Raw genomic sequence first — 72089 nt, 5'->3', positions numbered from 1 at the left:
GGCATAGATTGTGGTGACGGTTTCATGGGTGTATACTTGTCTCCAAATGCATCAAGTTGTTTACATTATATATATACAGCTTTTACATGTCAATCAGATATTCAGTTCAGATATTCATATATTCAGTTCATATATTCATATAATACAACCTCAATAAAGTGGATTTTTAAAAAAGAAATAAACAGTAAATGTAAAAGAAAAAGACAACGAAAATAAAATAAAATAGCTATTTTAAATATTACCGCTTAGTTTGCCAATCCTCCAAAAGTCATACAGTCTAACAAGGGAAAGCCGACTTGTCTAAAAAGTGTCCCTGAGTATGCCTCACCTCTGTGGCCTGAGGAACACAAATGGACACCTGAGCAATAGCCTTGTCCAAACCACTCTTTAAGTCGTCTTTTCAACTTTGTCACAACATAAATATCTTCACTATTGGCTTACCTCAAATACAAAAAGAAAGTCAATTTTGAATATACTGGGAACCTAATAAGAGCAAACATTTTAAAACATACTTGAAATCAAAATATTGTGATACTAACAAAAAATAAAACTCAATTGTATGATTTGAAATCATCTTTGGAGTAAATGCCAATTGGATGAAAAAGATACTGGGATGATTTGTGTATAGCAGTATCCTCCAACATTTATAGAATGTAGATTCAAAAGAGAAATCTGATAGACAGCGGATAGAAAATAGGCCAATTCAGACAAGGTGTGACCCCTAAAGAACAATTAATGACATCAGAACAACAACAACAAAAAAACACAGTGGAACTATATTGTAGCCCAGTCAATGCAAAGGCATGTTTTATGACCATTTATTGTAATGTCAAATTGGGAAATGCTCAGTGAGCAAAGGGCCAGATATCAAGAGGCTTTCAATCAACTGCTGAAAGTTGCTTAGGTATAATTAGAGCTAGTTCCAAATATTCGGGTTCTCCTCCTTCTGGGTGCACACCAGAGTCAAATTTCCTCAACAAGTTTGGAGAATTTAACTTGTATCTTCCCATTTGGGTTGACCAAGTCCTTGCTTTAGCCAATGAAATGAGAAAGGAAGTAAGGAGGGGCCAGTGCCATTGTGATTATAGAAGCTTGTGCAAAGATGGAGGCTCTAGGAGTGTGAGTGAGCATAACAAACAGAGTTTCTGTTAGCTGTTGGGCATGTAGCATGAGCAATAAATATGTTTTTCTGCTAAGCTACTGAGATTTGGGCGTTATTTGTAACTATATCAAAACCTAACCCATGCTGACCTATACAGTTATTAATCCAAAGCATCAGCTGTCCTGGATCAAATGTATGTAAACCTTTATTATCAGTAATGGAAAGTTTAGTTGCTGGCATCCAGTTGGTTACAAAAAGGACACTGTTCTAACTTTTACAAGATAGTGAGAAAGAATAGCTCATAAATAATAGCACAGGCATTTGAGTCTGAAAAATTAGAAAAGAAAAAAAAACTGTGTTCAAGTCTTGGCTACTACTAGCTCTGTGCCTTGGGCCAGTCATTAAACTCTCTGAGCACCAATTCTTTACCATCTGTAAATTGCATAGTAACAGCAACTATTTCTCAGGATTGTTGTAAGGAGAAAATAAGACAATGGATATAAAGCACTCGGCACAGTGGCCAGAAGATGGTGCGTGTTCAGTAAATGGCAATCAACATCATCATCATTATTATTACTTCTCAGTGTGTGTTTACAATCTTCCTGTTGAAATACCATAAGACCAATAACTTGTTAACCTTATGGCTCCCCACACATCAGAGATAAGGATTTTTTGCATGCAAAATGCCATATTAATTGATTACTCTGTCTCTCCTCAATGGAAGAAAGTACTATTGGTAGAAATAAAACATCAGTTTCAACTCGTACATATACCCAAGATCTTGTAAGGCATTACAATGTGTTTTTGAGAGTTGCCACTTCACTGCTCTATAAAAAGCTTCCTGGAAAAAGGATTAACAGATGGCCTCTTACTCTCTGAGACTGTTAGTAGCACACCAGATGGCAACCCAAATGAGAAGATTCAACTTAAATTCTCCAAACTGAAGGAAATGTGACACTAGCTTTTTAATAGGTATGCGGCATTAGAGGTAGCAAAGAAATGATCAGTTAAGATAAAAACTCATTTTCTCTCCTTATTTCAATGTGGAATACAGTCTTCATTGTCTCACCAGCTTGCCAGATAGTTCATATAAAATGCTGGAAATGGTTTGCCCAACACAAACAGAAATTTTATTTGAAATGACTGACAGATTTATGAGGTGTAAGGCTAGACTAAAGAATGAAAATACAAGGCAGTGCCCCGGGGATGAGTGCTCTGTGCCACGGACACTCCTTTCTCTCCAGGACCAGTCATTAGTTTGCAACATTTTGCTTTTATTGTTAGAAATATTAGGCCTCAGCTCAACTATCAAACTTTTGACAGGGAGGTAATAACTGTTCTAAGATACTTATCATCTTTCCAGATGTCCAACTCACCTACTGGTGAATAAAAGCCTGGGCTGGAGATTCCCTTCCCAGGCATCACTACTGTACAAATTCTCCCAGGTGCCTTTGCATTCCAAAACAACCCTGCCCCATTAGGGTTCAGAAAAGGCCAACAGTCTTCATATTGTCTTACGAAGGTGTCGTTCTACAATCTTAGTTTACATGAGTCAATGAGGATGTTTTTGGATATCAGAGAATCCCCAAATATCAATGTTTCAAGAGGCCATGGACTCCCTCGAAGTTGGCACTCAAGTATTCCATTCTGCAGGCCACTGTGGATATTCAAATACGGAAGTCAATGGGGCACATTGTACAGATGGATTTTTGGCAAAGTAGCTGGAAATATGGTCTTCAGCACGAACACACAACATTAAAATATGCATATATTCTCTCTGAATCACTCATTTGGGGGAAATGCTGAATCACAGCCTTCCTGACTACACAAGGAGGACCTAATGGGGGTTAAATCTGGGAATTTTTCAGCCTTGACCATTGCCATCCTCTCCTGTCTCAAGTGCAGCCCTAGTGCAGGGCTGGGGTAGACAAAAGGAAACATGACTGCCACAAACCACATCAACTTTCCAGGAGCTCCTTCCAGTTTCCTTGTGAACTCCTAGGACAGCTGGAGGCAGTGAAAATGAGGAACTAGATCCATCCCCTGCTCTCATGGACCCTCCATCCCTGTGGGCACCCTATAATTGGAGGAGACAGACATGGCTCCAGGGCTCCAGGGAAAAGATACTGTCTAAAGAAAGAATGTGTCAATCAAGGGGACTGCCCAGCATGGGAAACCAAGTTCAAAGAATTGCAAGTTGTTATGTATATCCAGCACTATCTAATGGAGAGAAATCCTGGATCTGGGGTCACTAAGGAGATGATCTTTGCTCTGGGACAGGGACAGATCATTGAGCGCCCTCAGTGCTGGAGTAAAAAAGCTCGCCCCAGGCCACCCACCTCTCCAAGCAATATTTGGCTGAATGATTTTTCTTCCTAAGTCTCTTGATACTGAAAAGGAGACAGAAAATCATTCTGGCTATCAGAAAGAGGGAAACTCTGTTATAAATTCTTTGACTTTTTGCTTTAGACGTCACTGTCTGATATTTCAGTTACCGTGAATCTATCCTCACTTCTGGCAACCTGACACAGTTAAACAATGAGAACCAGAGTGAAGGACTGGAGTTCTTAACTGGGGTTCCATGGTCTTTTAGGATAGGTCTTCAGGAGTTCAATGAACTCCCTGAAATTACATGTATAAATGTGCGTATATGTGCACATGAGCATGTGGGGGTGTGAAGGAAACCATAGGTTCTTTCAGATTCCCAAAGTGGTCCATGACTCAAAAAAGGTTAAAAACCTCTTCTCTAGCTTCCTGGTTGGTGAATACATGGAGGTGCTGGGAGAGTGGCATGCCCAGAGAGGGCATGGAAGTGCCAACCCTCCCCACAATACCTTGCCCTGTGCATCTTTTCCATTTGGCTGTTCCTGAGTTGTATCCTTTATAATAAACCAGTAATAGCAAGTTTTTAAAAACACACTTCTTTAGAATGTGGTAACCCAACCAAGAACCTGCTCTTGAGAAACCCTGCCCACCACTAACCATCACACCTAGACGGCACTCATGTACCTAGGTGACATCATTGCATCTCCCTAAATTGCAACAATGCAATGCCTAAACCATACCAGGCATGACCATTTCTAATATTCCTAAAGATTGCCAGAAAAGATTTTAATACTTCTCTCAGTTATAATCCAAAAAGACAGCTTTCCTCAAAGGAAAATAATTCTTCTATTGTCTGCTACCAATTCCTCACCCCACAGATAAGCTTGTCTTTTCTGTACTGCTAAGTCTTAGTATAATTGGCTCATCTTCTAAGAATTAGAAGAGAGGTGTGGTGGAAGGCTAGTTTTTCTCAATCCAAAAATGTCTGGGTTTTCTTTATCATGTGATATATTAGGGCTCAAAAAGAGGTTATATTAATCTTATGATAATTAAATGAAAACATAATTGTCAATTAACAGCGGAGGACAATGTATGAACTTGCAAACTACACAGATGTCCTCTCATACAAAGAAAGCATTTATATAAAGTCAAATATACCGATAATAAGATCACATATTTATCATGGTGGTGGATGCAGGCAAAATCCCACAGAGAAAGCCTTCCTCTTGGCTTCAGCATTGGCTGCCGTCCAAAATTCACAGACTATAAACAATGAAAACCTTTCCATGAAGAAAGTTAGGAGTGGACTCACTTGGGGTCCCCAACTTTCTGAGGAAGTGCTCAAGCCATAAGTCAAAGTAACATTTTCATCAGCCCAAGGTGGCAGGCAGGATAAACGACCTGGCCATGAATGTACACGTTGAGAGAGAACTGTGAGAGAGGCCCTCAGGAAATACCTGTGGAATGCTGACTCCCATCTCAGCGGGCCTGGGCTGGAGAGGAAGGCCCCATTGAAGGTGTTACACCACAGTGGGAAGCTGAGCTCCTCCAAGCCTGTCTCACTCCAGTGAAACACAATGGCTACATTGTTGACTTTCTGTTGTAACAAGTTTCTGGTTTTACTAGCAGCCTAATTCGGGAACGTGCTGGCTGGGCTTTTACGTTATATAAAACTAAGAAAGTTGAAGATGGACCTAAGTCAGGTCATAGGCACTAAAGCTTAATGATGGCCCAGTGGAGGAGATTACAATTTTCTCTGTGATTACTGCTGCTCCAGGTGAGCAGATGTTCACATATTTTACACTATATTTTCCTGAAGTGTTGACGTTTTCCAGCTTTTGAAGATGTAAATTTGTGATGTGTGAAATGAAAAGTACAGTACCAGCTCCTTTGAAAACCTAAAAGAAAAAAGCCATTTAAAAATATCCTTTCCTTTTGAATTTTTTGAGGTGGGTTGATTCCACCTCAGGTTGGTGGTTACAAAACCTCATGACTAAGACTTAATTTCTAAATATCGAAGTTTCAGGGCATTGAGAGAAGAGGGGAGAAAGTGGTGCTGAGAGGAGGCTGGGGGAAAAAAGGGATGATCAGAATTCTCAGCAGCTGGGCCAGTTGGGGTCTAGACCCCAAAGAAGGGGTCCGTTATTGCTGGGAGGCCCAGAACAATGGTCTCAAATCCACAAGGAGCTTGTGGTAATGAACTCTCCTTATTCTTTTTTTTTCAAACAGTGAAATATCTGCAGGGTGTTCTTGGAATAAAGAAGGGGAAGAGGTCATCTCCTCCTGCCTAGTGAATCACAGTTATACCCTGCACAAGAGCCTTTTTGGGGCCTTGGTCTCTCACCTGAGAAGAGTGGAAAGTTGGAGGTGATGATGGACCCTATGACTCCCAGAATACTTGTAACCATAGAATTAGGGTTCAAAGAAGATCCTAACACATAGATTCCCTCACAAAAAGAAGTATCACTGGGAAACTTAATGGGCACTTTTGGATCCTTAATTAGAGCTTTTCTGTGGGCAGTGATGGGTAAAGAAGAGCAAAACCATGTGTAGCTGCAGATGCTGGGTGCTGGGCTAGACTCCTTCCCACACACCAACCTCCCAGTGCCTCCATCAGGGTTACAAATGGCTACATGTTCTGGAACAATCACTGAAACCACATATAATAAATACACACACAAAGGCCAAAGGACTACTGAATATGTAAAGTGTCTGGCATAGCATAGAGAAGTCAACACATGGTAGATATTGTTATTTATCACATAGTTGTTTGAAATTGTGACCATGTTCTACCACTGGACTGAGTTCCCTGAGAGCAGATACTTCTCGGTGTCTCCCACTATACAGAGCACAGTTCCTTAAAGATAGCATCAATGTAGTCAGTGTTCAGTAAATGTTTCTCAATGAATGGATGAATACAAGAATGAGTAAGAAGAAAACCACTACATAGGCATTGCATGAAAAAAAAAATAACTTTCTCTCATCCTCCACATCAAATCAGTACTGCTGAATTTACCCCCTAACATCTTTAAAGCGATTCCTCCACTTATCTCTATCACCACTGCCACCACCCTGTCATAAACTCCAGGCTGGCCTCTTCAAAAGTCTTCTAACTTGTTTCTCTTCGAACTACCTCAACTCTCCTTCCAATTATGCTCCACTCTGCAGTCAAAGGGATCTATTTAAAATTCATATCTGATCATCATGTCACCCTCCTTCTTAAAACATCTCAATGGAGCCATTGCACTTGGGATAAAGACCAAACTCCTTACCATGGTGTGGCAGATTAAAGGTGTGTGCTGGGTCTGAGCTGTTGGAAAGTAGAAGACTAGCATGGCCACAGTAATGGGACTCTTAAGAGCAGGGCACAAGAGAGGCTAATTCAACTTCCAAGGAACAATACCCGTTCCAGGGGAAGGCAGCCCAGGCAGCAGCTGCTGAAGAAAGCCCAACTCTACCCAGACATAAAGGACACCTATGGCTGAGACTGAGCAGAATAAGAAATGAGAGAGAATAAATTTTGGACTTTAACTTCCTTGTAGTTAAGAATTCTAAGCTTTGGACTTCACTTACAAGAAGAGATTTCAATTTTGGACCATAACTTCTTTGGACCTTAACTTATAAAAACAAGAGGATTTAATTTGTTTTTGTTTTCCAACTGTATAATATTATATGCAATGGTAATCTAATGCAGCATCTAATGCTCTAATTGGAACCAAATTTTCAAATATGGATACATATATCTTTGTGCAACTCATCTTTTATTTTTCCCATCTTTGGTTCTATTTCCATAATAAAAGGAGTACAACTTTTTTTTCAATTTTAAAATAAATATTTTTCCCCGGGAAATCTTTTTATTTACTTATTTTTCCAATTTTTTATTGTGGTAAATACATATAACATTAAACTTACTCTCTTAAGCATTTTTAAGTGTACACTTCAGTGGTATTACGTTCCTTTACATTGTTGTGCAATCATCACCACCACATATCTGTAGAACGCTTTTCATCTTGCAAAACTGAACCTCTGTACCCATTAAACAATAACTCCCCATGACTCCCTCCCCTCAACTCCTGGAAAACGCCATCCTACTTTCTTATTTTTTTAATCTCTTTTCCCCCACATCCTATTCTCTGGTAACCACCATTCTACTCTCTGTTACTAGAGTTTATCTCTTTTTTTTTTCTTTAATTCCACATATAAGTAAAATCAAGCAATAGTTGTCTTTCTGTGTTTGGCTTATTTTACTTAGCTTAATGTCCTACAGGTTCATCCATGTTGTAGCAAATAGTAGGATTTCCTTCTTTTTTAAGGCTGCATAATATTGCATCATATACATATACCACATCTTCTTTATCCATTCATCCATTGACAAACATTGTTTCCATATCTTGACTAGTGAATAATGCTGCAATGAACATGATAGTGCAGATATCTCTTTGAGATAGTGATTTCACTTCCTTCAGATATACACCCAGAAGTGGAATTCCTGGTTCATATGGTAGTTCTATTTTTAATTGCTTGAGGAACCTCCATACTGTTTTCCATAGTGGCTGCACTAGTTTACATTTCCACCAACAGTGTACAAGCGTTCGCTTTTCTCCACATCCTCGCCAACATTTGTTATATTTTGACATTGTTTTTTTGGTGAGGAAGATTCGCTCTGAGATAACATCTGTTGCCAATCTTCCTCTTTTTCTTTTTTTTCGCTTGAGGAAGATAAGCCTTGAGCTAACATCTGCATCAATCTTCCTCTATTTTGTATGTGAGTTGCCACCACAACATGGCTTGGTGATTGGTGTAGGTCTGCACCTGGGATCTGAACCTGTGAACCTGGGCCACCAAAGCAGAATGCGCCAGACCCAACCACTATGCCACGGTGCTGGCCCCTTGACTTTTTGATAATAGCCATTCTAACAGGCGTGAGGTAATATCTCATTGTGGTTTTGCATTTCTCTGACAATTAGTGATGCTGAGCACCTTTTCGTGTACCTGTTGGCCATTTGTATGTCTTTGGTAAAATGTCTATTCAGGACCTTTGCCCATTTTTATTTAGGTTATTTCTTTGCTATGGAGTTGTGTGAGCTGTTTATATATTTTAGATATTAACCCCTTATCAGACATATGACCATGTCACATTTTGGTGGACGCTTGAAGAGCCAGTGCATAATGCTCGATGTTCCTTGCCCCCATCATGGTGATTGTGAAAGCAAATGTTGACAAGGGAGCCTCTACCAGCCTGAATTCCTGAGTGACTATGACGAGCAAAGCCCCTGGCTGATCTGCGTTGGAGAAGTCATGTGAATGAGAAATTTAACTTTGTTGTGTTACACCACTAAGACGTGTGTCTTGTTTCTTACCACAGAATAACCGAGCCCATACTGACTGATACAGAATCTCTTTGATGAGAAAGTTTTCCAAGGAAAATAGTAGTGTAAACATAATTTCAGGGGTTAGACAATATACTTAAGGAAGTAATTTTCCTCAAGTACTTTAAGAGAACCCATTTACTAATCAACAATTGCCATGTTCAAGAGAAACAATGGAAAAAATAAACAAATGGGACTACATCAAACTAAAAAGCTTCTGCAAGGCAAAGGAAACCATCAACAAAACAAAAAGACAACCTAACAATTGGGAAAAGATATTTTCAAACTATCTATCTGGTAAGGGGTTAATCTCTAAAATATATAAAGAACTCATACATCTCAACAACAAAAAAACTAACAACCCAATTAAAAAATGAGCAAAAGACCTGAACAGACATTTCTCCAAAGAAGATATACAGATGGCCAACAGGCACATGAAAAGATGTTCAAAATCACTAACTATCAGGGAAATGCAAATCAAAACTACAATGAGATATCACCTCACGCCCATCAGAATGGATATAATTAACAAGACAGGAAACAAGTGTTGGAGAGGATGTAGAGAGAAGGGAACTCTCATACACTGCTGGTGGGAGTGCAAACTGGTGCAGCCACTATGGAAAACAGTATGGAGATTCCTCAAAAAATTAAGGATAGAACTACCATATGATCCAGCTATTCCACTGCTGGGTATTTATCCAAAGAACATGAAAATACCAATGCTTAGAGATACATGCATTCCTATGTTCATTGCAGCATTATTCACAATAGCCAAGACTTGGAAGCAACCTAAGTGCTTATCAAGGGACGAATGGATAAAGAAGCTGTGGTATATATACACAATGGAATACTACTCAGCCATAAGAAATGATGAAATCCAGCCATTTGTGACAATATGGATGGACATTGAGGGTATTATTCTAAGTGAAATAAGTCAGAGGGAGAAGGTCAAATACCATATGATCTCACTCATAAGTAGAAGATAAAAACAACAACAAACAAACACACATCCAAACCGCCAATCTCTGGATTGGATTGGCGGTTACCAGAGGGGAAAGGGGGAGGGAGGAGAGTGAAAGGGATGATTAGGCACATGTTGTGTGGTGATGGATTGCAATTAGTATTTGGGTGGTAAACATGATGTAATCTATACAGAAATAGAAGTATAATGATGTGCACGTAAAATTTATACATGTTATAAACCAGTGTGACTGCAATAAAATTAAAAATAAAACAAATAAAAAATAGAAAAATAAAATGCTCCGAAGTCAGGCATCTTGAACTAAAGAACAAAAAAAAAAAATTGCCATGTTGATAAGAAGTCATTATTGTCTCTTCATTAAAGCAGGCTCCCAAAGATACTTTCTGCTCTTGGTTTGAGTCAAAGTAGGAATTCATTTTACAGCATTCATCAATTTGAATGGATTCCAAGAAACATTTTCTGCTATATCCCCTTAATTTTTTTGGTCAAATATTTATTGAGCACCTACTATGTTTCAGGTACTCTGCTAGGTGTTAGGGTATCAATAGTAAAAAAAAACATATGGTTCCTTCCTTCAGGGAGTTGGGAAATGTTCTGAAGGAAAAGAACAAGGTGCTTTAAGAGTGTATAACATGGGACCTGACCTAGCCAGAGGAGACAGAGAGGGCCTCCTGGAAAATACGATATTCTCTCTGAGACCAGAAAGATGAATAGGAATTAGCCTGACATGGCATCTAGGAGTACAATCTTGATTAAATGGAATATTCAAGAAATAAGGTGTTTAGGCTAATTAAAAGTTGTAGCTTTTTAATTAAATAATCATACCTCATTTCTAAAGACCAGAAATCCAAGACTTTCATATCTATTTTCTCATTTTACTGTTACAAACTCTCATTGAGGGAGACTGAGAATTATTATTTTCTCTGGTTTTGTAGACATTTCCTGTACCCCGTCCATGTCCCTCAGCCCTTACCATTTCCATGCATAGTGGCCCAACTTCCAACTACAAGTACCTAAGTCTCTTTGCCTGAGCATTGTCTGACCACTACTGTCTGCTCTACCTGCCCACATGGCAGCCCTGAAGGATGAGGAATTAGCCCCTACACTGGAAGCAGCTCTGAACCAATGACTGATGGGAGCTAGCGTATGAATGACCCAGCTCCCTCATCCCTTGGGCGGGACAACCCAGAGGCACATGTTCTATTTTGGTAGCTAGAGAACTCCAGAAGGATTAAGCTCTCATTGTCCACAGTGGTAACACATGCTTTATTGGCTTCTTTCCTTCCCTGTATCATTTCTTCTGTCCTCTACAGGTATATCCAGTGATCACCTCTATGATGGTTAATTTTATGTGTCAACTTGGCTAGGCCATGGTACTCAGTCCTTTGGTCAAATTCCAGTCTACATGTTCTATGAAGGTATTTTTTAGATGTGGCTAACATTTAAATCAGTAGACTTTGAGTAAAGCAGATTACCCTCCATATGTGGGTGGGCCTTATCCAATCAGTTGGGAGTGGGCCTCATCTAATCAGGTGAAGGCCTTAAGAGAAAAAGAATGAGGTCCCCTAAAGAGAAAGGAATTCTGCTCCAGACAGCCTTCAGACTTGAGCTGCAACATCAGCTCTTCCCTGGGTCTCCAGCCTGCTGGCCTGCCCTGCAGATTTCAGACTTGCCAGCCTCCAATTCCTTAAAACAAATCACAAATCTCTCTATTTACACAAATATACACATACAAATATATATGTATATATACAAATATATACATAAATACATAGATGTATATATACAAATATATACATAAACAGATATATAGACAAAGAAATGCACATAAACAAATATATACATATATGTGCATATGTGTGTGTGTATATATATACTTGTACGTATATATTTGGATAGATAGATAGATACATAGAGCCAAGTGACTTGCTGAAGTCACAAACTACTGAGATGTAGAGTTCAGACTAGGAGCCCTATCTCCTCCCTGGCACTGTTTCCACCTATGAAGCTTCAGTGAACACTTGCCTAGCACTCCTCGTCCTGTGTCCATGGCAGACATCATGAGTTGCTCTTTTCCTCTGGGCCAGGTCGCATCCTCAGAAACTTTCTCAAGGCGCACTCTGGGCAGCCTTTTGCAGTCAGTTGGGCCTGGTGTTCAAGAGACCTGTTTGCCATCACTGTCCTGGACTGTATTCAAAAACTTTCTGAAACGCATCACCATGTTTTCTGACTTCGGTAGCAGCTGGCAGTGTCTGACTAGTTTTCCCCACCTCTGGTGCTTTACCTGCTCCTTGAAGCTGAAGTCAATTGTGCCTTCTAGCCCCACCCCACCCTGCCTGCTCCCACCACACACTTACATGCTGATTCAAGCCTACTCCATTTACTGACAGAGGCTGCGGAGACCACTCCTGCCCCCTAAATACTCACGCCCAAGGGACCGGAGATTGAAATGAGGTGTTACGCCCAGATCCCAGGTCTGATGACCCATCCACAGCTGAGTCTAGCATGATCCTGGCCAAGAGTAGTTGGTACTCTGTGTTGCTGGACTGATAAAAGGAACACATGAGGGAATGAACATCTCTAGGCCCAGTGAGTTATTTCAAAGTCTCTCATTTCAGTGGCCTTTAAGGGAGCTAACTAAGAAAAGAACAAAATAGAGTCTCAAAGCTGGTCCTGTTATTCTCAAGTCTCCACACATGAGCTTAGAGCTCATTCAAATATTTGTAAAGTGCTTACAGATGCTGCAACTTCTCTTGTTACAGAATCTAAGACCATTGATCTGGGAAAGTGGATTTGCAAGATAAACTCCGCAGAGAATGCAGACCCTAGCAGGTTAATAGCAGCAAAAAGAGCTGGTGCAGGGACCCCTGGCCCAGTCGGGAATCTTCCAGCTAGCTTCTGAGACAAAGCTGTCAACATTGGTCTGGGCAGCTCCTGGAAGATGGAGCCCTGGCCAACGTCTGCTTTCAGCTGTGGAAAAAGCTGTCCCCACCCCTGGCCTGGTTGCAGGTCTGCTGCGTCCACAGCTGCAGCACACCAAGAGAAAAAGATGAGAATGAAGGGGCTGTAGGCTGCAGGTTGAGTGGGAGAAACCGTGATGGAGACAGCTGGAGCTTCCACAGGAGAAATGCTTTAGCAAACAAGGCCTGGCCTCTGCTCCCTCACCCCACCTTTGACCCTCAGTCCTGTCAGAAGAGCAGTATGGGCCAGCCGGGGAAGCGAGCTTGCTGGGAACTAGAAAATCCAAGGCTCCCAACTCCCAGTGGAAAAACAGTTGAGCTTTTCTCCTATGTGAGTACATAGTCTGCCAAGGTCACTTTGATGAGGCCATGAATAGTGAACCAAAAGCCATCTGGACCAGTGATGAGGAGACCAGGGTCCTAGTGTCAGCATCACCACCAACCCCCAAGTTGGCACACCTAAGGTCAAGGGCATAACCACTCTGATGCTTTGTGTTGGATAGTCTGTACAGTTCACATGGTCCAATCAAATCCTAAAAACAACCCCATGAGATGGGCAGGATATATCGTCCCCTTTTACACATGAGGAGACTGATTAAAGCTCAGAGAGGTTAATGCACTTACCTAAGGCCACACAGCTAATCAGGGGTGGAGTCGGAATTCACACTCCAGAATCAGGGCCCCATTCTCACCTGCCATGGTTTCTCTTACAAGCTCTCAGTGATCAAAAAATGACACAACAAATACTTTTCAAACACTTGTGAGGCCCTGTTTTGAGTGCTGAGTGCTGAGGAGGCAGTGGGTAAATAAGATACCACAAGGTCCCTATTCTCTGGATATGATAATCTGGTGGGGGATATGTACAATGATCCATTAACAAGAACATAACTCAGGTTGAGAAAATGGTGGGTGCTATGAAGAAACTGAAGCCGAGTCATTTGAGAGAGATGTGGTGGGTCTAAAGACTCAGCGGGCAGAGAAGTGGGGGCAATGAGGCAAAGGGTGTTTCCTATGGCCCAGGGCCTTTTGAGGAAATCACTCTCCCCCAGGCTGTGCACGTGTGAGTGCCAGGGCAGGGCAGGCTGTCCAGATCATGGTCCAGCCTCTGGAGGTGATGACCCGCAGGGTAACCCCATGTCCCTGTCCCCTCCACCAGAAAGCCTCCCCCAGGCCTGGTCCACCCCACCCTGGAAGTGGCTTTCAATCTACAGGCTGGCCCACTACCCCACTAGTCAGGGACCCCGCCAGCCCAAGGAAGTCAGGAAATGTGTGTGTGCCAGTTTTGTTTGAGGTTAAACTCATCCCAGTCTATTTTATAAAAAAAGAAGGAAAGTAAATCCATGAGATTTATATTGCCACTGACAATGAACACAGCTCCTGTGCAGAGAAGAGCCGGCCTTTCACAGGACTCTAGAGTATGACAGCTGGGAAAGATAGTCCCTCGACAGGGAGACCAAGGCCCAGGAAGGAGATTTGTCTCAGGTCATGGTTGGGGTCAGAGTAAGGGCTTGAATCTCAGTACTGGGAGGGCAGAGATGGGAATATAACCCCTAACCTCCAAGTGCTCACAGCCTAGGCAAACAATAAAGAAATGTTCCAAATAATTGCCACAGAGCTTGATAGTTGCAAAATAGTAGTTCTATTGACCAGCTGCTTTTTTCAGAAGTGTCCCCTAAGGGGAGACCCGCTTCACTCTTAAAGGTTTCTACCCAGCAGTAGTGGCCTGGGACGTGCAGATCAATCACTTTCAAGAAGGTCCCACTTTCTCTCCGACCTCATGGAGTTTGGAAACAGAGGAGAAGACATACTTACCGAGCAGATGCCAGATGTTCCCGGGCATGAAATGTTCTCAGCACCTGCTCCCTGATTGCGCCCAACCCCACACGAGAGGAGCTCTGCCTCTCCCTGTTCTCCGGAGCAAAGAGGCCCAGAGAGGGGAAGTGGCTTGTACAAGGTCATCCAGCTTTCACATGGCAGAATGGGATCAACCCAGGTCCATGTGGGCTCTTCCAGATCCTCCCAGGATCTCTCCTGGGCCACTTGAGGGTCCAAGTAGACCCAAAAGAGGGGACCAGAGATTGGGATCTCATCAGGAAATCTGGTTTATTCACCAAAGCAGAAAATAGAAATTCCAGGGCTGCATGCTCCTCACTGAGCCCTGGAGACTTCCAACCAGAGGGGAGAGCCTTCTGAAGAGTCAGAGAAGGGTAAACATTAATGTGGTGGGAGCCTCACGTCCAAAATGGCTGTAGTGCCACCTATAACACAATGCAAATGCCCCTTTGCTGGCTTCACCTCTTTCTCTGGCTGCCCAGAGTTAAAGCCACTGCTGGTCCCACCTGCAGCCCCAGGCTGGCTGTGGGGCCTGGGGTGACCCTGCCAGAGGCAGGGCCTGTATTCGTGCAGCCTGTGTGCACAGGGCCTCCCAGAGCCAGGATAGAGTGATCACTAGTTGAAGACAGTGGAGCTGAGCTCCGCTGTTCAGTGGGGCTTGGAATAAAGTCCCCCGAAGCTGGTGTGCCTGTGTAGGTGTTGGAGGGGCAGTAACCAAAAAGAGAGAAGTAGAACATTACCTTCAGTTGCGGCTTCTAAGTGAGCAAATCCCTTCCTCTGAGACCCTTAACCACTAGGCAGGTCTAAGAGCCTATTAGTTCTCTGTCTGAACATGTGGCACTTATTACCGCCCACCTTGGCTTCAACCCTGACCACCCCCAGTCTCCGAGTTCCCTCAGGGCAGCTCACTGCTACCCCACCCAAGTCACCCTTCCTGTGTATGGTGACCAGAGTTTGCAAATCAGAATCCAGGATGCCCAGTTAAACTGGAATTTCCGATTAATTAACAGCAAATCATTTTTTAGTTAAGTATGACCCATGCGATATTTGGGGCCCACCTATAGTAAGCAATTATTCACTGTTCATCTGAAATTCATATTTAACTGGGCATCCTGGATTTTATCAGGCAGCCCTATTCCTGCAGCCCACTTGGTGACTGGCACCTGCCTCCAATACTCATTGATGGAGAAAACAGTATAACATCCTGTTTCGCAAAAGTATTTGAGGATAAATACTACAGGCTGCAGCCGCGATATTTCTTCCTTTTGTGTCATTTTTGGAGGACGTTTTCACCATATATAAAGCCTGCGTCTAGTGGGATGCAAATGAGACCAAGTCCCAGAGGGGGAAAATGAGTTAGAACGCAGTTAGGAAACAACTCCAGGGGATCTGAGACCTGAGCTTCATCTGCTGAGTCTTTTATTCTCGTTAATTCATAACAGTGTCTTTAAAATCCTGGACCAGAATTCGAGAACAGTCGGTGTGTAAGTGTGACAGTCATTACTCCTAGGAGACAGCCCCTCCGCCAGCTGGGCGCCCTCAGCGCGTTCTTGGTGCCTCAGCGCCCTCCTGTGGTCTGCTGGGGAACTGCACGCTGTCTCCACCACCGGGCTGGAGCCGGGCCCTGGCGGCTGCGGAAGGCGCGGCGCCCCTCGGCTGCCCAGGGCCTTGGGCTGTGTGGAAGGATCTCAGGCGAAAGGCACAAAACCAAGTGCGCCACGTGGAAACAAAGCTCTTCCTTGTTGCTGTGAAGCTCCGACCAGAGCCGGGTTGTATTTCATCTTGTATGCCAACGTGTAACATATCTGCTGACCCAATTTTACAGATGTTCTCTTCAAAACGGACTCCGCTTTGTGAATATTTTTCTTTAACTATCAAGCTGCGGTCATGGAAAAGTAAAAAAAAAAAAAAGCCTTTAAATAGAATGAGAGACAGTTGGGCTCAGAATTGATTCCTATTCTACCAGTTGGTTATTCTTAAATAGATAGTGGGTGGTGTGGGAAAGGTAAAACCATGGAATTAGGATTCCCACCCCCAACCATTGTCTCTTACCTCCAGCCTAGCAACAGTCTCGCTGCATTTCGGAGAAAGGGCGGCACCACCGATCCATTATTGAAAACACACGACTCCCGTAAGCTTGTTCATTTTCATGTATGTAGCTCGGGGCAAGAGGTTCTCTGCCACCGCTTCTCTTTGATTTGAAAGCAATACAAAGAATAAGTGAAATGAAAAATATGGCCATAGAGAGGCCAGTGCTTGATCCTTACACACACACACGTGCACCTTCCAGTTACATACAAAGGCAATTTTCCAAACGGGTGGTCACTAGCCTTTCTCCATTCACAAGTTGATTTTCTGGCAGCTGCACAGCTTTGCACATCAATTCCGCTGAAATCTGCCTCCTGGGTGGGGAGACCCAAGGAGAGGAGGGTTGCCCATGCCTCAGTCCTTGCAGCCTGGGCCACAGAGAATGGACTTGGAGGTGGCCATAGAATAGACTTGGTGGACGTGGGTCTGAGGCCTGCTTCCACTTAGCTAGCTGTGAATCCTTGGCCAAGTGGCTTCCCTCCTATGGGCTTCAGCTCCCCTCATGGAGTAAGGAGCTGCATAGGCATCCTCCCAACTCTGAGTCTCTGATTCTAGCTTCGTTGGCTTTGGTCTTTCTCAAACTCTTTTTAAAAATTGTTTTCATTCATTCATTTAGCAAACACGTAAGTGCCTAAAATGTGCCAGACACTCGTGTTAGAGGCTTAGCATAGAGAAATGGATAAGGAATGTCCCCTTCCTAGAACTAGGTCATTGCAAAGTGACAGAACAAGTAACTAGAGAGGTATACGCCCGGGTTCTGGGTGCCCTGCTGATGAGAGTGTAAATTTGTGCAACCTCTTTGGAGGCAAGTTTGGTACCAGGTGCCAGATTGTCAAATGTATACACTACATTAGTTGGGAGCCCTAGTTGCTTGACTGACTCCAGTTAACTTAACCAGAAAAGGTTTTTGTTTTTGTTTTTGTTTTTAAGGCTATTGAGTAACTCAGAGTCCCGGGGAAGGCTGTAGTCTCAGACCCAGCTAGGGACATAGGTGACCAGGCTGCTGCCATGACCACAGCAAAAATCACACCATAAAAACAGTCTGGTGTTTTTGTGCCATTGCCATTGCAAAAACTGCCATAGCCACTGCCAGACACTGGTGGCCACTGCTGGCCCACTGTTACTGCAGAGCCTGTGTGCTGTGCCATGCCACCACTGCTTCCTACTGCAAAGATGGAGTCACCACGGTTCCTGCCTTACAAATTCTGGGAGGAGGGGACCTGCTCAGCTGGGTCAAGGTCACTAGCCACAAGGGACCCACAGGGAAAGTGGGCATCCAGCATTTTGTGCCTCTATAGCAGCAAGTGAGCTCTGCCTCCCACCCAAAATAATAGTATGGGGAATTTCCCCAGCAGAGGAAGACGTTTACGATGCTGGTGGCTGTAATCATGACAAATGTCCTCTACACATGCGTTTGACCTGGAAATTCCCTTTCTACAATTTAATCCTTTAGAGTTACGTTAATAGTTACACAAGTACTCATTAATTCCACAAACATTTGTTGTGGGTGTTATCATGTGCTAGGCACTGGGAGACAATGGTGCAAAAACAGACACTGTGTGTCCCCATGGAGCCTACCGGGGAGACAGAGTCAAGTGAAATAGTTATAGAAATGAGTGTGAAAGTATAACTGAGGTGAGGGCTGAGAAGTGGTATGGGTATGATGCAACCTGACCTAGTCAAACGCATCAGGGAAGGAGGCCCTTGGGAAGAGAGGGTCAAGCTGGCCCTGAAGACGGAGTAGGAGGCTGGACAAGGAGGTGTGGCACGTCGGTAGGGGCCAAACCATGAAGGGTCTACACAAAGGCCAGGTACAAGTGTTTTCTGCTTGTCCTCATTTCAGTGAGAAGCCCTTGGAATACGTGGGGGTCAGGGAGATGCAAGCAGTGACATGATCAGATTTGCATCTTGCAAACATCATCTTCAGAACTGTGCAAACCGCATTGTAGTGCCGCAGGAGTCGGAGACCACTTAGGAAGTGGTTGTGTGTCCAAATGATAGGAGATGGTGGCATCGAATTGTATGGGTGGAGATGGAGACCTAGATGGGTTCAAGATGTACTGAAAAAGGTAAAATCCACATGGCCTGGAGGTGGATGTCTACACCCCATGGAGGTGCAGGGCTCCCCAGGCCCTGTGGCCAGCAGAGTCATGAAGGTCAAGGCTAGAAAAAGCAGCAGTCTTGGTGTTAACCATTGTAGAAATATTCACATTTATTAGCTATCCTAGGAGAGGAAGGAAACTCCAAGGTTTCTGGTTCCATGCTCACACGGAAATGCTTCAGATTGCATGTCATAGAAAGTTGGAGTTGCGAAAGCCCTTAGAAATCACGCAGCAGGAAAAGCAGATTGTAAAATAGGATGTCGAAAAAATAGATAGGATGTAGAATAGAGTCCAATTGTTTCATATAGGAAGGGCTACCCCAAGTTAACAACGGTGTTAGATTATTGTCTTTGCTTTTGTATATTTTTCTAATTTTTGTGTGATTAATATGTAAATACTTTCACAATAAGGGAGGAATCCAATATTATTTTTTAAAAGAAATTACCTCGTATATATAACTTCTCTTCTATCAGAGAGGAAACTGAGATGGGAGAACCTCTCTGGACAGGAAGAAAGGAGAAATCCAATTAACTACTATAGAAGCTTTTTTCATTGTTTTAAAATCTTCATCTTTATTTGAAAGCTCCTTGCCCTCTTTAAAAGTTTTTTCAAGGCTATATGCAAAGGGCCACTCACCTTATACAGTCAGCATGTTATTTTAATAATTGAGTGTGTATACTCCAAATCATAAAGTCTCAGAGACAGAAGAGGTTTTAGTAGTTAGTCCTCCTCTGAAAATGATTGACTGGACTGGGTCAGGGTTTCTTGACCTCAGCACCATTGCCAATTAGGGCCAAATGGTTTTTGTTGTGGGGGCTGTCCTGTGCATGCTTCCTATCACCCCTGGCCTCTCCCCACTCAATGCCAATAGCACTCCCCCCAGTTGTGACAACCAAAAGTGACTCCAGACATTGCACAATGTCCCTTGGGGCAGACTCACCTCCGTAGAGAACCAGTGGCCTAGGTGTTGCTTACATACCTCAGGTGACAGAGAGTTCATCACACCTAGGAGTAGGCTTTTCCAGGCATGAGCTGCTGTTAGAAAGTTCATCCTTCCACTGAGTGGCCATCTGTCTCCCTACAGCTTCTGGTGCTGGTTCTTCACCTGGGGCCATTAGAGAGCATGTCCAATCTCTCTTGCCTACAATGGTTCTGCCAAGATTTCAAGATAGCGCCATGCTCTACCCCCCACCACCCCCACCTGCTCCCAAGTCTTTTCTCTTCCAAGTTGAACATTCCTCCTTCAACTGTTCCTCCCAGGACACGTTGGGTCTTCTGTTTGTCCACGTTTCTGTGACAGCTCCAGGTCCCTGGCTAAACACAATTCTCCAGGTGCTGGCCAACCATGGAGTGTAGGCAGAGCAGCTGACCACCACCTTCCTCCTGTATACCCATTTATGTAGCCCGACATCCCTCTCACTTCCTGGCAGCTATATCACACTAAGTCCCCATACTGAGCTGTTAGCCAAAATGCTGAAGGTTTGCATGTGTGACACTGCTCCCTTGGGTCACCCCTTCCTAGCACCTTGGTTCTGGGGCCCACCTGTTAGGCCTACATTTATCCTTCTCAAACTTCACCAATTCACAAGAAATGGATAGCCATGCTTGCCTCTGAGGACAGCACAATGGTTGGGGATGGGATGGGAGAGAAAAGGACTTCACTGTGTACATGTTTGTGCCTTTTAAACTTTGTACTGCGTGCATATATTACCCACTCACCATAAACAAGCCAGCAAACAAATACACTGGCCATTATTTCACCTGCTTAGAGTCACCCAGTCCTTCCAGCCTGTTCTGATCCACTTGAAAATTTATGATATCTTCCAGTGTCCTCACTTTCATCCCCAAATATGATAAACATGCCTTCCAAATCTTCATTCAAAGCCACCCATTAGGAAAGGCAGAAAAAGACAAGCCAAGGCTTGTCAAGGCACTAAGTGGGGACTTTTCCAGTTGGGACCCCAGGAAGCCACTCATTTCCTTCAAGAAGACAAGTCAGTCCTCCTTTAAGTGTTTGCTATTGCATATCTGGTTTCCCTAAACAGAGGCCCCCCTGATTGGTCACCCCACTTCCGCCTTCTTTCTGGGGAGTCTCTACCTGCAGGGCAAACTGAGAGAACTATCACTGCCCAGAACAGCACTTCTACACTCAAGTGCAACTCACCCCTACCACCAACAGTTCAGCTCCTTCACAAAACCCACACTGCACCTGCCCTGTGCTCCCATGGGTGGGAACAGCTTGGGTCCTGTAAGGGGGCAAACCTGTACCACGGCATGGAGATCTGTTAAATAGCTTCATTTATTTTCAGGCAGCATCAAGCAGTCCCGAAACAACAGCAAGAATTGCACACACATTGACAATGGCAAATTTAATATGATTTATTCGTACAATAACTCATGCTGCACTTAACACAAATACAAGGGTACCTTTTTCAATAGTATGGAAGAGATGAATTCATAAAACCTGTTAAGCAAATAATGAGTTCTGAACATAAATCACCTGCAAAAGGTTATTTCCAAAACACACCCGAAACGATGATAAATTAGGGCAAGGGTTTTGTAAATATCAGCATGGTCCTGCTCCAAACTGTCTTACCTGCATAAATCACAGTCTCTGATTTTTAGACAGGAAAAAGCAAAAGTGGTTAACACCTGCCCTTGCTCCTTTCTTTGTCCACCTCCTAATTATTGCTTCCTAGCAGGTGCCAAATACACTAGGCCTTGAGCCTTTGTTCCCTACGGGCAGTGGGGCTCTGCTCCTCCTGCCTGGGGTGCGTCACATCACCTGGTGTGGGCACCTGCAAGTGGTCTCCCGGACACCTCATCCAGAGCCAACCCAAACCAGGTTTGTTTTCTCTATCCTGGACTCGCCCCCATCAGAGGCCCAAGACCATTGTCCAGAATCCAGAGTCAAACAAGGGTGTCTTTCAGTGACTAGCACCATTGGCTGCCAGTGATCTTGGGTGGGACATGGAATAACAGCCAAGAAACTCTGATCCCCACCACATCAGACTGCCTGTATTTCAGCTGACACTAGAGAGGAAAGCGTTATCTACCCCACCAGGTGGGTAAATGGACAGGGACACCAGCAGGAGCTTCAGTAGAATGTGAAAGGCAAGTCCCGAGAGCAGTGAGGGCTCTTACCCATCATGGCAACACTATGGGTGATCTAAGGGCACCGATTAGTGACGGCCCTCTCAGCTTCAAGTTCTCATGCGCAGAAGAGAGAGACTGCCCAGGAGAGCCAAGGGGACAGCAAGTGCATTGGGGCAGGAGGTTAGGCTGACAGCAGGCTTAACCACAATGGGTGATACCTAAGGCCAAACGAGACAACAGGCAAAGGCCAAAAGGGGCAGCTGGGTTCTAGTTCAACACTGGGTCTCAGGCCAGAATTCGAGAGACTCCTCGGAAGAGCTAAAACCTGCAGGTTGGACTTGGGCAAGGAAAAGGGGATGAGCCCCATTTGGGAATTTATACCGAAAGCCCCTCACACAATGAGGTATGACAGCTGGAAACCTGGCAGGCATCGGTGAGGTTGGCATGAGACAGGGAAGGGCCAGCCCCTTGCCATCCTTCAGAGAAATCTTGCTCTCTGTAGCCAGGATGAGGCTCCTCCAGAGTCACCTTGCTCATCTCTCAGTACATGCTCCAACATTTTTAAGTGATTAAAGATGAATGTAGGCTGGGTATATATCCAAAAGAATTAAAAGCAGAGACTCAAACAGACATATTTGCACACTCATGTTCATAGCAGCATTATTCACAATAGCCAAAAGGTGGAAGCAACCCAAGTGTCCATTGACAGATGAATGGATAAACAAAATGTGGTCTATCCATACAATGGAATATTATTCATCCTTAAAAAGGAAGCAAATCCTGACACATGCTACAACATGGATGAACCTTGAGGATATTATTCTAAGTGAAAGAAGCCAGACACAAAAGGACACTGTATGATTCCACTTATATGAGGTACCTAGAGTAATGAAACTCTTAAGTACAGAAAGTTGAATGGTGGTTACCAGGGGTTAGGAGGGTGGGGAAGAATGGGGAGTACTTGTTTAATGCGGACAGAGTTTCAGTTTTACAAGAAGAAAAGAGTTCTGTGGATGGATGGAGGTGATGGTAGCATTACAATGTGAATGTATTTAATGCCACTGAACTGCATACTTAATAATGGTTAAAATGGTAAATTTTATGTTGTGTATTTTGCCATAATTTTAAAAAATGCATTCTAAAATTTGAGAATTTCAGTAAAAAAAAACCGTTAATGTAGGAAAGATGGTACAGTCATTACAAAGGTCACCAAGAACTGTTAATGACATGAAAAACCATGCTAACATTATTTTAGCTCAAAAAAGCAAGATATGGGATTATATGAGGTAGATTTTAGCTATGTAAAGATAAAAATGTCCATATCTGCATATGTATGTGGGCAGGAAAAAGAGCAGAAAGAAATGCACAAATGTCAACAGTGGCTATATTCTGGAGGGTGGGCTTCTTTGCATCCTCACCATTTTCCTTCCACATTTCCCAAATTTTACACAATGAGCATATACTACTCTGATAATACGGTTGAGAGACAGGGTAAATTAAGTATAAAACCAAACCACAAAAAAGCAAAGGAAAATAAATATTTATTCAATCTCCAGATTGGGAGGGGTCTCCATGTTTAACAGGAAAAAAATCACATAGGAAAAGAGCAATTTGTTTGATTAATTAAAAAAGTGAAACCCATAACCAAAATGTAAAGGCAAATTCACACAACCTGAAATACGAATGCCCAACAATCGTACAGAGAGCAATGATCAAGGTCACTAATAAGTGAAGAATTCAAAGCTAAAGCAGGATACCACTTTGACCTATTATTGTGGGGGTTGGGGTTTTTTGTTTTGTGGTTTTTATTACTTGTATCCTTGTTTGCTTTACTTTTAGTTTTACTACCCTAAGGTAGCAGGAGAGTGGGGAGAGGAGCAAAATGGAGATGCTTTTGACAATTTGGCACTGAGAGACTATCCTAAGGGGGTAATGTGAAACACACAAAAACATTTCATTCACAAAGTTGTTCATCACAGCATTATTTATAATAACTAAAATTAGGAAATAACCTAAATTTCCAATAATTGAAAGAAGGTTAAGTAAATTATGATAAAACTACACAATAAAATATATTACCACCAATATAAAGTATCTTTGCAAAAATCTGTAATAACCACATATTATACTCAGTGAAAAAATGAGAATATCAAATGATAAAGCACATAGCATGGTCATGATGTAAAAAACTCATACTCCCAAAAAGACAAGAGATTAAGTGACTCTCTTGGGGTAAAATACTGATGCATTTTCTTAGGTTTTACTACATGCGTTTTCCAATTTTTCTATAATTAACACATTAATTTTATAATCATAAAAAATACCTTTTTTAAGTAAGGTGACCACAAGATTCTTTAGAAAGGTTCATTTTATCCCATGATACAGTGTAGAGAGTCACAAACCCTCAGCCTCTTGGAAATGGGGGCATGGGAGTGCGAAGAATGGTCATGAATGGATGGTGAAGGGAGGAGGGAACAACCTAGGGGTGGGTGGGGAGGCAGGGATTGGCAAGGGAGAATCAGGGACCAGTACGCAAACTGGTCAGCCGAGGAAAGGGGCTTTGTGGAGTCAGGGAAGACTCTGACTGCTCAGCAGAGGTCTGTGTAGACCCAGAAGTAGGCACTAATGGTGTTCTCAAAGGGCAGGTTCAAAGAGGGATTTCAGGAAGACACATGGATTCTTTAGGGGCAAGGGAGGAAAGAGGAGGGGGAGGGAAACTACTTGGGAAGGAGGTGTGAAGGGCTGGGGAGATGGCGATGGGAGAGGAGAGGAAGAGGCTGGTTGCCACAGTGAACTCCCTACACTACACTTAAACCAAACATACTTCACTCACCTCCAGACAAATCTTTGCGGGCAAACATGGGGTAGAGAATCAGCTCACAGGAGGAACTTGCCAACAGCCAGATGGATCCAGCTCAAATTCAGAGTTAATCTAGGGCACCTCCGTTCAATCAACTTTCCGCCACTAGGGAAAGGTTCTAGATCTGTGCTGTCCAATACGGTAGCCACTAACCACATGCGGCTATTGAGCACTTGAAATATGGCAAGTGCAACTGAGATTCTGCTTTTGAAATGTTTACTTCATTTTAATTAACTTAAATTTAAATAGTCACATGTGCCTAGTGGCTATTGCGCAGCACACACCTAGGGGCAGTTCTCAAAGTGTTGCATTTGGAGAAGCAGTGTGATTTTTCAGAAATGTAAATTCTCAGACCTCACCCCAGATGCCCTGAATCAGAACCTCCACAGGCAAGACCCAGCAAACTGGGTTTTAACAAGCCCTTCAGGTGGTTCTGGTACACCCTCATGTTTGCGAGCCACTGATTTAGGGCCATTCCAAATTTCTGGGATCACTAGTTCTGGGTTCAACTAACCTGTATAAAAGAACCCCTGCTCAAATGAAATGGGGATTTCTATAAAGAAAGTGGTTGGAGAACCATTAACAAAACATGTGCAACTCAGTGGGATTGGAGAAAAGGTATATGAAGCAACAAAGATGTGGTTTCTCTAAGCTGAGTCAAGGTAAGGAATGTGGCCAGCTTTGATATCTGAAAACCAGAAAGTGGCAGCTCATGCAAATGTGTGTTGGAGATATGCAAAAGGAAATAAAAAGTGGCTCTATATTGAGTTCAGTGTCAAAAACACAAAAAGCAACCATAACCCGTAAGAACAGCATGCCACTGAACATGAAATGCAGCCTTCACTTCTAAAAGGAGAGATTCGTAAATGGACGCCAAGAAAAACTAAACCCTAACGAGAGCTGAAGCATTGAGGCTACGGCCTCATGTAGAAAAGATGAGACAGAAACACTTCCAGCAGAGACAGATTGACATGCAAAAGCACCCCAGGTAGACCCAGACCTGGATGTGGCTTCGGTCATGCAGGTGAATTACTGCCAAAATGGCAGCTGCACATCCGACGTGCATGTTGCTTCACTCTCCCAGCACAATTCAGCTTATGACTTCAGCAAGAGCAGAATGTGGAGATTTTTGATACTAAAATTGTGCTTCAAGAAATAAAGCAAGAAAAAATGATGAAGTGTACATATTGTAGCCAACCAGGAACAACAAATGGGTGTGAAATAAAAGCCTATGTTAAAACTTATAACTATGGAGTAGGAGATAATGCTAAATACACTGAAAATATGTCATTAGGAATTTAGACTGCATTGTGAAATTCTTAGTGGAAGTGCTGAGAGTGATAAAGAGGATGAAGAAGGAGAAAGAAAAGGCTGAGGGAAACCATCTCCAAAAACTGAGGCTTCCAGAAGAGAGACAAGCTTCAGGATCAGCAAGATGAATAGAGCCCTTCACTCCTCAAGTAGAAATTGTCGTTGCCAAAACACTAAGTCACTTAATTGCTTAGAAGATGGTTGTGTTACCATATATAACTCTATTATAGGCTAATTAGTAAAAAAAAAAAATCAGTATTTGAAATTTTACTGATTTGAAGTAATCTTTTAATATAATACCTTGCCTTTTTGGTTACAATATTTTGCAGTAACTTAATCTAATTTGCTATATTTTGTTTCACATTTACCTTTAACTACTGAAGCAGCACTTGAAAGAATTACTAAAAGTTACTCACTGTGATATAGGACTACATTAGATGTTTATTTAGAAAGTGCTTGACTCTTCTGATGACTACTGATAATTGATCGGCTTCAACATGTTGTAAATATGAGTTGTGAATATTCTATCCTTTTTAAAATGACATAGGCTAAGCTTATTATGACCACTTTGCCTTTCTGGTTACTTTCATATTTAGGAAACATAGAACTATATTCTGGGGATTTGAAATTACCTAACATTATACTAATGAAAAGTTTTCACAATTCTCAAAATAATTTAGAATTTAATAAAATTAATGTGGTCTTTAATCAGCAATTAAGAGTAGAATATTTCCTGCCTCCTGGATAAATGGATGTCTGCAACCAACCATCCCTAAAGAAGGAAAAGACTAGTATGGTTCTGAGTGACTCAATTCATGGGTACAGTTAGGCCTTTAAATGTTTTCCATTATGCGTAACAGTGCCTTTTAATAGACGGCCTTTGGGTTCAAGGGTCAAATTATTTGCTAACAAATTATTATTTGGGCCAGAAAGTCTCTGAAAAATTTTAACTGAATTTCCCATACATCTCATGTCTCTGGCTTACTGAGCACTGTTTATTATTTGATGTAGAAATTCCATATTAATCACTTCGTGCATATTTTATCTTTGTATTTGAACATTCGTGATCTTAGAAAGAAAAATTGAAGATAGACTTTAAGGCCTTGGCATCTAACATTATTATTTAACTTTACATTTTAAAAAGAAACCTAGATTACATGTTGACATAATATTTTGAACATATTGGGCTAAATAAGATATATTATTAAGTTATAGACAAAAGAACCAGGAACTTAGTGTTGAACCTAACTTGATACATGCTTACTTTTTGAAATGCACTAAATTTCACAAATAAAGTATTTCTTGACTATAGTATTATGTTCGGTTATGACAATTTTAGTTTGCTAACTTTGTACTTATTCATTCAATGACTTATTCATTCTATGACTGTTTATAAAAAAAGGGAAAGAAAGGTTCAGCCAAGCCCCAGTCCAATCACCAATTAGAAATCAATAAAGATGAAATCAAAAGGTTTGGCTGCTACATACTCTCAGGCCAAATTGCTGATGCATGTTTTGATTGCCTACCCTTCATGTTGCTTCCCATATTATGGGTAATCACAAAATAACTAGCTCTAACTCCTCTGACCAGCTGAAACGGAGCACATCATATATGCCCTCTGTGGTTGGCAAAACTCATGGCATCAATGATCGGGAAAGGTCTCTACCTTGGGTGTCATTATACATGTTGTGATCCTGCAAAGGGTCAGAATCTACAAAATATAGTTCCCCTGCATGGATGTCAGAAAAGTTAGCCAGAAATTCACTGGGATTGAAGCCAACCCACACAGTATACCTATAATCTATCGTGCGTATGGAATAGCCCATGACCGTTATATCTTTTAAACTCGGCTTGTCAGAATTCCACTGAGGAGAGTCTGCAGGCCGGGGATACTGGCTATAGGCAATCAACTCACGGGGATTATCACGAAGGTATGGGTCCTCTTCCAAGTCACGGAATCGAAAATACTTCAGAAGGTTCTGGCCTTCTCGGCACAGCTCAACGTGAAATGAGGGAATAGGGCAGCGAGGTGGAACGTGCAGTCCTGCAAGTCCCGCGAGCGTGGGGAAGAGAGAAAGAAGCTCCACAAGGTCCAAGGTTTGCCGGCCTGAAGGAGGAAGTGACCCGGCAGAATGGGTTATGTTACGAAGCCCGAAGCCCGCCGCAGCCAGGCAAGACGAGTAAAGGGGCCCGTCTGGGCTCCACACATTGTTTTTTTTTCTTTTACAACATTTATTTTTTAGCACAATAATTTTAGGAACACCAACTCAGTATCTCACTCAAAAGCAGGATGCAAAATGAAGGTGCCCTCAGGCTCTTGGAACTTTTAAAAACTATCTGAATTTTGGAACCACTAGTGTATAATCGATTCAGGCAAGGATCATCAATGGAGGCCCAAACCACTGGGTAAAAGTCTCTTGAAGAACAGTATATTTCGAGTTTCATGGCATCACCCTGCAGATTACTCCTTTCTGGATGTCTGCATTTGATCCATCAAATTTACCATCCTAAGCATTTTTTAGTGTACAGTTCAGTGTCATTAAGTAGATTGTTGTGCAACCACCACCACTATTTCCAGAAATCTTTTCATCTTGCACAACTGAAACTCTGTTCCCATTAAACAACTCCCCATTTCCTCCTTCTTCCAGTTCCTGGAATCCACCATTCTACTTTCTGTCTCTATGAATTTGACTACTCTAAGGACGTCATATAAGTGGAATCACACAATATTTGTTCTTTTGTGACTGGCTTTTTTCACTTAGCATGTCTTCAAGGTTCATTCATGCTGTAGCATGTGCCAGAATTTCCTTCCTTTTTAAGGCTGAATAATATTCCATTGTATGTATCTACCACATTTTACTTATCCATTCATCTGACAATGGACACTTGGGTTGCTTCCACCTTTTGGCTATTGTGAATGATCCTGCTATGAACAGTCACGTACAAGTTTTTGTTTGAATACCTGTTTTCAATTCTGTGGGTTATATCCCTAGGAGTAGAACTGCTGATTCATATGGTAATTCTACGTTTAACTTTTGGAGGAATCACCAAAGCGGTCTCCATAGTGGCTGTACCATTTTACATTCCTACCAGCAATGCCTGAGGGTTTCAATTTCTCCACATCCTCACCAGCTCTGTTGTTCTCTGTTTGTTAATAGCCATCTTAATGAGTATGAAATGATATCTCATTGTGGTTGATCCATCTTTAAAGTCTAAATCTTGTACATATATTGATTCCTGTTAAAATTTATCTTTGCTCTGGACCATTGTTCTGGCCTTTCTGGATCTTTAAGAGTTTGCTTTATACTGCCCAATTTTATTTCCCACACATTTGATTTGTAAAAGTAACAGAAAAGAAAGTTTAAAAAAGATACCTTTATAAAGGCAGACCTGGCTGACACAACCACCTTAACCAGGTGATCAAACTTGGCATCACTAATAATGGCACAGGCCACCAGGAAGTGCCCTGATGTGATACAATGGGAGCATACAACCTCACATGTAGTGTACATGTCAAAAATGTTTACCCTGAACCTAGTCATGAGGAAGCAATCAGACAAATCCAGACTGTGGGCTGTTACACAAAACAGCTGGCTTGGACGCCTGTAAAAAGATGAAGTCAGGGAGATAACAGGGGCCCAGATCATGTGAGGCCTTGTTGGCCACGCTAAGGACATTTGCTCAGAGTGAGACGGGAGCATAGGAGGCTCCAGAGCAGGGCTGTGACACGACCTGACTTGGGTTTTAACAGGATCAGTTTGGCTACTGTGAGGAGGAAAACTCTAGGGGATCAAGGGCACAAGCAAGGAGACTTCAGCAAGCTCAGGCAGTAATCCAGCAAGAGATAGTGGCAGTGGTCAGCGGTGGTGGCAGTGAGGTGGTGAGAAGTGGTATGGACAGATTCTGAATGGAGAGTGACAGGCCTGCTGACAGACTGCATATCACATATGGAGTATGAGAGAAAGACAGGGGCCGAGATGACTACATGATTTTTTGGCCTGAGCAACTATAATCTAGGGGAAGAGCATCAAAGGAAAAGTTTAAGGTGAAAGGTCAGAAGTTCAGCGTTGGGCACGTTAGACTGGCCAAGTGGGACAGGCTGCTGGAAATCCAAGTCCAAAGTTCAGGGAAGAGATACAGGCTAGAGATAAACTTTGGAACTAAACTGGATGACAGTGCAGTTACATGAATTTATAACTTGCTGAACACCTCCCAACAGAAGTTTTAAAAAAGATTTTCAATCTGTCAGAAGATTTCTTCAAGTAAACAAAGGGCTATAATCATGTCTTGAAATTGTTTAACCTTTTTATCAATGATGTGAAGGAAGAACATGCAACATGCAAAAATCAAATGTGCAGAAAATAAAATTGGGTAGTGTAAAGCAAACTTGGAAAGATCCAAAAAGGCCAGAACGATGGTCCAAAGCCAAGAAAAATTTAAACAGGAATCGATATAAAGTGCAGGACTTAGATGTTAAAGATGGATTAAAAGCAGAAGTCCAGAAAGGGGACAACCTGCTTTAGCAGAGTTCATAGTTAAAAAGCACTCCAAAAAGAGTAAATGTCAGCTTAAGTACATGACTCATCTCTGCACTGAGCAGATCAAGTCAGGAGACAACTCACAAAGAACCCACACCGGTTACCCATGAGACAGGGAGGGGTGTCTTGTCCAAGGGACATTTCTGGCAGTGCTTTCTCAAACTGGAGCATTTTGGAAGAAGGAGAGCAGGATAACCAGGGGTCTAACACTACCTTGAGAGAGACAGCTAAAGGACTGAGGATCTCAGCCTAGTGAAGAGAAGGTTATCAGTGTTGTTTTCAAAGCTTGGAAGGACTGGCAGGTGAAAGTCAAAGTAAACCTGCCCTTCACTGTTGGGGAGGGCAGAGGCAGAATCACCTGGTAGATTTTACAGATCTAGTGGTTCACTAGATTGATGAGCTGCCAAAATGGCAGATGTCTCCCTCACAAAGGGCCGAGTCCCGGCCAGAAGTATGCAGGTAATGGAGTTCTGCTCATCTGTAGGGGGGCAGCCCTTCTGCCAACCCCTTCCTCTGAGCTCCGGAGCACACTGTTGTCACCTCTTCGATAGCCCTCCCCATCCCGGGGATGCCACCTGCTCCTTTGTCCCTCTTGCCCTTCCAAGGCTCCTCGTGGACAGGGGCCATACTTGTCGGCTCTGGCCCTGCCACTCCTCCCTGACCAGAGCATGGAAGGTGCTCAGGAAACATATGCAGGAATGCCAACCCTGGCCAGGAAGGTGGAGTGGGTCAGCACCCAGGCTATGATTTGATAAAGCGGTTTATATAAACTAAAGGGGCTATTACTGTCAAGCAATATCACTTCAGCATACGTATACCTGGCTCCATCAATTCCGAGATGGAATCAAAAGGGTCGATGTAAGGGAAAAGCTTCTCGCCTGCTTCCAGAAGCGGAACTGTTCTTCCGGGAACATAGAACATCAGGGGCACGCGAGTAGTAACGTCAAAATTGCTGTATTTGGCCCATTCTCCATGTTCACCTAGGGCCCACCCTGGTTCAAAAACAGCACAGAATGACAGAAAAATGAGTAATCACATCGCAGCTTGTTCATTTTTAGACACCATTTAATTTCCTGTTGTGAAAACCAGGGGAAGCAGAAACTCATCACCTAGAATAAATTCCTATAGAATTACCACAAAAAGGATGATTTCACCTGAATATTGCTTTATTTGTAGTTAGACATTTGTCTTGAATGAGGAAACCTTAAAAGGAAAAGAACATTAAATTCCCAAACTATGCTCTTTTAGCAAGTTACTAGCAACATGCACCCAGGGTGAGCTCCAAGGGACCAGTGGCCCCCACACAGACCTGCCTCCCCTGCTAAGACAGACTCATTCTTGATTAGGTGGGGACCCCAACAGCCGTAGTGTCACTACTGCCCTGTCCTGTGCCTTCCTATCTCTTGACTCAAGTTTCATAGCTCAGGTTTTCACTTTTGGGTGTGTAGCACCAAAGAACGAGCTGTGAAACTGTGACACAATCACTCAAATTACAAAAAGACAAGGATATCTTGTCCAATTTGTAAGACATACTAGAGACCAAAAAACATAACTTTGATTCCAGATCCTCAACCTTGATTAAAAACAACCCTTAACCCTGATTTAAAATATCCCTTGCAAAAGATAGCTTGAATCCTCCAAGTTGGAAACTCCCAATCTTTTTAAGTTTAAGCACTCTTTTTGATATAAAAAATATAAAAGACAGAGATTGTACATTGAGTTTTTCATGGTACAAAATAACCAAAGACACCAAAAGCTGCCATGTATGGATTGAAGAAGGCTTTTGGAGTTCGGCTGTAGGAAGTCCAGGGAGGGCTCTTTGAGAAGGGCCATTTCTAATCATCTGCGGCTGCCTCAGAGCAAAGAAGAGCTCGTGAGGGAGCCTTGCTTTCATGGGGTACAGTGGACTGCATTAGCACTGGAAGAGGAAACTAGGCACTGAGAAGAGGGCTTGAAAGCAGATGGCAGGTCACTGGGGAAACAGTGAAAAAATATGACACCTCCATATATAATGAAATAATCTGGGCCTTTAAAAGGCCTAAGGTAGGCCTCTGAGAAATGACACAGAGAATTGTCTATGACATCGCTAAGCGGGAAAAACAAACCAGGGAACAAAACAGCACACATAGCACAATCAATCCTGCCTGTGCCATGACTCTCTATTACACACATACACAAACGACACGTAGCCACCTGTATATGCACAGCGAAGGCTGGCAGATGGCCTCGGACTGTTAGCACCAGTTAGCCCTGGGTGGGTGGGATAAAAGGGCCAGGTGCTCTGGCCCTATGGGATATGCTCGGTATACTTTTTTCTTTTTACAATGAGCACATGTTATGATCTAATATTGCCCCATTTCATATTTTACGATATTAAAGAATTGTTTTCCTATTTCTACATATTATAATGGTAGTATGGCTATATCTCAAAAGAGCCAAATTTTTTAGAGATACTGTTCAGAAAACTGAGCAACCTGAGATTTGCTTCAAAACAATTCAGGGTTGGGGTAGTGGGTGAGGATGAGATAAACAAGACTGCCGTGAGCTGATAACTGGGGAGCAGGGAGATAGGGAACAGGGGAGGGTTGTTGTTTGTCCTCTACTCTTGGGCATGTTTAAAATTTTTCAAATTAAAGAATACTTTGTAAAAGATGTCTCCATTTTTGGAAAAAGTAGGAAACTGCCTTTGAAGAGATAAAGAGTTGTGAACCCCAGGCTCTTGGCAGAGAGGACAGCAGGACTGGTGGTGGGGAGGTAGAGCCAGGTCTGAGGGCCTTGTTGGGCTCTGTCAGGATTGTTCTGGATCCACGTAAAAAACTAAAAGTCCTCCAACACTTTAGGTTAGAAACAGAGGGAGAAGGTCAAATACTGTATGATTTCCTTCATTAAGTAGTAGATAATAACAACAATAAACAAACACATAGAGACAGAGATTGGATTGGTGGTTACCAGAAGGGAAGAGGGGAGGGAGGAGGGCGAAAAGGATAATTCGGCACATGTGTGTGGTGATGGGTTGTAATTTGTCTTTGGGTGGTGAACATGATGTAATCTATACAGAAATAGAAGTATAATGATGTACACCTGAAATTTATACAATGTTATAAACCAATGTTACTGCAATAAACAAAACATTAAAAAAAAAAAGGGCTCCCACACAAATGGAGGGGTCCTGCTGAGCTCACCAAGAAAGAAAACGGTTGCTACAAGGTCCCCTCCACCCCACCTCTATCACCCAAGCACCCATGATGCTTCTTTGACCCAAAGAAGGCCCTGCCTCCATGGAGAGAGGTCCCAGGACTAACAAGGCGGTCATAAAAGCACCCCAAGAACCCAGACTCGGGGCACCACTGATTCCGAAAAGAGAAAACACCTATGTTTAAGGCAATCTAGAAAAACACATTTCACAGAAAAGTTCAGATACTTTGAGTAACTCACCAGGGCATTTCAAAATGCTTACCATGATCCGAGGTAAACGCAATGATCGTGCTGTTGGCCAACTGAAGATCATCCAAAGCACTCAAAAGGCGGCCAACCTGCGTATCCAAATATGAAACAGAGGCAAAGTAGCTCTGGCGGATTTTCCGCTGCAAATTTAAAAAAAAATAAATAATGAGAGTGACTGCGGATTTACAGTACCATGGCATACACAGACACAGTGTTCGCTTGAAGATCCCTCCCGAGCCCCACCCCTCCATTGATGCCCTTGATGATTTTCTCAGCCATGACACAACACTCATTTCCTTACCATGTCCATCCCCTTGCCCACATAGTCACAGAGAAACCTGCAGGTCCAAAAGGAAGATTCTTTTCTAAGCAAATCAGCTTTCAATTCAGGGCACAAATCACAGTAGATGGATGTGCCACTCATCATTCCTTTCTATCTCCTTCACATATTCTTATGGGTCCCAGGCGATGACCATGTACACAGAAACTGATCCCTCACTCCCTCCAAATTCTACTGAGGGTAACATCAAAGATACCACACAGCTGTCTTCATTTCCTGGGGCTGTTGTAATAATGTATGACAAACTAGGGGGCTTGAAACAACAGAAATGTATTGTCTCCCAGTTCTGGAGGCCACAGTCTGAAATCCAGGTGTTGGCAGGGCCATGCTCTCCCTGAAGGCTCTAGGGGAGGGTCTTGTCTCTCCCTAGCTTCTGGTGGTGGCTGCAATCTTTGGCATCCCCTTGGCTTGCAGCTACAGTACTCCAATCTCTGCCTCCGTCTGCACATGGAGTTCTTCCTGTGTCTCTCTCTCTCTTCTTCTAATAAGGGCACCAGTCATATTGGAGTAGGGCACACCCTACTCCAGTATGACTTCATCTTAACTAGTTACATCTGTAATGACCCTATTTCCAAATAAGGTCACATTCTGAGGTACTGGGGGTCAGGACTTCAACATATCTTCCTGAGGGACACAATTCAACCCATAACAACAGCTGTGGGGTGGGCCTTTCCTCTGACCACTTTTTAACCCAGCAGGAGATAGCAACTGCTTATTGTCACAGACTGCGGCTATCAGGTGAGCCTCATTTCTAAGGAACTCCCAGCAGGCAGGAGGAGAGTAATGGAGGGATGAGAGAGCAGCACACCCTCCAGGGTCCCTAAATCCCAGAGGGACTTCAGGAGCAGCCACGCTAAGCACTGATGTAAAAGAGCCACGGCCTCTCCTGAGCTGACTCTCCCCCAGCCTTGTTCACAAATATTAAAGAAAAGATGAATCAATCCCCCACCCCCACCAAGGGTGAGAAGCAAGGGAGCTGCTGACCCATCCGACCAGCCCCAGCTTCCACCGTGGGCCCAGCTTGTCTTATCAGCTAGACCTGCTAGCTTCTTTTCGTCACTGCCAGGGTGAGGACAATCATGAGACTCACATGCTATCCCCATGCGGTGAAGACAACAAATATCCATCTAACCTCCTAGAAGGATTATGCCGAACGCTGGCCTACTTCTACTTTCTGGTAGATAAGGTCTTCTTTTCTGGGGAACTCTGACACTCCTGGGGACAAAGACACCTGTCAGGATGGCTGTGTCCTATCCAAGGGTACACCCTCCTTCCTATGCTGGCCCCTGGAGAGAGGGCAAGAGGTAGACGTGGTCCTCACGCTCAATGAGCCATCCATCCAGTGAGGAAACAGGCATGGTGACAAAAACGGCATGTGTTATTGGTGGGGCCCAGGGACAACATGGGAGAATGAGCCCTCAAGTCAGCCTGGGGAAATCAGGAAAGGCTTCACAGAAGAATTGGCATTTGAGAAGAGGTGCTGGCAGTCAGACAAGTGGGGGTAGGATGCTCTAGATAGGGGCTGCAGTGCCTGGAAGAGTGTGGAGACACCACAGAGCACAGCATGTTTGGAGCCAGTGAGCCGGCGAGTGTGACTGGAGAATCAAATGGGAGGGCCAAGGGGTGGGAGAGGACGCTGAAAAGGCAGGTCAGGGCCAGATCATACAGACCTGGTGGGTCCATCCAAGGAGTGGACGTCCCGGGATGGAGGCCAAGGGAGGCCCTGAGGCTGTTCAAGGCCATGAGTGCATGCAATCTGGGCTGCAGGTGAGTAAGAGTCCTCCGGCAACAGCCCAGAGCAGATTCTAGGGGCTTAAGATGAACCGGCACCAGATCAGTCCTGGGCACAGAGGAGGTGCTCAACAGACACTTATTGAAAGAACAAATCAAACCCAGACCCACTGCAGTGGTCCGGAAAGAGGTGTGGAAGGAGCAAGAGGCCAGCATGGATTTGAGAGTAATTTAGGGAGATGGAGTAGGAGTGGGGGGAGGGGAGGGAGCAGGTGGCGGAAGGAGATGAGGACACCAAGGGTGACTCTTGGTTTCTCCTTCAGCTGATGGCACGATTCAATGACATGGAGGACACAAAAGGAGGAGGAGGAAGGAGAAAAGGAAAGCAGGAGTGGTGGTCTGGCCATGTGGGGCCTAGGGAGCTGAGGTCTCCATGGGCAGCAGCCGGGAAATGGCTCTCACAGCCAAGGACAGGCATGTATGAAAATCAGGAGCGAGGCCGGGGCTGGAGAGGTAGTTCTTGGAATCATCTGCAGGCAGGGCTCAGATGAACCTGGCTGGGGAGAAGGGGCAGAAAGGAGACAGTGGGGGGCTTGGCGCTGACCCTGGGGAGCAGCACTCCTAAGTGGCAGACACAGAAAGAAGGGCCTGCCATGGGGACTGGAGCAGAGGGGGCCCATGAGGGCTGGCAAGGAAGCCTAGGAGGTGGAAATTTCCAGAAGGGGTGGCATTGGTCAACAGTGAGAAAGCAGCAGGGACTCGGAGAAGGTCAGGACCCACAAGGATGGATTTTACTGTCCAATAAGGTCAGTGCTGACCCAGGTGAGAGAACCCTTAGCAGGCCAGGGAGACAGAAGGCCATGCAGAGGTGGATGAAGAATGAATGGACAGGGGCCGGCCCCGTGGCTTAGCGGTTAAGCGCGTGCACTGTGTTACTGGCAGCCTGGGTTCGGATGCTGGGCGCGCACCGACGCACCGCTTGTCTGGCCATGCTGAGGCCGCATCCCGCATACAGCAACTAGAAGGATGTGCAACTATGACATACAACTATCTACTGGGGTTTTGGGCGGAAAAAGGGATAAAAAAAGGAGGAGGATTGGCAATAGATGTTAGCTCAGGGCCGGTCTTCCTCAGCAAAAAAAAAAAAAAAAAAAAAAAAAGAGGATTGGCACAGATGTTAGCTCAGGGCTGATCTTCCTCACACACACACAAAAAAAGAACGACTAGACAGTGAGGCCACAGACGCAACCAGAACAGACTACATTTCACTCATTTTCCCTTGAAGGGCAGGTGAGGGAGCGGGAAGGGAGGAGAAACAGGCAGGGGCAAGGGAGGCGGTACTTCTAAAGATGGGAGGGCCTGGAGCAGATGTAAAGGCTGGAGGGAAGTCAGTGGGAAGAGAGGAAGACCTTGCTCACAGAAATGGGAAGGAGGGGGAAGGTTGGGGAGGGAGGTCAAGTCCCTGCAGTTCGTCTTGTGAAACTAGGAAGAAGGCCGTGAGCCCAGCACACGGGCACGCACAGTTCTAGTGCCTGTTTACCAAGTACCCAGTGGGTGCCATCCGATTCTCCAAACCACCCTTTAAGGTGACTGTTACCATTCCCATGTTACGCACAAGGACTCCGAGGCTCACGGAGGTTAACTTGCCTAGAGACACACAGCTGGCAAGGGGCACAGCCAGGATCTGTACTCATGTCCATTCTGTGCATTCCCCTCCCTCAGGCTTCCACTAGCCTCTGTTTCTGAAATGGGAAGTGCAGTCATCCACTGAGAGTTGGGGCAGAGGAGCATAAGGGGCTGGAGGGGAGTGGCGAGGGTTCAGAGCAGCTGCAGACTGCAGACGGCAAGAGGGAGCTGAGCAGAGAGCCTACATGAGGCTGCTGGGGCTGGAGGCTGGGCAGGTGCTCCGCCTCCTGGCTGCGTAGATTCCCTCCAGCCCCCACAACCCCCCACCTCAGGACTCAGGCTGGAGAGCAGAGGGAGTGGCTGGACTGTCTGTAATCAAGGTCTTGCAGGTGTGGCAAGGATAAATGCATAAGTGTGCCGAGGGGCTGTCGAGAGCAGTAAGTGACCTGCCCTGGGGCCTCAGCTATTCAGGGAAGGAGTGAAGCCCAGAGGAAACACAGGGGGAGAGTAGGAATCCACACCCTGGTGATCCCAGGAGGTGAGTGGGGAACAAGGGCATGAAGTAAGGAAACTGTAAGAAGAGACTGTGGTCAGGGTGGTGACCAAGGAGGAGTAGGCCTGGGAGGTGACAAACTCTCGAGTGTGGCCCCTGAGGTGGCTGGCTCACGGGGAGCTGAGTTAGAGGGCTGGGGGCAGAAGATGGCACAGAAATGAGAGGCTCAAGAGTGGAGCGGAGATTGGGCACAGACACCCAAAGCTGCAAGAGGATGGTGAGCAGGGCCCAAGTTCAAGGTAAATGTGGGGCAGGGACCAGCACAGGAGCACCCTAGGGAGGTCCTCTGGGTCACACTGTCAACTCTGTATGTCCAACTGGGCAGCTACACTGCCAACAGGCGGGGGTGTGAGGAGGGGACAAGAGAATTTGAAGGAGCCCTCACCACACAGCTGACACTGCCCTAGATGCTTTCACACGTTCACTGTAGTCCCTACTGAAAACCTCCGAAGTCGATGTTATCACAGGAAAACTTTCTCCATCTCGTTTCCATTTTACAGATAAGGAAACTGAGGATCAGAGAAGTAAAATGACTTGACAGAGGTCATGCAGCTGGTATGGGCTAGAACAGGAATTTGAACCCAGACTATTTAGAACCCACAAAACAAACCATGGAGCTTTGGCATTACACATCTCTTGGGGTGAATCCTGGTTCCCTCTGGCACTGACTGTGTGATGTGGGGCAGGTCACCACAACTCTCTGCCTTTAGTTTCCTCACCTGGACAACAGGGAGAGCAGGTGCCTCACTAGGTTCCCATGGGGACCAAAGGAGATGGCACACATACAATGCTGAGCACCCTTCCTGGCACACAGTCCATTTCAAAGGGTCATTTTAAGTGACTGTCACTAACAAGGTGTCCAGGTGCAGCCTTGGAGCTGCAATTCAAGCACCCTCGCTCTGGGAACCCCTGCAATGTGAAATTAGGAACCAAACAAACTGATGAATCCACTGCCTTCCAAACACTCACCACTGCCATCTGAAACTCAGGAATCAGGATGGAGGTTTTCAGCGGGGACTAGAGCGAACGTGTGAAACACACATCCCTCACCACCCAGGCTCTTGCTATCCAAACTCAGAGGCCAAAGAGGTTTGGACAGCAAGAGATACCTGTATATTTTGTTTTGTTTTGAACTATCCCCTATAGCAGTGGTTCTCAGACTTCTGCGTGCATCACAATCACCAGCTGTGTTTTCTGGAGAGGCAGGTTCCTGGGCCCCACCTCCAGCTTCCAGTTCCTTAAGTCAGTTTCCTCATGGTGGTTCTGATGCAAGTGGTCCAGGGAGCATACTTTAAAAACACTGCCCTCTCCTTCCACTGTAGACTGCGTGGTGGAGTACTGATGTGGCAAGAGAAAGGCAGAGCCACGTGTGGAATATTCAGAAAAGAACACTGGTCAGCACGTCTTCTGCACTCCAGGGAGAGGGTGGCTGATGAGTCAGCATGAGGATTCTAACTCCATGGCTGTTCCACCCCCCACATCATGGCAAAGGGACACCATATGTTGCAGCTGGATGGCACTAGCCATGTTGGTGCCCCAGCTCCCTCTGCGCCAAGGCCCTGCTTGCCAAACCACCCCGAGAGTGATGGGTGCCCATGCAGGCTTTCCCACAGAGAGGACCCACAAGTATCAGCAAACTGAGCATTCTGAGCTACACGGGAGTTGCCCACCACCCTGTAACTGATAAACTGTCACCTAGATTAAAAAGCATCCCGCATGAGTTAGTCATGGTCACCCAGGCCTCTTCCCCACCTCCATGCCCACATCCAACTAGTCACCAAATGTCCAGATGCCCCCTTCTTTGGAAGTGGAGACACTGATTAGGAGATTCTTTATCCACCCAGCACCGCCTGTGTCCTCAATTCCTCCAGACCACCCCCAACCCCAGCACTTCGCAGGACACCTTCCACAGAGAAGGTTCTTAGTAAGACAGGATGGATAGAGTACTGTCTACTAAGAAAAGTGGCATCACCAATGACATCATGCCATGATACTTCCCCCAAATTGGTCCTTGGTACCTGAAATTCCACAGGAATTGGGCCATAAGGCACACTGAGGTTTAACACTTGGACGTCCTCCCGCTGCCTGATGTCCATCCAAGGGTTATAGGCCACAGGAGGGAGGCCAGCAGGGACCTGAGGATTAGGAGCCAGGGTGATGTTCTCCAAAGGATACAACTTCTGAAATTCCTTGCAGGAAAAGCACATAAAGCCACCAGGCTGTCACTCTTTGGGCAAAGGCACAAGGCTGGGACTCTATCTGTATTTATATTGCCTTTTCTCTAAGTCTGGGATGCATTTATGTTTGCTCACTAACACTCCCTAAGTCAGGCCTTCGGTCACTCTCACAAGATGCCACTGGTAATGAAATCACGGAACTTCTGTTTCCTACAACTAAGCAGTGACGGCTCTCTTCTCTCATACAAATCAATGCCCTCCTGTTCCGGTCACCACCTTCTCTCCAACTAGAAAAGGAGTGGAGAGATGTAGCAGGTTCCCAAAACCATGCTCAGATTTGGTAATTCCCTGGGAGAATTCCCTGAGTCACAGGACTCAGCACAGTCATACTCGTGGCTATGACCGATGACAGTGAAAGGATACCACACGCAGTTGGCAAAGGGAAAAAGCACATGGGGCAAAGTCTGGGGGAAACCAGGCATAAACTTCCAGAGTCCTCTCCAGGTGAAGTCACACAGGATGCTTAATTCCCCCAGCAACGAGTTGTGTGGCATGTGTGAAATGCTGCCACCAGGGAAGTTTGTTAAAGCCTCAGGACCTAAGGGTTTTACTGGGGCCAGTCACATAGGCATCCTCCGCCCGCACACACCGAAATTCCAGACTCCAAGCCTGAAAGCAGGGTTTTGCATAAACAATTTAGGCACAGTGAGCCACTCTTATCAGTTCTGGGAATGGTGGGAAAACTCCTGAGATCCAAGTGCCCAGAGGCCAGCCAAGGGCCAACCCTATAAGCAGGCCTGTCTAAGGATTGCAGTCAGGCCTGCTAGGTGAACTCTTTCCTGCACAAAAGGCAGGAGAAATGAGTCTCACTCCATCAAGGGGGCTGACAGCTCCTGCTAGGAAGGCGAGATCCCCTGGGCCAATCAAAGCAAGACACCTGCAGCATCAAAGAGCATGCCTTCTGGTCTCTCTACTCTAATCACAAGTGAGGGGCATTCTTTGCAAAGTCAAAAGGATGGGCTGCTCAGACCTGGGGAAAACATTTTAGTGAAAACTGAAAAAGTTTTTTAAAAAATAAGAGACTACATGCTCTAAACAATATACATGCAAGCACAGGATTCAAGGCTCCAAGAAGCAATGCAGTGCCTTGTGTCTAAGGGGTCTGACCTGACAGGCTCTGAGGAAAAGAAAGTTGTTGACAAGGGTTTCACATTCCCTGGAATTGAGTCCTAAGGGCCATCCCTTATTGCAGGCTTTGGGGGCCAGCTCTGACTCACTTCTCTATGATGATCTCACCATCCAACCCAACGTTTGCTCACTGAGTGCAAGGAAAGGCAATAAAACGCTCCAGTGGAGGGAAGTAGGAAGCCAAGTGTTTCCAACAAGATTCTTACATGTCCTAAGCCTATTCTTAGCCTTGATCTCTAAATCCCATCTTCATATCACTGAGTACACTAGTGCCCTCAGGCAACCCTGGTGACCAGGGACCGCAGGATGTGGCCACCTTCACTACACAAATCCCTCCTTCAACAAATGACACAGCTGTCACGGCTGTGGTGGGTCAGCCCTCAGCCAGCTCTTCACCTTGGGGTATCTGAAGGGGATATGTGGCTTATGATACCCAACAGCCAGGAAGAAAGGACTGGTCGATGTTTTTATCTTTTCCAACAATCGTATGGCTTGCTCAGTGCTCTGTTTGTCAGGCAAGGTGCCCTCAGGCACATCTGCCACATCCACAGGGCAAAGCAGGTTGGCATGGAGTTCTCCGTCTGGCCCCCTACATGTCTTTCAAAACAAAACATATAAAGTCAGCTTTTTAAATGCAAGAAATAGAAGTCATGAAGGTTACACGCACAATGGATTTAACATTCGCACCACTAGCCCGTTAAGTATTAGTCATTCAGATTGAACGGGCACACAGGAAGAAGAACTAAAACAGAGAAGTGTTTCTTCTTTTCCAGACAGGGACCAGAAATCCACTAGCACTTAGCTTCTTGCTGTTAATCCTCTGTCTCCAGGTCATAACTAATTAAAGGAAACCCAAGTAAACTAACGATCAAAAAAAAAATATGTCACCAACTTGACAATAAAAAATAAATAAGGCATAAATAAGCCAACTGAAAAATGAGCAAAGGACTTGAATAGATATTTCTCCAGAGAAGATACACAAATGGCCAATAAGCACATGTAAAGATGCTTAACAGCTTTAGTCATCAAGGAAATGCAAATCAAAACCACACTTCACACCCACTAGGATGGCTATAATTTTAAAAAATGGGAAAAAAGTGTTGGCGAGGATGTGGAGAAACTGGAACCCTCATACATTGCTGGTGGGAATGTAAAATGGTGCAGTTGCTTTGGAAAACACTCTGGCAGTTCCTCAAACAGTTAAACTGAGTTATTATACGACCCAGAAATTCCACTCTTAGGTACATACCAACAAAAATAAAAACCTAACTGTAAACAAACACTTGACGTAGCAATTCTACCCAAGAGAACTGAAAAATTAAGTCTATAGAAAAACTTGTAAAAAATTATTTATAGTAGCATTATTCATAGTAGTCAAAAAGTGGAAACAACCGAAATAGCCATCAAGTGGATAAATAATGTGTTATGCCCATACACTGGAATACTATTTGGCTATAAAAAGGAATGAAGTTGTGATCCATGCTACAACACGGATAAAGCTCAAAAACATTATGCTAAATGAAAGAAGCCAGACACAAAAGGTCACATATTATATGCTTCCATTTATTAAGAAATGTCCAGAATAAACAAATCCATAAAGAAAGAAAGTAGATCAGTTGTTGCCACAGACTAGGGGTTGAGAAGTAATGGGGAGTGAATGGTAATGGGTACAAGGTTACCTTTTGGGGTAATGAAAATAGTCTTAAATTGATTTTGGTGATGGTTGTACAACTATGTGAATGTACTAAAAATCACTGAATTGTACATTTTAAACGGGTGATTTTCATGGTATTTGAACCATAGCTCGATCAAAAATTTATTTTAACAAAAGAAAAAAAATCTGTCTTCAATTTGAAAGACAGACTAAGGTTTGTATGGTTTGTAAGACAGGGTCCCAGACAACTGGATAAGTGACAGTCCGTGGAATTTCCAGATCCATGCACAGAATGGAAGCTACTGCTTCACTGCCCAAAGTGGCCATGTTGGCCACAAGGCCAAAATCAGTTTTGACCATGATTTCTACCTCACAAAGACCCAGGGGCAGCAGTGGCTCCTGCTCCATCTCAAAGAGGAGTGTTCTTTCACAGGCCTGCCTTGTCCACCCGGTCCTTGGGTAGGCCAGCCCTGTACCTGTCTCACAGCACCTGCTCACCCTCTACATTCACACAATCTGCAGCATTCATGGGGATTAGGTCTGGTCAGATCTGCCGCTTTGAGAACAAATGTGGGGGATGGGGACGGGGGCCTGGCATTTGTAAGTGAGGCCACTAAAAAGTAGCAAGATAGCTTTAGGGAATGAAGGGAGTGAGAAGGGGTCTTCCAATCTCATTCTGCTCCTACTCAAGCCACAAGCCAAAGGTAAGAGACCTCAACTTTCACTGTATTCTGAAATGGAAAGTTGTCAAGAATTTAGGATACTGCCCTCCACTCCACCAATCCCCCCAAATCCACGCCCTTCTCCACATGATGTCTCTAAAAACCTCCAAGAAGCATCATTTTCCAGTTCTCCAGCTGGTTTTTTGAATTTCTTAAAAGTGAGTCTTGGTTTCCTTTATGCATTGGGGGTTCCTCTGGACCAAAATTTAGTATTTGTGTAGATTCCTTTTTTTTCCATAATGCTCTAAAACTTTAAAACCCCTACGAAAGGTGTCAGTACCTGAACATATTCATTAGGCCTGAGAAAGACAGACAGACAGTATGCCTTTCTCTCAATCTGGGCTGAGGCTCCTGGAGCACAGGTCTCTCTTCTCTCTTTCATGTCTCAGCATCTCCTATAACCCTCAGCACACAGCCTTATCAGAGTGAGCACCAAGGAGCCACTAAATGAGTCTTACAGATTAGAGCATAAGGTTCTAGAACAAGGCATACCCTCCAGCTTCTAAAATGAATCCACCTCTCCCTGTAGACCTAATGCTAAAGATCCCAACACTTGTCTCTGTCAAGTCATGATCACAAACACAACCTGCTAATCTCACTGCGTAACCAGCTTGAAAGAACGTGCAGTATACACAACAGTTAACCTAAATTTGCTAGAAGGGGAAAAAGCAGCTCCTCTTCAGAACAGTACCCCCTTCACATCCTTACCTTGGTGTTTTCATACTTTTCAGAGGAGGGATGATAAGGTGGAATAGACCAGCTATATGGAGAATCATCACTATGATTGGAAGATACTCCTTGGGGGGAAAAAAGAAAGTCGTTAAATAAAACATGAAGGGTCCTTCACTGCTCTCCCCACGCAAAATCCAACCTTTGTAAACAGTTGAGGAAGTATCATCTCCCCTCTTTGGGCCTCAGTTTCCTCATCTATAAAATCAAGAGCTGAGGCCAGATGATAAGTCCCCACTAAAGCCAACTCTCTAGGTGTCTATTTGAGTACTGAGCATCTGACCTCCTGGTCCCCAAAGCCCTGGCAATTCATGCGAGGCTCTGAGGAAGGATCCACAAAGGGTGAGATCAGTCAGCCTATTACAGCAATGCAGCCCTGCAGAGCCCTTCCTGGAGCCTCTCACCTGCCCTAGGCAGGAGGCGGCAGAGGCATTGGCCCCACCATGGGCCGGGTGGGGAAGGGGAGGTTCCGAGAAGGTCGGTGCCTTGCCTGATGCCAACCAGATATAAGATGAGTGAGCTGGGACTCAAACCCATGCGTTAGGACTCCAGTTTCAGTGCTCATACATGAAGAAGAAACAGACCCCTAAGCTCAGTAGTTGACAGTCTATTTGAGCAGACAAAATAACACGTGAAACCAAGGAAGGACTGACAGCTGTCTAGAGAGTAGAAGAGGTGCTATGTAAGTAGGGGAGCCCCCAGGCACAGAGGTGATGTGGGTCCAGTGACAGTTGGCAGCAAGGGCTTCTAGGAGTCAGTGAGGCCTGTGAGCCCTCTGAAGGGAAGTGCTGCCTATGAGGATTGGCCAGAAGGGGCAGAGAGGGTAGTGCAGGCAGAACCATGGGATAAAGAGCATCACAATCACAGCAACACATCGAGACTCCGACGGGAAGCACCAGATGAGGCACGGCTGGAGGCAAAGGAGCAGTGGGTGTAGGGCTTATCACACAGCAAGCACAGTGGGAAGAGCAGAGGAGGCCAACAGACCTGGGTTCAAATCCCGACACTGCCCCTTAGTACCCAAGCAACCTGGGGTGAGCTACTTGACCTCCGTGAGCTTCAATTTCCTCCTCAGGAAATGATGACGATGAGAAAAACTCACCTTGCTTGCTGTTGAGGAGAGGATTAAAGGAGCGGCCAGCACAGTAACTGGCGTGTACCTGGCACTCCATAATGGCTGCTGTCACCTTGAACAGGTCCTTCCCTCAACAAGGTCTTGAGAACAAGACTAGGTTGAAAAGTGTGTTTCCACAAGGACTGCAGGCAAAGCTTTTGTTCTCTGGCTAAGACACGGCACGAAGACCCTGACCCCACAATCTAATTATCAGAAAGAAGGAGGCCAAACAACACATTCAGACCTTGTTTGGCCTCCCTTTCTGAAGCACTATCTCCCCTCTGCTGTATTTCCTCCTCTCCACAAAATCGTCTCTGCCTTCCCTCCAGCTATACTCAGACAAGGGGTATCATAACGAGTCCCAACTGCAGAAAGTTCTACTCATGGTGGGCTTTTGGCGGCAAAACATGGTGCTTGACAGATTCAGCTTCAAAACTGGGCCCAACTTAGCCCAGCTGAACGTTACCCTCAACCTGGACTGGCCAGCTGGGTTCCAAAAGAAGGCTGTGGAGCCCGTCGGTGTAACCAGCAAACAAAGGGAAAGCTAGTGAAAACGCTCACATTGTAGCCCCTAATGAAAAGCACTACCGGCCAGGTGGGCAGGCAGAGCTCGGGTTTCAACATCCTTTCAGACTCCTGAACTACCTGGATGGGAGCGCTCCACTGGGAGGTCATCAAGGCAGCTACAACTCTAGCTTCCCAGAGACGGAATCTGAGGCTCAAAGAGGATGACTGACTTGCTCAAGGTCAGCTTCACAGCTAAGAAGTGGCAGAGCTGGGACTGGAACACAGGTCCCAAATTCCTAGTGCCATTGTTCATCAGAAAATCACTCTGTCTCCAGAGATGTTCATCCTGGTGGCACGTGTGATAGCAAAGACCTGAAAACAACTTGGACTCAAGTACAGTACATCTGGATGTTAGACTACTGTGCTGTCATTAAAACTGACTTTGCATGAAGAGTGACTATATGGGAAAATGTTTATGTTTCAAACATTCAAATTATAAAATTGTATACACAGGAAAATCTCAAATCAGAAAGTAATATGCCCAGAACAAGGGGACACCAAAATACAGCTCTTACTTATTTCACTTAGCATAATACCCTCAATGTCCACCCATGTTGTCACAAATGGCTGGATTTCATGGTTTCTTATGGCTAAGTCAGAGGGAGGAGGTCAAATACTATATGACCTCACTCATAAGTAGAAGATAAAAACAACAACAAACAAACACATAGAGACAGAGACTGGATTGGTGGTTATCAGAGGGGAAGGGGGGCAGGGGGTGGGCAAAAGGGATGATTAGGCACGTCTGTGGTGATGGATTGTAATTAGTATTTGGGTAGTGAACATGTAATGTAATCTATGCAGAACTAGAAGAATAATGACGTACACCTGAAATTCATACACTGTTATAAACCAATGTTACCACAATAAAAAAAATAAAAAAATACAGCTCTTCTTAGCATAGTGCAATTATAAGTAATTGATATTCTTTAGTTTATATTTTCCTTTTTTTCCAACTTTTTGTCAAATAATCACGCATTACTTCAATAAGTAAAAACGTTTAAAAGTTTCTCTGTGCTTCAGCATTCTCATTTTGGTATTAAAGAGAGCCAATTGATCAGGCGGTGTTCAAAGTCAGGACTGGTGGCCTCTGGTACCCTTTAGGCCCTGAGTACGAGCTTACACTCTTCTTTCTGACTTAATTCACTGATGATGGGCAGCAGCCGCTGACAAATCACAGCCTCTTCACTGGGCAAGTCAGCATAGCTGCCCTGGTCTTGCTTTACTGACAGGGACCCTAGGGTACAGAGGGTCATTTGCAGAGCTGGACTCACACCCAACACTGCCACCTCCCCAGCCAGTGCCCTTCCTTCCACCCTAGGCATCGAAGGAACCAAACAGCACCATGACTAGTTTGTGAAAGGAAGAAAAAGTCCTGCTACCGTTTTTCACTCTTGGTGAGAACATGAAGCCACGTTGAGAAGTAATAATTTGTATAAAGGCATCAGTGACAAAAGAGGTGTCCACCCAGCCTGAAAAGGCCTCGGCAAAAACTGCCCCAACCCCAAGAGGGAATCCCCGTACTCGGGCACAAAACAAGAGAGGACCCAGACGTTGGACAGCAAGCAGTACCAGGGTGAAAGACTTTTCCAACCGACATGGTCACGTAGCCATTCTCCTTGAAGTACTGGGGGATGGTGGAGAAGTTTCCAGCATGCACCCTCCAGTAGGAGTTGAAGTCATACAGGCGAGTGGTGTCTGGTCTCCTCCCGGTGAGGAAGGACACCCGGCTTGGGGCGCACACTGCTTGCTGTTAGGGAGCAGAAGCAGAAGGAAACATCCTCAGAGGAAAACAGAGTCTGGGAGCTAAAAGGTAACCAGGCAACCTCCTGACTCCCTGGCAAACAGCTTGGCAGCTGAGTCATGCAGGTCTCAAAGCCAACCAGCAGGATCTGGGCCTCCCCCAGATGCCAGAAATAAGTCTTCCCAGAGAGAGAGAGGGCAGGACCCAGCCCCTGAAACCAGCAGATGATTGTGTCCTTCTATGTGCTGGTGTCTCATAGGTCCACAGAGCAGGCAAGGGTCTCGGGGGCGGCCCCATGAGGGTGCTCAGGAAGGAGTGCTGCCATGGCAAGCTGGCTGGCTGGCACTTGCCCAAGGTCAGTCAGCAGACTTTAGGATGGCACTCTGCAGCACTCCTTCCTTCTCAGCACCAGGCAATCCCCTCTTTGGGGAAGAAAGGTGGGCAGGACCATCCTGAGCATGTTAGGACCAGGGCATACCCTTCACTCAAGGAGGAGGGGCCCCCTTGAAGGCACAAGCTTTCCTGCCAATGAACAACCAGGTTTACTCAATCGCCATTTTCCAGACTATGTCTCCTTCTAATAAAGAGATGCCTGGCATAATCAGTGCCATTTAACAAGAGCTGAAGGTCTCCCCCAACCCTCAGTGCACAAAGCACACATCCACACCCAGGGATCCCCAGACATACCTGAGCAAAGGCATTCTGGAATAGGAGGCTGTGGGATGCCAGTTGGTCAATGTTTGGGGACCTGATGAGTTTGTCCCCATAACAGCCCAGGGAGGGACGCAGGTCATCCACGAGGATTAGAAGGACATTCAGAGGATCTGCACAGGAGGGAGGGGCTTCAGCCAGATCACCTGCACTGACATTGAACCCCCACTCATGGTAGGTGCTAGGGTAGTGAGAGGTGCAAGGCTGGCCCCTGCACCTTGACAGCCCAGCCAGCCAAGCAAGGGAGGGGGTGACCAGGGCTGGGGCTCAGGGAGGGTGGCAGTGGGAGTACAGAGGAAGTCACAGTCCTTTGAGAGAGAGAGAGAGAGAGAGAGAGAGAGAGAGAGAGAGAGAGAGAGAGAAGGAAGGAGGGAAGGACAGAGGAAAGAAGAATTTACGGACGGAGGAAGGATGGACAGAGGGAAGAAATGATGGTGGGCGGGAAGGAAGGAAAGGAGTGAAGAATGGAGGGAGGGAAGGAACAGAAGGATGGATGGAAGAAGGAATAGTAGCAGGGAGGGAGCAACTGAGTTAAGGATGGAAGTAGGCAGGGAAGAAGGGAAGGAGCCCCGCAATCTGGGCGAGAGCGCAGGAGGCACCTTTGGCAGAGCTGCCTGGCGCCGCTGCAGACTCGAAGGAGGTGCGGACGGAACCGAGGAATAGGCCAAGCCAGAGCAGGCCCCGGCCGGGCTGCAGCATTTCCGCCCCGGCGCGGACGTTATGGGGCAACAGTGACAGGCTGCGGCAGGAAGGCAGAGCCGACCCACCGCCGCCGCCGCCGCCGCCGCCGCCGCCGCCGCCGCCGCCGCCGCCGCCGCCGCCGCCGCCGCCGCCGCCGCCGCCGCCGCCGCCGCCGCCGCCGCCGCGGGCCCCACCTCGGAAACCAGCGCCGACTGTGCGAACCGCCCTCGACCAGCCCCACAGACACGGGCGCTGGCCAGAGCATGAGTGCGCCTGCGCGCTTCGTCCCCCGCCCCGCCCCTCTGGGGCTGGGCCTTGGCCTGGTGATGAACGAGGCCCTTGCGCATGATCTGGGCCGCAGCAGAGCTGATGCCGCGCAGCTGCTCCTTCCGCCTCGCGGACTTGCCCGCCCACGGGCGCCTCTGTCGTTGGAGAGTTGCTGCGGGACTGTTTCTAGGTGTTTCCAAAGATTTGCAATGCAGCCACTGTGCTTAACTATTAGTTTCTTGCCTCTTTGCCTTTGCTCATGCTATGCCTTTCCCCGCCTCTCCCCCGAAGCTCTTCTCTTTCCTCAGCTCTCTATAAAAGTCACACTTTTCCTTGCAGACCAGCCCAAATGCCACTCTCTTTTAATGAGGCCCATTGGGAACCCTCCTTCCATCTTTACGACCTCCTTTCCTATGAATTTGTTCAACAAATACTTATTAAGTTCTGCAGATATGTATACCAAGCACTGTTGGGGGCTTGGGAGTTCTAAGTCCCTGTCCTCGTGGAGCTTGCACGAAATAAACATGGAATGGCAATGGGTATGCGCGGGCTGGAGAAAAATAAGGCAGGGAGTGGGGGGATTTGCTTGTAATTCCCTATGGGGTGGCCAGGCAAAGCCTCACTAGTAAAGTGACATTTGAACAAAAACTTGAAGGAGGCGAGGGAGCAAGCCACGTGGATGTCTTCATGAAAGGTGCTCCAGGCAGAGGGAGCAGAGGGAGCAGCCATTGTGGAGAGCATGCCGTGCCTGACAGTGTTAGAGGGCAGCACAGAGGCAGGTGTGGCTGGCAGGGAAACAGGAGACAGGAGGAGTGCGAGTCATCACTCTGCTAGCAAGAATCACTCATTGTCTGCCTGGGGCTGAAGGTTAGGAAGGACATTACAGTCGACTCCCCACCCCCGCACCCTCCAATGAAATAACTGAACACAATGCCAGGCAGATTGGAGATCTTTTTTGCATGCAGGAAGGCATAAATATTAGTATTGTTATTGGGACCTTCCTATACCCCAGGCAACATGCTAATTTTCTCCTGACAGCAACACTGTGAGCTAGATGCTACTATCATTCCCATTTTACAGATCCAGAAATTAAAACTCAGAGAGGCTGAATCACTTGACGAAGGACACCCATCCAGGAAGTGGAGGAGGAGGGTGGCTCTCCATGAGAGATGTGCCTCCTCAGGAAGTGGCCAGAGCATGGTCATCACATGCCCCCTATTGCCATTGCTGCTGCACCTGCTTTGCTATTTCCTCAGGCCCAAGCACAGGCGGCTGTTCACACTGGGGCCTGGTGGGCGTCCCCCTGGGAAAGGTCAGCCTCCGCCTGCACTCCCCAGGCCAGAATGCACTGAGTCCCTCAGGGTGGGCCAGCCCCAGCCAAGGGCTCAAGCTGCCATGCTTCAGGTGGCACCTCAGCTGTCCCTCCTCATCCTGACATTTGCCTTTTATTGGTGGCTGCTCAGGGTCTTGCCCTTTCCCTCCTAAAATTATGGCCTTAACGTTTCAGGAAACTCTGAACCCCATGTCAACAAGGACTCCAGTGGATGTTTAGAAGATTGCTCTTACCCTTGTTTCCTCTCTTCTTGACACCTGTAATACATTCTCATAGCAATAGGTGCCTCATATGAGGTTGTGAACTAAGAATCTAATTATATAGATCATGTGTCGTGTCACTTAACGACGTAGATACATTCTGAGAAATTCATCATTAGGCGATTTCGTTGTTGTGCAAACATCATAGAGTGTACTAACACAAACTTAGATGGTATAGCCCACTACACACCTAGGCTATATGGTACTATTCTTGTGGGACCAACCGTCATAGATGCAGTCCATCATTGACCAAAACGTCATTATGCAGTGCATGACTGTACTTGTCCTTATCAAAAAGCCATTAAGAAAAAATAATTCAGTAAACCCCAGGGTTGACCAAAGAAGGGAGTAAGACAAAAGTCGCACACAGTTCCTGCCTCTAAAAATCTCTGCAGTTCTTTTGTGGACTGCTTTCAAATTGGTGGGATACATGAGGAATAAGGAGGCAAACTGGTCCTTGCCTGCCTCCTCCCTCTGAAGAGTGCACAATCTGTGGGGAGGAGGGACAGCAGCATAACACAGCCCCATCACACAGGTGGACTCTCTATTTGTCAAAAAGAAGAGTTTCTCCAGAGAAAGTAATTGGATATGAAGACAAATTCATCCAATCCAACACTGATTCAAGCCCCTCTGCCATGTTGCTGAGGTGTGGGAGGACACCAAGAAGAGGCAGCTGCAGAGCTGGTTCTGGAGAACAGCCAGGCTTCTAATGACAGATATGAGAGACCAAGTATGTGGCCTATGATGCATTTGAGCATTCAGTCTCATCTATATCTTTCCAGGAGAGTTTAGATTTGAATAAGTGAACAGCTAGCATTAAGTGACAGCTGTGGCAGACACACCCTAAGATGATCTCCAATGAGTCACACCCTGTATGATCCCCTCCCTTTGAGTGTAGGTGGAACCTGTGCTTCTAATCAATAGAATATGGTGAAGATAGGACCGGATGTCACATCTGTGACTACATTATCACGTATGTATGAGTCCATCTTGCTAGCACACACTAGAGAGATTCTCCTGTTGGTCTTGAAAAAGCCATATTGTAACTTCCCCTAGAGAGAGTCACATGACAGGGAACTGTGTGTGGTCTTTAGGACTTGAGAGCAGCCTCCAGCCAATAGCCAGTAAGAAGTCAAGAACTCAGTCCTAGAACCGCAGGGAAATGAATTCAGCCAACAAACACATGAGCTTAAAAGAGGACTCCAGATTCCAGAAGGGAATGCAGTCTGGCCAACACCTCAATTACAGCCTTGTGAGACCCTGAGCAGAGGATCCAGCTAAGCTGTGCCTGGACTCCTGACCTGTGGAAACTGGACTAATAAATGTGTGTTGTTTTAAGCCACTAAATTTATGGTAACTTGTTATGCAGCAATAGAAAATGAATACAATAACATTACCCATTCACAATATTAATAGACACTTGACCCTAAGGTCAGATCCCTTCCTAGGGTGACTCTAACAAAACTGAAGCAGATGTGGAAGTGGCTTCTTATCGTTATGAAAACATGGACTCCTAAAAGAGTCCATGAGAGCGGATTTGAATTGTTCCACAGAAACCACACCCATTAAAACCAATCCACCAGCTGTGCTGAGGTATGTGATGATGACACAATTCTGGAGAGAAAAGATGGCCTCTCTGTCTTCAATCTAGCTTTGGCCACAATCAAAGAAAAGATTTAGGGAAAAGGGGATGTCTTCAGTGTTCCAGCAAAGCCCAAGAGGCCACAGTCACAGCTGAGATTAAACTTGCTGGGCAACTGGAGAGGCTTAAAAGATGAAATGCAAAAGTGGAAGGAGATAATGATGCAGGAAAAGTGAAAGCAAAAACTGAAGACTGACTTTGTTGGACACATAGTCCAATTTAAGGAACACAAAGCAGCCCTGCTTGCTGGAGACAACCTACACTTGAACAATTCCCACTAATGAAATTTCAAAGCTGACAGTTTTCCAAAATACTTAAACACCCCAACAGACTGGAATGTGAAACACCCTCTTAAATATCAGCTGCAATTCACACAGTAGCTTTAATTCATTGAGCAGTTTTTAGGGAGGTAGCCTAGTTTCAGTAAAAACTAAAATATTTAGCCGAGAGCATCATAAAATCAGGCCTCCAGTTTCCCTACCTAATGTCTCAAGATTGGCACTACTTTGTAGCTCAGTGCATGCATGAGATTTAATAGAGCATCCAAAGCAAATAGTCCCAATCTTTCTATATAAAGTATATACACGAAAATATTAAATAAATATCTGGAATAGTAAAGAAATAATGATTGGTTCTCTTCCAGTGTAAGTTAATGAAGCAGACATACATTTATTGTCGCTTGTGGGTTGAGTCCATCAGAAAACTGACTTTTTTTTTTCTCTGAGGAAGATTTGCCCTGAGCTAACATCTGTTGCCAATCTTCCTTTTTTGTATGTGAGCCGCTGCCACATCATGGCCACTGACAGACAAGTGGTATAGGTCCATGCCTGGGAACTGAATCTGGGCTGCCAAAGCAGAGTGTGCTGAACTTAACCACTTGGCCACTGGAGCTGGCCCAGAAAACAGACTCTTAAACAGAGTTAAGTGTTCAGGATGTTTATCGGGAGTACTTTTGAGAGAAATACCTGTGGAAAGGCTTGGAAGGGAGCAAGAGTGGAGAGAAGGAGCACTCAATCTGTGATACAGGCCTTTGCTGACTCAACGGGGCAGTCTAGACCTAGAATAGTCCTTCACAGCTGTCTCAAGTGAGGCTGAGATGGCCAGATATTTATACATCACGTTAATAAGTCATTGAATGTGGGTTACTCTGGGAGGGGTCTGATCTTGTGCAAGGTGCCTCTATGCAGCTGAGGAAAGCCCTGAGCGGACGAACAGCAGAGGGTTGTCTGCCCACAGACCTCCCAGCAACTGTGGCAAGAAGGCCTTCGTTGAAAGGGGGTTTAGGTAGCACATCTATATGTTCACCACATCTCTTCCTCCCTTTAAAATAATTATGAAGGAACAAAAACAATATAACTCTACAGCAAGAAAGAATGGGAGAAGATGCTCAAATTCATTAGGTATTAGGGAAATGCAAATCAAAACCACAGTGAGGTACCGCTTCACAACCACAAGGATGACTATTATCAAAAAAATTGAAAATATCAAGTGTTGGTGAGGATGCAGAGAAATTGGAACACTCGTACATTTCTGGTAGGAATGCACAATGATTCAGCTGCTGTGGAAAACAGTTTTGCAGTTCCTCCAAAAATTAAACATTGAATTACCGTATGATGCAGCAGTTCTGCTCTTAGGTATATATCAAAAGAATTGAAAACTGGTACTCAAACAAATACGTGTACATGCATGTTCATAGCAGCACTATTCATAATAGCCAAAAGGCAGAAACAGCCCAAATGTCCATCAACAGAAGCATGGAAAAAACAAACTGTAGTTACGTCCATACAATGGAATATTATTAAGCCACAAAAGGAATGAAGTACTGATGCATGCTACAACATGGATGGACCTTGAAAACATCATGTTAATTGATAGAAGCCAGATACAAAAGGTCACATATTGTGTGATTCCATTTATATAAAATATTCAGAATAGGAAAATCTATAGAGACAACGCGTACTGGTAGCTACCAGGAGTTGGGGGAGAACAACTGCTTAATGGGCACAGGGTTTCCTTTGGGGTGATGAAAATGTTTTGGAACTAGATAGAGATGGTGGTTGTACAACATTGTGAATACACTAAATGCCACTAAATTGTTCACTTTAAAATGGTTAATCTCACGTTATGTGAATTTTACCTCAATAAAAAAAATGTAAGAAAAAAAAGAATAGAAAGGAACCTGCACCGGATTAAAAATGTCACCAAGTTTCTGAAAGCTGCCACAGTGGAGACCGATGAACCCACAGCCTAGAATATCTACAAAGGGGGCTGCAGCTAAAGAAGGAACAGAGTTAGCCTAGACAGTCTCCCACCTCAGAGACAGCAAGTATGACAGAGGGCAGGAGTGAGAAATGGGACTTAAACCAGAGAGATTAATTGAAGGTTTCTATATGGAAGTTAATCTCCCCCAGAAGACCCAAAAGTCTGTATTTAACCCAAGAATTAAGAAAGGTTCTTCTCTAAAGAAATCAAATAAATTGTCTGGGAAGGACTAGAAAAACTAGAGTGGGTGTTGGAGCCACCAAAAAAAAAAAAAACACATCTTTCCATATTATGACATTTTGGAGGGCTCCCAACAAAATTGTCAGTATACTGCCTTTTTATCTTAAAACAAAGCCTGCAAATCAATGAGCCCCACCCATGTACACAGAGCTGCCAGTCAGCCTCATTCTTAAGTGTAATCAGACAACAAAAAAAGGCCAAACATTTGAGGATGGTGCACAAGATGACAGAGAAATATCAAGAAAAACAAATAGCAAAGGTTTCCCGAGAGGAAAGAGATAATTAAGAGGACAGAAAAGAATAGTTAAAAAATGGACAAACAAAAATACCTTTTATTAATATCCTCAGAAATATTTGAGAAGATATTGAATATATAGAACAAGAACAGATTGCTATGAAAAAATTATAACAGAACACAAAAGATCACTTGGAAATTAAAACTATGATTGCAGGGGCCAGCCCCGTGGCTTAGCGGTTAAGTGCACGCACTCCACTACTGGCGGCCCAGGTTCAGATCCCTGGCGCGCACCGATGCACCACTTCTCCCACCATGCTGAGGCCACGTCCCACATACAGCAACTAGAAGGATGTACAACTATGACATACAACTATCTACTGGGGCTTTGGGGAAAAAAAAGGAGGGTTGGCAATAGATGTTAGCTCAGAGCCGGTCTTCCTCAGCAAAAAGAGGAGGATTAGCATGGATGTTAGCTCAGGGCTGATCTTCCTCACAAAAAATAAAATAAAAAAAATAAATAAATAAGAAATAAAAAAGAATACAAGAAACTGAAACCTAACTATGAACAACGACAACAAAAAACTATGATTGCAAAATTAAAAATTCAATAAGAGAATTGAAATATCAAGTTGAGAGAAACTTTTACAATGTAGAACAGAAATACAGGAAAGGATGACACCAAGTGCTGGCAAGAATGTGGAGTGATTCAAAGTCTCATCCATTGCTTATAGGGGGGTTAATGGGGACAATCACTGCAGAAAACTCTGTGGCAGTATTTACTAAGGCTAAAGCTAAACATGTGCCTACTCCATGACCCAGCAATTCTACTCCAATGCATATACCCAACAGATATGAGTACTTATGGCCACCAAAAGACATGGACAAGAATACTCATAGTAGCATTATTTGTAATAGCCCCAAACTGGAAGCAACACAAATGTCTTTCAACAGTATTCAACAATTGGGATAGACAAACTGAGATATAATCACAAAATGGAATACAATGCAGCAATAAAAAAGAACAAACTACTGATACTTGCAACAACATAGTTGAATTCCGAAAATATGATGTTGATTGAAAGAAACCACACCTAAGATTTGTGTACTTTACTGCTCTATGTAAGTTATTCCTCAATAAAATAGGTAAAACAAAAGCTAGGAAATATAAAAAACAAAATATGAGTCAATTACGAAGACCAACATCTTACAAAGTTATAGAAACGAAAAAGAAAAAATGGAGGAGAGGAAATTATTAAAGATATATTAGAAAAATAGCTTGAGAGCTAAAGAAAAAACTGAGGTCAGACTGAAATGGCTTACTAAGTGCCTAGCACAATGAATGCAAACATACCCAAGCTGATGCATAGCTTTGTGAAAGTTCAGATAGCCAAGAATTAAAAAAAGATCCTAAAAGCTTTCAGATTAAAAAAATTATATAAAATTCCAGGATGAGGTTTTATACACAGCCAACTGTCAAACAAGTATGAGAATAAAGACTTTTCAGACATTCAAGAATTCAAAACATACCTCCTACTCAACCCCTTCTTAGGAGGTTGCTTATGGATGTACTCTAGGAACTAAAGGAAGTATGGGAGTATACCACCATCACTACCACTACCACCATTAAAAATATATATGTTATATATGATAAACATTTTTTTTTAATTTTATTTATTTATTTTTCCCCCAAAGCCCCAGCAGACAGTTGTATGTCATAGTTGCACATCCCTCCATCTGCTGCATGCGGGACACAGTCCCAGCATGGCCAGAGAAGCGGCGCATCGGTGCATGCCCGGGATCCGAACCCGGGCCACCAGCATCGGAGCGTGCGCACTATATATGATAGATATATATGTGATATGCTATATATATCATATGTGATATATTTTATCATACACATCATAGATGACATGTTATCATAAATACCATATATGATATCTGTTACCATACATACCATACGGATGTTAGCATACATATAGTATATGATATATATCACATACAATATATGTTATATATACTGTATCTATCTATATCTATATATATCTCCAGAAAATTCTCCAGCATGACAACTGTGCAGCAGGCCTAGAGAGAAACCAGTTCAGATTAAAACAAAATGTTAGAGACTCTGGGAGGAAAATCTCCAGGAAATAAGAGGATTTCATTCAATAGATAGTGTGGAAATTAATAAAAGAAACCTTAACTAAATTGGAGTCGGGAAGGCCTGTAGGGGGAGCTCGCACGCCCTATCATACAGCATCAATTACACCAAACAGGAAGAGACTGAGGCTTGTATCTTGGACAGGAAGTAAAACAATTACTGAAGGAAGATTTCTCACCCTACCTGGCAAGAGCCCAGCCAATGAGAAATGCCGCAGTTTGGCCAACGAGAAGCCCTTGCCACCCCGAACTCTATCTTCCCCTCAATGGGCTTTCCTTTAGGACAGCCCCTCCGTGCTCCCCCTTTTTCTCTATAAAAGCAGTTCCCCTTATTGTTTTCTGGATTTGCCTATGGTTTGCCATAGCATGCACATACTGAATTGCAATTCTTTTGGCTATTCCCAAATTAACTCATTCTGAGATAAAGTAACAGGCAGATTTGCTTTTTAATTTGACCATAGTATAACTGAGACAACGGAAGAATTGAAGTATATGCTAAAAGTATAGATTGCCTAAAACAAAACAACAAAACAAACAAACAGTGATAACAATGGCACTGTTTTCCTGGCCATCCAGACACAACTCCCTGTCGTGTTGGTGCCTTTGTGTAAGAGGATCTTCATTTCACAAAGGAGAAAAGATCAAGTCTCTCCTTGCAAGAGGGCTAAAAAGTGCCCTTACTGTTCTCCTGCATGCAGACGTGGAACAGACAGTCACGGCCAGACTCCTACAGGTTTTCAATGTACAGGGTGCTCCTTGGTGTCTGCACCACAGGATTTACGTTTGGCTTTTACTGCACGTGCTGGATCTGGTGACTTTTCCTTTTTTTCTTCCCTTTCATTCTTTTTTTTTTCCCTTCTTTCTTTTTTGAGCTAAACATTTCAAGGGCGTCACGTTTCAACTTAGGAAGAAATCTCTGGTTGCTGGGGTGTCTGGCTCATAATACATGCTCTTGTCTATGAGCCTCTTTAAAGAGTGTTTGTCTTTGTGAACATAGGAAATAAATTTCCATGTTCTTGCTGTAGAAATAATTGGGTGTAGACGCCAGAAGAGCTCTGAAATCGTATGGAGGAGAGAGAGCAAACGCCAATCCACTAGAACCAAAAGGCACCGCTCCCCCTTATTTTTGATCTGACAGCAGGTAGAGAGTCCCGTGAGAAGGGGGACGAGTGATAAGATAATGCACACGTGGCAGTGGAGTGCTGGAGCATTGGTAATCCCGGGTCTACCTCTGGTCTGTGGTGATTCTCCTTGCCCCACCCTGCTCACTGAGAAATTGACACTCACAAATGGGTGCTTATCCCCTTTCTAAGATTCATTAATTTGTGAACTCCTTGACTTTTAAGAAGTACATTTTTTTCATCTTTATCTTGGACTTCCATATGCCTACTGATATTGAATCACATGGAGATGCTGCTATTCAAAATCCACTTACCTATAAACTTAAACCCATGTGAGACTTGCTTACATGTAAATCTACGTAGAAAGGGGCAGATGTGCAGAGCTGTAATATTGAATTACCTGCTTTTCAAAAAGGACATGGTTTTATTAACAAAATCTACATGGCATGATGTCAGTAACAGACCAATTCTGTACTTCATCCTACCGCTTAGTCATTTCTAGATTTTGAACCTCACATCTGTTAACTGAAATTGGCTGACCTCCAGTCCTCCTGGGCTAGGGCAGAGGCAGCATTCTAAGCTCACCCAGGAATCAAGGGAGCCTGAAAGGCTTTCATGGGCTGGGCCACGACAGCCAAATAAAGTCTTGAAAACAACTCGTGCTTAGGGGACCAGAGGAGGGACCAGGCTGGCCCAGAGCACTGGATTTTACTTTTGTTCCCAGGGCATCTTAGGTGACAGTGTCTAGGAAAGTGAAAATGCAATTCAACCAGAAAGGGTTGTATAGAGAGGGCTGCATGGAATGTGCTCCAAAGTATGTAAAATGTGACATCTGATGCCTAAAGTAGAAGAGCCAGGTGAATTTGGTGATCGTGGACTCACTTACCACAAGGCATTGCCCAAGCCTCCTCTAGCCCAGGGGTCAGCTCTGTTCCCCAGTGGACCCCCACCATCTCCTCCAGGTTCCTTTTTCCTCTGTCCCTTCTTGGCTGAAGGTGCCTACAGCCAAAGAGTGATCGGAGGGAGAGTGGAAGAGTCGGAGCCTTTCACCCACTGAATGCCAACACCAGGAAGAAGAAGCACTGTCGTTATCTGTCCTGTAGCGCATGCTGTGGAAACGTGCACACCCCTTTCTGCCTGTGCGTCCTTCAGGCTTGGGATGATTGTGTCCACAGTCATTTTGACGGTCGCTGTATGCAACAGGGACTCACCAATGCCATAAGGACCAACTGGGTGCTCTGGGTCATTGCCCCAAGGATAGATATTGGCTGTCACATGGTTATAGAGCAGTGGATGAAGCAGTGACTCGTCAGAGAGCTTTCTTAGGATAGCTGAAAACCGTTCCCCAGTAAAGACTTAGAAATCCCCATGTAAGTCCCCAAGAAGAGCGGTTCTCACCTAGGACAAGCCCCTCCCAGGGACATGTGGCAATATCTGGACGTATTTTTTGGTTGTCCCGATTGGGGGGGTGGGGAGGGAATGCTACTGACATCTGGAGGGCAGAACCCAGGGATGCTGTTAAACAGCCTCCAGTGCCCAGGACAGCCCTCCATGTAAAGAGGCCCAGCTCCCAATGTCCACAGTGCCTCTGTGCAGAGACCGTGCCCTAGAACATCACCCGCATGTCCTCACCTCTCAATCTAGTTCCTCATCCTTCCACTAGATATGATTCACGAGGCCTCAGTTTTCAAGGCAGGATCAAGGGGAAAGAATTCATCCTCCCCTTCCCAAATATAAACATGAATTGGTACATCCAGGTAAACATGATGACAGTTCATGTAAAAAGGTGACAAGTTCAGGTGTCCATGATAATAGAATCAATGGCACTGATAGGAACTTTATTTCAGAGAGGTATTTGGGCTCTTTAAGGTACAGGATGACAGTGCTTGAACATTTGAAAGACCCATCAGCTCTTATGAAACAGCTAAATGGCAGGTGGCAAGGAAATATTTATTCTTGTTCTTAGCTAAATTTCTTAAATTCTTAGATTCTTCTCTTAAATTCTTCAACTCTTCAATTCTTAGTTCTTCAGCTAAATTTAAAAACTGAGTTTACAGTAAAACACTGTGAAGCATTTGGAGCACACTGGGCTGAGCTTGTGGTGACTGACACTCGCCAGAGCTCTGGTGAGCGAGCTCTCTGTGGAAGAAAACTGTTGTGGGGTTGGTGTGAACCTTTACGAGGAAAGGCCCTGAAATGAAACAGGCTCTACAGACAGGCAGATAAGGCTGATTATAGGCCATAGCCTGGGTGTCGTCCATGGCCCCAACATAAGCAGAGTCTTTGGCCTGGCGACAAGGTGTAGAGACAGGCCCCAGGTTACAGCCCTTAGACTGTGGAAGAACCTCAGAAACGGGCAGGGGACAGGGCCCACGTTGCCAGTGACAGATCTCCCAGATGAGGCCTCGGAGGTATGGGCCAGTGCGCTCGCCCCGGGACCCCGTGCAAACCCCCTGGCGGGTGAGCCTCTTCCCCCCAGAGTAGTCCTGTCGAAGTCCAAGCTGCCCTCAGAGAGCAGCCAACTTCTCGAGCACCTCTGACATCTGTGACAGCGCTGGGATCCTGCAAGGAGAGCTGAGGACCAGGCCACTGCAGGGACAGGAGTCACAGGGTTCAGCTGGGCGCCATGTGAATTGCACTGCTAGCCTCCCAGGAACCCTGGTGGAGGGGTGCACGGCAGCCACTTGCCCAACTCCTAGGTCTCTCTCCTCCCCAGTGATGGGAGTACTTAGAACCAGGCCACTCTTGTGTTCTTGCATCCCCCAGGAGCACCTCATGTCATAACATACCAACAGGGCCAGGGTAATCGTCTCTCCAGACCACGAGGGAGGAAAGGCCCCAGGGGACTCACCCTTTCTTCCTCCCAACTGCAGTGTGAGACTCAAAGCACAGCATGTGTTCTTGCTGACTGAGGCTCATGCGAGTCTAGACTCCCTATGTTCTCATCCTTCCTACTGACCACCTGGTCCCATATTAGCGACCCTCCCTTCCTGCCTCGGTGAGTGTGAGGAGCACAAGTGAGGCAGAAGGCACCAGGGCAATGTGAACATGAAGTATTTCACCGCACGACAGATGTGGGAGCCTGGGCTGGAGCTGTGCTGGGCCCTGGGCCAGAGGAAGAAGTTTGCTTTGAAATCTTTAACTAGTGCCTCTGTCCACAGTGGCCCGTTATTCTACCCTGAAGGGGAGGCTTCTGTCCAGCCAATTGAAGCTGGTATTGTCAGCCTCTTGGCTCCTCAGTAGACAGGAAAATACCACATCGCCTCAGTGGCCTTCTTGGGTAGGGAGGAAGTAAATATTCACTAGGAGAGCTGGCGCTTAAGCCTGTAACTGCTGAAACTTGTCACTTTTACCTTCTTCATAGGCACTCTTCTGAGACGTTTACACACCTTCTTGCTGTCAAAAAGAGGAGCATCTGCACACCACGTCCTCACTCCTTGATGACCTGGGACCCTCGCAACAAATGCTCTTTTTGTTGTGGGCCATGATGGTTCAGTGATCCTCTCAGCAGCCACTTAGACACGTCAGCATGTCGCCCTGATGGTCAGCCCAGGGTGCTAGGCCTTTCCATCAGCTGCGACCATGCACCCCTCGGGGGCTGGCTGTTCTCATACAAGATGCAGCGAGGCCCCTGACCACTCAGCACAACGTCTACACAGACTTGACTGACTGAGCTGTCACTGTTCAATGGGTATGTTCTGGAAATGTACTGGGTCCCAGTGGTGGGGGACATTCCTAAGCCTGTGCAGAAATTAATAAAAGAAACCTTAACTAAATTGGAGTCGGGAAGGCCTGAACGGGGAGCGCTCACACCCTGTCATACATCCTCAATTACACCAAACAAGAAGAGACATCTTCCTTGCATCTTCCACAGGAAGTAAAACTACTTAACTACTGAAGGAAGATTTCTCTCCCCACCTGGCAACAGCCCAGACAATGAGAAAGACCACAGCTCAGCCAATGAGAAGCCGTTGCTGCCCTGAACTGTTACTTTCCCCCAATGGACTTTCCTTTAGGACAGCCCCTCCCTACTCCCCCCTTTTCACTACAAAAGCAGCTCCCCTCCTTTGTTTTCCAGATTTGCCTATAGTTTGTCTTAGCATACACATCCTGAATTGCAATTCTTTTGGCTATTTTCAAATAAACTCGTTTTGAGATAAAATAACAGGCAAATTTGCTTTTAAAGTTGGCATCTACCTGCTCCATAAGGACAGTGAGCAGCAGAATCACTGCACACGAGGTTGAAAGGGAACTTAAGGAGAGGATGCTCCAACAGCTAACAACATGCTGCTTCCTGAGTGCAGAGGGGGAAGGGGAGACCTGTCCAGGACTCCTTGGCTTTCATAGGGATAGGATGACAGCTAGGGCCATTCACAAACACTGTGATGGAGGGGATGAGAGGATGTGGGAGAGTTGAGCCGAGGTACAAGGATTGCTACAACCACCTCCAGCCAGAGAAGCCCCAAGTCTCCCCTGGTCAGGGGAGGTCACATCTCCCACTCCTGTTGGTCACAATGCAATAGCTAGTGGAGGTCAGGGGGATCTCTTGAGCAACTTAACAACAGAGCCCCAAAATGAATGATGCAAAAACGGACGGAACTGGAGGAAGAAATATTTCTACAATAAAAGTTGGAGACTTCAATATCCCACGTGATGGGCTGAATTGTGTGTCCTCTTCCAAGTTCATATGTTGCAGCCCTAACCCCTGATGTGACAGTATCAGGAGATTGGGCCCTTAGGGAAGTAACTAAGGTTAAATGAGGTCATAAGGGTGGCACCCTAATCTGACATTACTGGTGTCCTTTATGAAGAGGAAGAGACGCCAGAGATCTCTCTCTCTCTCTCCACCCGTGCACAGAAAAGAGGCCATGTGAGGGATACAGCAAGATGGTGGCCATTTGGAAGCTAGGAAGAGAGACCTCACCTCACCAGAAACCAAATTTTCTGACACCTTGATCTTGGACTGCCAGCCTCCAGAACTGTGAGACAATACATTATTGCTGTGTAAGCCATCCAGTCTGTGGTACTTTGTTACGGCAGCCCTGGCAGACTAACACACCCTGCTTTCTACAATGGATAGAACAACTAGACAGAAGCTCAATAAGGGAATCAAAGACTTGAACACCATTATAAAACAACTAGATCTAATGACATCTATAGAGAACTCTCCCCAACAACAGAATAAATATGCTTCTCAACTGCACCTAGAACTTTCTCCAGGATAGTCCACATGCTAGACCATAAAACATCCCTCAGTAAACTTAAGAGGATTCAAAACGAGTGAAATCATACAAAGTATGTTCTCTGGCTAAAATGTAATGAAATTACACATCAATAACAGAAGGAAATGTGGGACATGTGCAAATACATGGAAATTGAACAGTGCATTCCTAAAGGACTGTATTAGTCTGTGAGGGCTGCCAAAACAAATTACCACACAGTGAGTGGCTTAAACAACAGACATGACTTCTCTCACAGTTCTGGAGGCTGGGAGTCCAAGATCAAGGGCCAGGCAAGCTTGGGTTCTTCTTTGGCCTCTCTCCTTGGCTTGCAGGTGGCTGCTGCCTCGCTGTGTCCTCACATGTTCACCCCTCTGTGCATACACATCCTGCCCCTGGTGTCCCCTTTTATAGGTCCCAAACGGCTCTTCTTATAAGGGCACCAGTCATATTGGGTTAGAGCTCATCCTAATGGCTTCATTTTACCTTAATTACCACTTTAAAGGCCCTATCTCCAGTAACAGTCACATCACGAGGTACCAGGGCTTAGGGCTTCAATATATGGATTTGGGGGGGATGCAGTTCAGTCCATAACGATAACCAATGGATCACACAAGAAATCAAAGGGAAACTAGAAAATACTTTGAAAAGAACAAAAACGAAAACACGTACCAAACATGTGACAGCTTATGGGATGCAGCGAAAGCAGCACTGGGACATATAGGGCTGTAAACGCGTACGTTCAAAAAGAAGGATCTCAAATCAATCACCTAACCTTCCGCATTTGAAAACGAGAAGAAGAGCAAAGCAAACCCAAAGCAAGCACAAGGAAAGAAATAAGAAAGATTAGAGTGGAAATAAATAGATAACAGAAAAACAACAGAGAAAATGGATGCAACCAAGTTTCTTCTTTGCAAAGATCAACAAAAGTGACAAACCTTTAGCTAGACTCACCAAGAAGAAAGAGAGAAGACGAAACTTAATAAAAACATCCTGAAAGGCTACATACTGTATGATTCCATTTATATGACATTCTGGAAAAGCAAAATTATAGAAATATTTAAAAATATGAGTGATTGCCAGGGGTTTAGGGGAAGGGAAGAAGGACGAATAGGTGGAGGCAGGGGATGTTTTAGGGCAGTGAAACTATTCCACACGTTACTGTAATTGTGGATATATGGCATTGTGCATTTGTCAAACCCGTTGAACTTTACAGCACAAGAGTGAACCTTCATGTATGCAAATTTTAAAAAATCATGTAGGAGGTCAGTGGAATCCCAGGAAGGATTGCAGCCAGTCTGAGGAATCTAAGTCTGACAAATGTATGAAACAACCTCACTGGAAGGGTACGGGGAGGTGATGACCTAAGTCCCTTTGGAAGTGAGTGTGTCTGTACAACTAAAGGCACAGGGAAGTACATAACCACGGTGTTCTACCTCATAGAGCTGTTTCCCAAGAGGGCACAGGTTAACAATTCTGATACTACTATACAGGTCTAACTGAATTGAACAAATATGTAAATGGATGGTGGATAGTGGGAGCCAGATTTCTCAGTGTTGAAAGGGTGTTTACTCATAAATAAGAGCAGGGGGCTAGAATGATCCATGGGGTACTAGATTAGAGTTGGAGTCATCAGCATGAACTCATATTTAGTTTCATATAGACACAGATGATCACACATAGAAACATTTGTAAATAAATGTATATGCAGGGGTGAGTACAGCTGTATATGTTTCCTTGCTCTGTCAGCAGAGAGGGCCTATAACTACAACACCCAGTAGCAATGAGCACACCTAGCACCCAGATCTTGGTTTCTAAAACCATTCACCAAGAAAAGGAACTAGGGCTCCTTAGATGTGTGGATGATTCCAGGATTGGGGCAGGAAAGATGTAATATCAGTGAGTAAAAAAAAATCTCACACTTCCTCCTATGTGTTTCTCCTTTACTCTCACACTGCTGCCACACTCACAACACTTCTGACACCAGATGTGTGTGCTTTTTCCCAACCCAGCAATTCGGTGACACCAGCTGGGTGTCCTACAGTTTAACTCAATTCGGACACTATCCACCTGGAGATAGCATCAGATCCTACAGGTTAAGGGCCCAGTCCCATGAGACTGCCTCCCACTTCAGACACCAATCGCAAGTAGTAGGTCTCCAGGTTACCCACAGCTTCTGCCCGAGTTGGCTACAAATCAGAGGTTCCCACGACCCTCCCACCCTGGATATGATTATTTGCTAGAAGAGCTCGCAGAGCATGAGGGAAACACTTACATATGTTTAGCACTTTGTTAAAGGGCAAGATAATGGGCACAGATGAACAGCCAGATGAGGAGATGCATAGGGCAAGGTCTGGGAGAGTCCTGAACGCAGGAGCCTCTGTCCCCATGGGGTTGGGGTACACCACCTTCCTGGTACGTGGGTGTGTTCAACCTAGAAGCTCTCCAAACCCTCATACTATGGGGATTTTATGATGGCTTCCTCACGTTGGCATGATTGTTATTAACTCCATTTCCAGCCCCTCTCCCCTCTCTGGAGAATGTGGGGTGGGGCTGAAAATTCCAAACTTATAACCCTGGCTGTGTCTTTCTGGTGACCATCCCCTATCCAGGACCACATTCAGAGTCACCTAGAAGATATTAGGGCTATGGCTATGAGAAATTATGTGTTCCTCCTCCCTTCCACAAAAAAAAAATGCAATCAGACACTCCAGGAAAAACAAAGACTATAAAAGAAAGGCACAGTTTCATATAAAGCAAGCTAGAACATGGTAACATTTGGGACAATAAGTAAAGTGTATCAAAAAGGAGACTCCATTTGAACATTCTCATTTGAGCATCAAGGGGGTCGTGGCATGCAACTATAGAAATGGAAATGGAATCCTAGTCCTACATTGTTTTGTAATGAATAATATTACCATAATCATAACTCTGCAAACACAATTGGCTGCTTTTCAAATTTGAGAACCAATCTGTAACACAGAGTAGAAGACTTAATTATGCTTAAAGAACAGTGGACAGTGTGAAAGTACAAACACGGCTATCATGGTGCTATAGTGTGCTGTTCAGAACTCCCTTCAAGATCCAAATTCTTATTTCCCTAGCTGGCTTGAGTGCTGTCAGCTTCTGTCAGCTCTCCTCAGGAACTGCCTTGGATAAAGACAGACACTGTGACCAAGGTCACACCCATACTCAGGAAGCCCACATCCAATGATTCAACTTGGGGGTATACAGGTCCAGCCTCTTGCCCCAACGTGGGACATCTCGGGAAGGCCATCCCAGCTTCAGAGCTCCCTGTGGGGTTGGCTGGAGCCTTTTTTGAGACTGCATCACAGCCCACCTTCTCCATCTGCCCAATCCCGATACCTTCCCTTTGCCTCCCTTACTGCACCTTCTCTTCCACAGGTGTTGATCTTAAGAGCACTCCCTAAGAAATTCCTGCACATTAATCTCCATCTTAGAGCCTGCTTCCCTGAGAAACTGACCTGCAACAACAGTTGACAGAAAGTCAGGAGGAGGAAGACAAGTGGAGGGAAGTGTAGGCACCTTAGTATCACCATTACAAAGCAGAAAGTCAATAGTTGTTGTCTCTAGTTAATGGAAAGAGAAATAGAGGTATAGAGATATTATTTAAAGGTACAAAAGTGGCCAATAGGAAACGTAAAAATAGTGATCTATCTATTAAGAGGAGAAGGGAAAATGGTAGGGAGAGATGAAAGAAAATTGGGCATGAGTTGATAACTGATGAACTTGGGGGATGAGCATACAATTTTCTGTACTTTTGTATACTTTTGAAAAATTACCATAATTAAAAGATAAAAATACATGCATAAGCATCATGGGGGAGTGAGCTTGCCCCATTGAACTCTCCCTCTCTAAGACAAAACAAAAAGGACATTCATATTCCAACAGAGGTTATTCACACAACACAAGGGACATCTGAGGGACCCACACAGCCATACATCAGAGGGCGAAGGTGCTGGAATCCCCAGAGGAAGTGGCAGGAGGTAAGAGGAGCTCCCCTCCTTCCTTATGGACTGTGACCCTGAGACTGAGACCACACGGCTCTCAGAGAGAGTAGGGGAGCGGCGGCCCTCTGTGGGAAAACAGTGAGTCTCCAAGACCCCTCAGAGCCCGTGAGGAATCCCCATACGGAGGGAGCAGAACTGTTACGAGGATACCGTCGACAGGATTGCAGTTCAGGAGAGCAGAGAGTGACAGCAAAGCAAGAACTCCCAGTATTGGGGAGGCAAAAGTAAGCGCCCCTCCCCACCCACCCACCCTGCGCTTCAGTACAGCGGCACTGCAACCTCAGCGCAGTGGCACTTCAGCACAGTTCCATCCCCAGCACCAGTGGTGGTGGCCCCCTGGTGCTCCAGCCCCAACAGCAGTGGTGCACCCATGCCCGCAGCACTGGTGGCAGCGTCTCACTGGTGCCCTGGCCCCAGTGGCAGCAGCGTGGCCATGCCCGCTCGACCCGTATTGGTGGCTCCCAGATGCCCTGGCCCTGGTTGCCCCGGTGCAACCTCGCCTGGTCCCCAGCTGAATTGGCTCAACCGTGCCCCAGCCACAGCTCCTTTGGCTCCACTGAGCCCCAGCCCCAGCTGCATTGGCTCAACTGCGCCCTGCCCCCAGCTACTTTGGCTCGAACGCGCCCCAGCTCCAGCTGCTTTGGCTTGGCTGCGTTCAGGCTCCAGCTGCTTTGGCAGCAGCTACTTCAGCCCAGGAGTGCTCCAGCTCTAGCTCTCGCTGCTTCAGTTCAGCTGCACATCAGCTACAGCTGCATCCACCCAGCCGTGCTCCAGCTCCAGTTGCACCGACCCAGCCGCACTCCATCTCCAGCGGTTCCTGCACTCCAGCTCCAGGTGCTTCCTCTCTGCCGTGCTGAGGCTCAGCCACGCCCCAGCTCTGGTTTCATCAGCCCATATATGCCCAAGCTCCAGCTGCTTAGGCCTAGCCATGTTCCAATCCCAGCTGTTCCTGAACTCCAGATCCAGAGGTTCCCGTGTTCCAAGCCCAGCAGCCTCCTCTCAGCCGTGCTTCGGCTCAGCTGCAGGCTGACCAGAGCAGGCGCAGATTGAGGTAGTCACTGAATACACAGCTCTTGACCCCCACCCAGTGGCAGCAGGAGGAAACTATGACCAGCTATTTTCAGTATGGGGTCAAATAAGCCAACAGTGACAGGCACTATGCAAAAATATATTAAATATCCAGACAAAAAGGAAAATGGGAGGCACACAGAAATCGACCCTGAAGGCGCAGAAATGGATAACCTTAATGACAGAGAATTCAAAATAGCTATCATAAAAAAGCTCAATGAAATATGAAAAATACAGATAGACAATTCAGTGAAGCCAGGAATTTTTTTCACAAAAGTGATTGAAACTATAAAGAAAAACCAATCAGAAATCTTAGAGATGAAAAACACAATAGAGGAGATAAAGACAACTCTTGAAGCCTTAAGCATCAGAGCTGAAAATATGGAGGAAAGAATTAGCAATGTTGAGGACAGCAATGCAGAAATGCTCCAGATGGAGGAGGAAAGAGAACTAAGACACAAAAGAACTGCAGAAACTCTCCGAGAAACATCTGACTCAATTAGGAAATCCGAAATAAGGATTATAGGTGTTCCAGAGGAAGAAGAGAGGAAAAAAGGAGCAGAGAAATTGTTCAAAGAAATAATAGCTGAGAACGTCCCAAACCTGTAGAAGGAGATGGATATACCAGTGAATGAAATCAATAGATCTCCTAAATATATCAACATGAAACGACCCTCTCCACAGCACATAGTAGTAAACCTAGCAAAAGTAAACGACAAAGAAAAAATTTTAAGGGCAGCTAGACCAAAAAAAAAAAAAAATAACGTACAAAGGAATTCCTATCAGGCTCTCAGCTGATTTCTCAATAGAAACTTTATAGCCTAGGAGAGAGTGGAACAATATATTCAAAATTCTGAAACACAAAACCTTTCAGCCAGGAATAATCTGCCCAGTGAAAATATCCTTCAGATATGATGGAGAAATAATAACTATCCCCGATAAACAAAAGCTAAGGAAGTTCATTGCCACAAGACTCCCACTACAGGAATTGCTCAAGAAGGCCCTGATGCCTGAGAAAGAAAAGAGAAAGGGGATACAAAGTTTTGAACGAGGAGAAAAATAGTTAGACAAAACCGGAAAAATCGCTGCTCTCTATCAGAATAGATTAGCAAACACTTAATCACAAAACCAAAGATCAAGGTAAGGAAAACAGCAAAAATTAATATAACCATATTACTTTAAACACAAACTCACAATACAAGATGGAATAAGTTGTGACAATAACTTAGAATGGGAAGAGGAAAGGGGTCAAATCGACTTAGTCTAAGGAAATAAGAAGCCATCAGAAAATGGACTATCACATACACGAGATTTTTGATACAAACCTCATGGTAACTACTAACCAAATAATCAGAACAGAGTCACACATGATAAATAAAGAGAAAACTAAGGGAACCACCATACAGAACCAAACTGAATTGGTAGTCTGAGACACACAGGATGAGAAAAAACAGAAATGCAAAAGAATCAGAAAATGAGCGATAAAATAGCAACATTAAGCCCTCATATATCAATGCTTACCCTAAATGTAAATGCACTGAACTCTCCAGTTACAAAACACATAGTGGTGGGATGGATTAAAAAACAAGACCCAACAATATGCCACCTCCAGGAAACACATCTCAGTCTAAGACAGAGGTCAGAAGGAAAAGATGGAAGACAATACTCCAAGCCAACGGCAAACAAAAGAAAGCAGGTGTTGCCATACTTATATCAGACAATGTTGACTTCAAGATAAAACAGGTAATGAGAGACAAAGTGGTGCAATATACAATGATAAAAGGGACATGCCACCAAGAATACATATCACTAATAAATATATATGTACCCAACACAGGAGCACCAAAGTACATAAAGCAACTATTAACAAACCTAAAAGGAGATATTAACAACAACCCAATAATAGTACGGGATCTTAAAACCCCACTTACAGCGATGGATACATCATCCTGACACAAAGTTAATAAGGAAATAATGGACTTAAACAAAAACTTGTGAGATGGACTTAATAGATACATATAGAGCACTCCATCCAAACGCATGCAGATTACACATTCTTCTCAAGGATGTAGGAACAGTCGCAAGAATAGACCACATGTTGGGAAACAAGGCATGCCTCTATAAATTTAAGAAGATTGATATCATAACAAGCATATTTTCCAACTATAATGCCATGAAGCTAGAAATGAACTACAAGAAGAAAACTGGGAGAGTGACAAAGCTGTGGAGACTAAACAACACGCTACTGGACAACCGACTGATCAATGATGAAATTAAAGGAGAAATAAAATCATATCTGGAGACAAATGAAAATGAAAATACACCATACCAACTCATATGGGATGCAGCAAAAACCGGCCTGAAAGGGGAACTCATACGAACACAGGCCCACATTATCAAAAAAGAAAAAGCCCAAATAAGAAACCTCAAACTACACTTAACAAAATTGGAAAAAGAAGAACAAACAAAGCCCAACGTCAGCAGAAGGAGGGAAATAAAGTCAGAGCAGAAATACATGAAATTGAAACCAAAAAAACAGTACAAAGGATCAATGAAACATAGAGCTGGTTCTTTGAGAAGATAAACAAAATTGACAAGCCCTTGCCAGATTCACCAAGAAAAAAAGAGAGAAGGCTGAAATAAATAAAATTAGAAGTGAAAAAGGAGAAATTACAATGGATACCCCAGAAATACAAAGGATTAT

The 72089-nt window shown here is 44.8% G+C and overlaps 1 protein-coding gene across 3 annotated transcripts; it reads right to left on the bottom strand.

Moving 5' to 3' along the window:
- Nucleotides 1-23380: 23380 nt before the first annotated feature.
- On the bottom strand, nt 23381-49660 carry IDS (iduronate 2-sulfatase). Of its 3 annotated transcripts, none has more exons than XM_087427025.1 (9): nt 49466-49660; nt 48843-48979; nt 47984-48161; nt 44710-44798; nt 42022-42222; nt 40279-40395; nt 34024-34150; nt 31385-31558; nt 23381-28135 (listed from the first exon to the last, which is right to left on the bottom strand). In XM_087427025.1, the coding sequence occupies exons 1-9, from the start codon at nt 49563-49565 to the stop codon at nt 27663-27665; spliced, it is 1596 nt and encodes a 531-aa protein (XP_087283151.1). In that variant the 5' UTR covers nt 49566-49660; the 3' UTR covers nt 23381-27662. The 3 variants fall into 3 exon arrangements, with proteins under 3 accessions (XP_087283151.1, XP_087283150.1, XP_087283152.1); XM_087427024.1 differs by having other exon boundaries at nt 40279-40449; nt 49466-49659; XM_087427026.1 differs by lacking the exon at nt 42022-42222 and having other exon boundaries at nt 40279-40449; nt 49466-49659.
- Nucleotides 49661-72089: the final 22429 nt, after the last annotated feature.

This window comes from Ceratotherium simum, chromosome X (assembly GCF_057802395.1).
Source record: "Ceratotherium simum simum isolate JZ-2026a chromosome X, ASM5780239v1, whole genome shotgun sequence".
NCBI lineage: Eukaryota > Metazoa > Chordata > Mammalia > Perissodactyla > Rhinocerotidae > Ceratotherium > Ceratotherium simum.
The sequence above is the reverse complement of the archived record's forward strand: the minus strand, read 5'-3'. Positions and strand labels throughout refer to the sequence as shown.

Bases quoted from the DNA above. Each gene is read 5' to 3' on its own strand.
- IDS (XM_087427024.1), bottom strand. From the start codon at position 49,565: ATGCTGCAGCCCGGCCGGGGCCTGCTCTGGCTTGGCCTATTCCTCGGT. The intron at 44,799-47,983 runs GTACTGCTTGCT...TTTCCCCCCAAG, and splicing joins TGGAAAAGTCTTTCACCCTG to GAGTATCTTCCAATCATAGT. The intron at 42,223-44,709 runs GTAAGGATGTGA...TTGTTTTGAAAG, and splicing joins AAAAGTATGAAAACACCAAG to ACATGTAGGGGGCCAGACGG.